At 44.6% G+C, this 72,089-nt stretch overlaps 1 protein-coding gene across 1 annotated transcript; it reads right to left on the bottom strand.

Annotated features, from left to right (window-relative positions):
* Positions 1–21,499: 21,499 nt before the first annotated feature.
* selenop (selenoprotein P) lies at positions 21,500–42,455 on the bottom strand. Its single transcript, XM_068029106.1, has 5 exons — positions 42,346–42,455; positions 39,500–39,705; positions 32,133–32,345; positions 28,972–29,089; positions 21,500–22,958 (listed from the first exon to the last, which is right to left on the bottom strand). Exons 2-5 carry the CDS (start codon positions 39,691–39,693, stop codon positions 22,659–22,661), a joined length of 825 nt encoding a protein of 274 aa, XP_067885207.1. The 5' UTR covers positions 39,694–39,705; positions 42,346–42,455; the 3' UTR covers positions 21,500–22,658.
* Between the last annotated feature and the right edge of the window lie 29,634 nt (positions 42,456–72,089).

Below are 72,089 nucleotides of genomic sequence, written 5' to 3'. Positions count from 1 at the left end.
ACTATCCCTGATCGGCCCTACCCTCACTCTGGCCATCCTCTTGTTCCTCACTTAAGTGTAGAACGCCTTGGGATTTTCCTTAATCCTACCCGCCAAGACTTTTTCATGTCCCCTTCTAGCTCTCCTAAGTCCATTCTTCAGTTCCTTCCTGGCTACCTTGTAACCCTCTAGAGCCCTGTCTGATCCTTGCTTCCTCAACCTTAAGTAAGCTTCCTTCTTCCTCTTGACTAGCTGTTCCACATCTCTTGTCATCCAAGGTTCCTTCACCCTACCATCCCTTCCTTGCCTCATCGGGACAAACCTATCCAGCAGTCGCAGCAAGTGCTCCCTAAACAACCTCCACATTTCTGTTGTGCATTTCCCTGAGAACATCTGTTCCCAATTTATGCTCCCCAGTTCCTGCCTAATACCATTGTAATTCACCCTCCCCCAATTAAATATTTTCCCATCCCGTCTGCTCCTGTCCCTCTCCATGACTATAGTAAAGGTCAGGGAGTTGTGATTACTATCACCGAAATGCTCTCCCCCCAAGAGATCTGCCATCTGGCCTGGTTCGTTGCCAAGCACCAGATCAAACATATCCTCCCCTCCAGTCGGCCTATCCACATATTGAGTCAGGAAACCTTCCTGGACACACCTGACAAAAACTGCTCCATCCAAACTATTTGCACTAAGGAGGTTCCAATCAATATTAGGGAAGTTGAAGTCACCCATGACAACAGCCCTGTTACTTCTGCACCTTTCCAAAATCTGCCTCCCAATCTGTTCCTCTGTGTCTCTGTTGCTATTGGGGGGTCTATGGAAAACTCCCAATAAAGTGACTGCTCCTTTCCTGTTTCTGACTTCCACCCATACTGACTCAGTGGACAAACCCTCCTCGACGACCTCCCTTTCTGCAGCTGTGATACTATCCCTGATTAGCAATGCCACTCCCTCACCTCTTTTTCCTCCCTCCCTTTTCCTTTTGAAACATCTAAACCCCGGAACATCCAACATCCATTCCTGCCCCTGTGATATCCAAGTCTCCGTAATGGCCACAACATCATAGCTCCAAGTACTGATCCATGCTCTAAGTTCATCACCCTTATTCCTGACACTTCTTGCGTTAAAATAGACACACTTCAACCCATCATACTGGCTGCAACTCTGCCCTGTTAACTGTCTAACCTTCCTCACAGACTCTCTGCACTCTGTATCTGCCTGTTCAACAGCTACCCCATGCACTGTTCCGTAGCTCTGGTTCCCATCCCCCTGCAAAACTAGTTTAAACTCTCCCGAAGAGCTCTAGCAAACCACCCGCCCAGGATATTGGTGCCCCTCCAGTTCAGATGCAACCCGTCCTTCTTGTACAGGTCCTACCTTCCCCAGAAGGTATCCCAATGATCCACATATCTGAAGCCCTCCCTCCTACACCAGCTCTGTAGCCACGTGTTCAGCTGCACTCGCTCTCTGTTTCTAGCCTCACTAGCACGTGGCACCGGTATCAATCCTGAGATTACTACTCTGCTCGTCCTGCCTTTTAGCTTCCAACCTAACTCCCTATATTCGCTTTTCAGGTCCTCATCCCTTTTCCTAGCTATGTCATTGGTACCGATGTGTACCACGACTTCTGGCTGCTCCCCCTCCCCCTTAAGAATCCTGTAGACTCGATCCGAGACATCCCTGACCCTGGCACCCGGGAGGCAACATACCATCCGGGAGTCTCGTTCGCGACCACAGAATCTCCTGTCTGTTCCTCTAACCATTGAATCTCCTATCCCTATCGCTCTCCTATTCTCCCCCCTTCCCTTCTGAGCCGCAGAGCCAGGCTCAGTGCCAGAGACCTGGCCGCTGTGGCTTTCCCCTGGTCGGTCGTCCCCCCCAACCGTATCCAAAACGGTATACTTATTATTGAGGGGAACGGCCACAGGGGATCCCTTCACTGTGCGCCTATTCCCTTTCCCTCCCCTGACGGTCACCCAGCTACCTTTATCCTGGGAATTAGGTGTCATTACTTCCCTATAACTGCTCTCTATCAACCCCTCAGCCTCCAGCATGATCCGAAGTTCATCCAGCTCCAGCTCCAGTTCCCTAACGCGGTCTGTGAGGAGCTGGAGTTGGGTGCACTTCTCACAGGTGAAGTCAGCAGGGACACAAGTGGTGACCCTTACCTCCCACATCCTGCAAGAGGAGCATGCAACTGCTCTAGCTTCCATCCCCTCTGCTCTAAATTGACAATAGAGAATAAAAAACAAATAAAGGAAAACCTTACCTTACCAAACCCTCCACACAAGAGTCCTTTTTTTTTGGTTAGAGGAGGAGGATGGGTGGGAGACACTGCACGTGTAGTGTTTCAGGTTTAGCCACTGCCCGAATATATAAGTTCACTTACCCAGCAGTCCCCGTGTCCGTGTCCACCGAATCACGAGGTAAGTACTTTATAGTGAAACTTACCTTCCCGGCTGCCCCCTGGCTCGCACTATCACCGCTACCGCTGCTCAAACAACAATGTCATTATATCATAACTTCACACTTTCTCCTACCACAAGGCTGCACATGTCTCAGAATTTTCATTGTATTTGGTAGAAGTTGTAACAGAACAGATGGTCCCATCATTTGTAGCTCATCATCACGGCCGCACGTCACGGGGTTACTTTCATTGCTGCCAAACAATCCTGGATGATCACTGTAGACAGAAAATTTTATGACAGAGCAGGTTATTGGAATATTGTGAGGCTTGAGAGATGTGGTTCATCAACGTGTGCCAACTGGAAGAGTGAGAGTACAAGAGAATAACAGTGGGCACCGCAAGAATCTATTAATAATGTAGAGGTGAAAAGTGGATGCTCACATATTGTGATGCAATGTATACAGGGAAAGTGACAAGGACAGTGCTCTTACCTTGCATACTCTCATCAAATCTTTAAACATCTTCCTATGTTGTACCTCTGTCCCAGGTATCATTTAAGAGCCATTTATAGTCACCTCCCTCCACAGGTTCATGCTACCAAATTCAAGAGCTCCCTTGCCACGAGACCATGCCTGTTTTGACTTGTTTTCCTAAAAGAACTCGAGGTCCACATCCAAGTAATTAGAGGGTCATTCCTTTGGGAATGTACTGCAGGCTTTTATTCCTTAGCCACCCCACTATCCCTGAGGTAAGTTTTTTGTGTGAAGCAGGACTTGCATTCCTGGTCAATGCACAAATATCCTAATGAGGTGACCCTGGGAGCTCTGGCAGGGTCATGGGCCAAATTCCAGCCAAGCAATGACACCTGATTCCAGGAAGAGTTAAGCATTCAGCTTTCCTTTGTGGGGTCAGGAAGAACAGGTATCTCACAAGGACTGGGCCTCTGCTGTCCCGGATATTCCATACGTCACCGCTGACTCCCACCAGCCACCTGCCCACAAATACCAGGTGGGAGGTTTCGAGTCTACGAGATCTTCAAATGCCAGCAGCTGGCCAGAATAATTAGCCAGTGGGATGTAAACGAGACCCAGCTGTTAAAATCGCTTGCCCAGCTAGTTTATGACAGAGTTAAACTCTTCCCTCAAATATTTCCATAAGGAGTGTGTGTGTCAGTGTTCCTTTAAAATTAAGTTGTACTAGTCATTCTTAGAAAATACACACATGCTTCATTCTCTGAATATATTCACAGCATGCTGTAATCTCAGAGAAAACACTATTCTCATCAAAGATAATTATTTTCCCAGAATATCAATACAGGTTAACTAATGAAAGCTAATTCAAGTGCTTCTAATATTTATTTAAAGTTAATTATATTTATCATAATGCCAGAAAGTCAAACTTAAATTTTTCTGAGGCTTCATTTACAGCACAGAGGCTGGTTTGATGAGGACATGGGTTGGAGAATCAGACTGCCACATCCAATTCCCTGAAAGCTATTCTTGTTGACTGTAGCTCTGTGCCAGGAAACAAATTCACAAAATTTACTTTTGAAAGAAGACTTTTTTCCCATATGAACATACGAATTAGGAGCAGGAGTAGGCCACTCACCCCCTCGAGCCATTCAACAAGATCTGATCTGATTGTAATCTCAACGCCACATTCCTGCCTGCCCCTGATAACCTTTCACCCCCTTGCTTATCAAGAATCTATTTACCTCTGCCTTAAAAATATTCAAAGACTCTGCTTCCACTGCCTTTTGAGGAAGAGAATTCCAAAACGTTAAACCGCTCTATTAAATCTCCTCTGAGCATTATTTGCTCCAGTAAAAATAGCCCCAGTATTTCAAGTCTCATCTGATAGCAATTATTTTCCAACCCTGGGCCAGGATTTTACCAGCCCTCTAGAGATGAGCTGGGAAGCAGGAGGGCTGTTAAAATGGCGGTGGAAGGCGTTGGAAGGGAAGCCCGATGTCTTCCTGTCGCCAAAGGGTACTTTGAGAGATGGGAATGGCATTGGCTCCGCGGTGGCCAATTAAGGTGATTAAATGGCCTATTAGCAGCCATTTTACACCCCGACCGGCATTTAATTGACGTCAGAATGGCCCCCCCACTATGTGGGGAGAGCACCAGGTACATCCAGGCAGCCTCCCAGTGGCTTCCCCGGGAGGGGGTGGGTGGGGGGTGGGGAGCCTTCCTTCCTTCCTTCCTTCCTTCCTTCCTTCCTTCCTTCCTTCCTTCCTTCCCAGAGGCTCAATGTTCCATGGAGCGGCCCTGCAGCAGCAATGACCCCTCTGATTGCCAGGGTCTGTCTGCCTGGCCTTGGCATATTAAAAGAAATTCTCACTGGCCTTTCCAGGTTGCCTCAATATGAACGTGCACTCTTCTTCTCCCTGCAGCCTCAGCAGCGGCCACCACTATTAGTCGTGCTGCCCAGACTGCCCCAGCTGCGAGCCGTCTGATTGGCCAGTAACTCAGAGAGGCAGTCGCCTCTTAATTGACTGCCGCTGGTAAAATCCCCTCCATGGTCCTGCTGTTAGCCCGCATGGGCTTCGGACCCATTTGGTCCCGGCGGCAGGACCCATGACGTGCCGGTAAAATCCATCCTGATACCATCTTAGTGAATCTACGCTGTATGCTCTCTATGGGCATCCCCAATCAGCCCACAAATGGGTAGCTAAGTATTTAAATTGGCTATCCACTGCTGCCAGTAATTTCGCTGGAGGCTGGAACGTGTTGACCAGCTGCCCCGACACTAATATATCTGAATTTCCTCCTATTCCCTCCTTCAATGTAATTCCCGCGGGATCAGGAAGATTCCGCACTATGGCTTTTAGAAAAAAATTGTTCTTGGGACATGGGCAACCCTGGCAAAGCCACATTTATTGCCGAATTGTGATGATGGTGGACCTTCTCCATGAACAGAGCATGCAATGATTATATGCTAAAATGTTGCTAGGTAGGGAATTCCAGGATTCTGATCAAGCGGTAATGAAAGAACAGCTTGGAAGTGTCGGAGTGGGGCGATCGGAGATGTTGGGGGGAGATCAGGAGAGTCACAGAGGGAGATCGTGAGGATGGGGCGATCATAAGGATCGGGGGGATGATTGAAAGGTGGAGAGCAGAAGGGTTGGGGATGTCAAGTCGTTGGGAGGGGGGTGGGGGTGGTGAGTGAAGCTGATTAGCTGGATCCAGCAGGCAAGTAAAAAGGCACTTACTTCCTGGATGTAGAAGTCCTCACCACCCTTTTCCTGACAGAATTTCCAAGGGCTGAAAAACTCAGCTGCCCAGGGTTGAATTTAACGTGGTGATTAAATATCCTATGAGTGAGTTGGTTGCCTGCCCCGCCATCCCGCCTTCATTAAAACCAAAAGCTGGGGCTAGGATTCACATATTTTACATTTTTACATGCAAACAAAACCTACTCACTTTTGGGGGTTAAAATTCCCCCCTCTATATTAAAAATGTTTAAACATGAGAAGATATCACAGCTGTGCTGAAGGAGGGCACCATGGAGGACTCGAGCTGTGAGGCAATATGGGCAGAACTCAGAAATAGGAAGGGTGCGGTAACAATGTTGGGGCTGTACTACAGGCCTCCCAACAGCGAGCGTGAGATAGAGGTACAAATATGTAAACAGATTATGGAAAGATGTAGGAGCAACAGGGTGGTGGTGATAGGAGATTTTAATTTTCCCAACATTGACTGGGATTCACTTAGTGTTAGAGGTCCAGATGGAGCAGAATTTGTAAGGAGCATCCAGGAGGGTTTTCCAGAGCAGTATGTAAATAGTCCAACTCGGGAAGGGGCCATACTGGACCTGGTGTTGGGGAATGAGCCCGGCCAGGTGGTTGAAGTTTCAGTAGGGGACTACTTTGGGAATAGTGATCACAATTCCGTAAGTTTTAGAATACTCATGGACAAAGACGAGAGTGGTCCTAAAGGAAGAGTGCTAAATTGGGGGAAGGCCAACTATACCAAAATTCGGCAGGAGCTGGGGAATGTAGATTGGGAGCAGCTGTTTGAAGATAAATCCACATTTGATATGTGGGAGGCTTTTAAAGAGAGGTTGATTAGCGTGCAGGAGAGACATGTTCCTGTGAAAATGAGGGATAGAAATGGCAAGATTAGGGAACCATGGATGACAGGTGAAATTGTGAGACTAGCTAAGAGGAAAAAGGAAGCATACATAAGGTCTAGGCGGCTGAAGAAAGACGAAGCTTTGGAAGAATATCGGGAATGTAGGACCAATCTGAAACGAGGAATTAAGAGGGCTAAAAGGGGTCATGAAATATCTTTAGCAAACAGGGTTAAGGAAAATCCCAAAGCCTTTTATTCATATATAAGGAGCAAGAGGGTAACTAGAGAAAGGATTGGCCCACTCAAGGACAAAGGAGGAAAGTTATGCGTGGAGTCAGAGAAAATGGGTGAGATTCTAAACGAGTACTTTGCATCCGTATTCACCGAGGAGAGGGACATGACGGATGTTGAGGTTAGGGATAGATGTTTGATTACTCTAGGTCAAGTCGGCATAAGGAGGGAGGACGTGTTGGGTATTCTAAAAGGCATTAAGGTGGACAAGTCCCCAGGTCCGGATGGAATCTATCGCAGGTTACTGAGGGAATCGAGAGAGGAAATAGCTGGGGCCTTAACAGATATCTTTGCAACATCCTTAAACACGGGTGAGGTCCCGGAGGACTGGAGAATTGCTAATGTTGTCCCCTTGTTTAAGAAGGGTAGCAGGGATAATCCAGGTAATTATAGACCGGTGAGCCTGACGTCAGTGGTAGGGAAGCTGCTGGAGAAGATACTGAGGGATAGGATCTATTCCCATTTGGAAGAAAATGGGCTTATCAGTGATAGGCAACATGGTTTTGTGCAGGGAAGGTCATGTCTTACCAACTTAATAGAATTCTTTGAGGAAGTGACAAAGTTGATTGATGAAGGAAGGGCTGTAGATGTCATATACATGGACTTCAGTAAGGCGTTTGAGAAGGTTCCCCATGGTCGGCTGATGGAGAAAGTGAAGTCGCATGGGGTCCAGGGTGTACTAGCTAGATGGATAAAGAACTGGCTGGGCAACAGGAGACAGAGAGTAGCAGTGGAAAGGAGTTTCTCAAAATGGAGACGTGTGACCAGTGGTGTTCCACAGGGATCCGTGCTGGGACCACTGTTGTTTGTGATATACATAAATGATTTGGAGGAAAGTATAGGTGGTCTGATTAGCAAGTTTGCAGACGACACTAAGATTGGTGTAGCAGATAGTGAAGGGGACTGTCAGAGAATACAGCAGAATATAGAGAGATTGGAGAGTTGGGCAGAGAAATGGCAGATGGAGTTCTATCCGGGCAAATGCGAGGTGATGCATTTTGGAAGATCCAATTCAAGAGTGAACTATACAATAAATGGAAAAGTCGTGGGGAAAATTGATGTACAGAGAGATTTGGGTGTTCAGGTCCATTGTTCCCTGAAGGTGGCAACGCAGGTCACTAGAGTGGTCAAGAAGGCATACGGCATGCTTTCCTTCATCGGACGGGGTATTGAGTACAAGGGTTGGCAGGTCATGTTACAGTTGTATAGGACTTTGGTTCGGCCACATTTGGAATACTGCGTGCAGTTCTGGTCGCCACATTACCAAAAGGATGTAGATGCTTTGGAGAGGGTGCAGAGGAGGTTCACCAGGATGTTGCCTGGTATGGAGGGCGCTAGCTATGAAGAGAGGTTGAGTAGATTAGGATTATTTTCATTAGAAAGACGGAGGTTGAGGGGGGACCTGATTGAGGTGTACAAAATCATGAGAGGTATAGACAGGGTGGATAGCAAGAAGCTTTTTCCCAAAGTGGGGAATTCAATTACTAGAGGTCATGAGTTCAAAGTGAGAGGGGAAAAGTTTAGGGGGGATATGCGTGGAAAGTTCTTTACGCAGAGGGTGGTGGGTGCCTGGAACGCGTTGTCAGCGGAGGTGGTAGACGCGGGCACGATAGCGTCTTTTAAGATGTATCTAGACAGATACATGAATGGGCAGGAAGCAAAGAGATACAGACCCTTAGAAAATAGGCGACATGTTTAGATAGAGGATCTGGATCGGCGCAGGCTTGGAGGGCCGAAGGGCCTGTTCCTGTGCTGTAATTTTCTTTGTTCTTTGTTCTAAGTCAAAAGTTAAAGAAGGGAAGTGAAGGAGAAGCCTTTTCTACAAATGATAATCAAGTTATCCAGTAAGAAAATGACGCAAATATTATCGATGAGTTCAAGCAACAATAGATGAGTTTCTAAATAAAAAGAATGGATTGAGGATGGTGAAAAGGTGGGCTGGTAGGATTAGAAAAATTATTGGCTAAACAGCTTTTTCCTGTTGCTAATAGTTCCTACATTTTCAAAGGAGGGAAAGGAAATATTTTTAACTTTATTTATATTATATCTCATAATGATTAAGGCATGTGATATCATTCTTGCAGTTTAACACGAAGTTAGTGAAGATCCAGAGCACTTCAATGAAATCACCACATCAGGATGCTTCTGCATTGCCTCAGAATATCTTCAAAAGGGTGAGTTTGCAAACAAAGGAGTTTTCTGCACAGCCTCAGAACTATAAGTGCCTAATTTATATATCTCAATCTTCTCAAACGTAGTGGGATTTTGCTTTCACAAAGGACTTTTTGTCTGTCTATCTTTTACTACTGTTGTTCTACAAGGGATTGCCAGAGATTTTACTGCTGATTTCTGTTCAATGGAGTCTTTTGAAAAATGCAAATATATGGGTGGGTGAGGATCAGACCTACCAAAGGCAGGAGAAGTCTGCAGTGTCCTGTCCTGAAAAACTCTGATCAAGCTGGAGTTTGAACCTTTGACATTGGGGTTAGGAATTTTAGTCCTATATTTAAGGAACTATCAGAATATAAAGGAAAACAGCTTTCATGAAAAAATATTTGGCAAAACTTTTTTTCATTTGTTTATAATCATGTGATGCAATGCAAAAAGTCACATCCAATATAGACATAGGACAGTAGGTCATTCAGTCCCTCGAAGAATTGTACAGCATAGAATGAGGCCATTTGGTCCATCCTGTCTGTGCTGGCTCTTTGAAAAAGCTGCCCAGCATTACCCCCATAACCATGCAAATTAGTCCTCTTCAATGACATGTCCAAATGCCTTTTGAAAGTTCCTATGGAATCTGTTTCAGCCTCTCTTTCAGATAGTACTTTCCAGATCTTAACAATCCTCTGTGTGAAGAAATTTCTCCTCATTTTCCCTCAAGTTCTTTTGTCAATCATTTTATTTATATTTTAAATTTTAACTTTAATTATCAACCCACTTCCAAAGGAAACTGCTTCTCCTTACCTACTCCAACAAACCCTCTCATAGTTTTGAACTGTTCTTCTTTGGCCTCCTTGTCTCCAGAGACAATGGATAAGAGCCTAGAGGTGGTCAGTGGTTTGTGGAGCAGCGCCTGGAGTGGCTATAAAGGCCAATTCTAGAGTGACAGACTCTTCTACAGGCGCTGCAGATAAAATTGGTTGTCGGGGCTGTTACACAGTTGGCTCTCCCTTTGCAATTCTGTCTTTTTTCCTGCCAACTGCTAAGTCTCTTCGAGTCGCCACTCTTTAGCCCCGCCTTTATGGCTGTCCGCCAGCTCTGGCGATCACTGGCAACTGACTCCCATGACTTGTGGTCAATGTCACAGGACTTCATGTCGCGTTTGCAGACGTCTTTAAAGCAGAGACATGGACGGCCGGTAGGTCTGATACCAGTGACGAGTTCGCTGTACAATGCGTCCTTGGGGATCCTGCCATCTTCCATGCAGCTCACATGGCCAAGCCATCTCAAGTGCCGCTGGCTCAGTCGGGTGTATATGCTGGAGATGTTGGCCTCTTACCTTTACCTTTAACCTTCTATGCTCTAAAGGGAACCTTCCAGCTTCTCCAGTCTCTCCACATGAAGTCCTTCATCCCTGGTACCATCCTGGTAAACATCCTTTGCCTCTTCTTCAAGGCCTTAACATCCTTCCTAAAATGTGGTGCCCAGAATTGGACTAATGCTGATGCCTAACCAATGTTGTGTAAATGTTCAGCATGACTTCCTTGTTTTTGTATTCAATGCCCGTATTTACAAAGTCAAAAATCCCATATGCTTTTTTACCTGCTTATCAACTTCCCTGCCACCTTCAAAGATGTGTGAATATGTGCCCCCAGGTAAAGGCCTGCTCTGGTCAGGAAATAAAAACTCAACCCGAACCCGGCAGAAACACATCTGGTCAGGAAATAAAAACCACACCTGAGCCGGACCCGAGCCCGAATCCCTCCACTTTTTCCCACGCCCGACCCGACCCGAGCCCAACCTGACCACCGGAATGGTTACCTACCTTGGTTACATAGTGCACTCACTCACTGTACCGCTTTTGGATGGATGGATTAAGGAAGCTGCAGCGTGATGACGTCATTGAGACGCTCACTGCACAGACTCAGAGTCTCTCTCCTTGACGTCCCGGACTCCAGCTCAGGTGAGTTTTTTAACTTTTACACTCTCCAATCCAGCAGAGCAAAATGCAAGACTTCCTATGTGTGTCGGACCCGGCCCCACCCGAACCGGCCCAACCTGGACCCGGACCCGGCCCCACCCGAACCGGCCCTACCTGGACCCGGACCCGGCCCCACCCGAACCGGCCCAACCTGGACCCGGACCCGGCCCCACCCGAACCGGCCCAACCTGGACCCGGACCCGGCCCCACCCGAACCGGCCCAACCTGGACCCGGACCCGGCCCCACCCGACCCGACCCGAGCCCGAAAGCCGGACCCGGAGGAGCGACCCGACCAGTCCGAAACCCGACACATGTCGTCGGGTCCCATCGGGTTCGGGTTGCGTATCAGGCCTTTACCCCCAGGTCCCACTGCTCTTGCGCCCACTCACAATAGAACCATTTAGATTATACTGCCTTTTCATGCTGTGCATCCCAAAGTGCATCACTTCACACTCAGTTGTGTTAAATTGCACCTGCCATGTTATAAGTTGATGAACCTACACCTTTCCTGTTACACTCTAATTCCAGTTTCCGGTCTGAACCAATCCAGTTGGATTAAAATGGTCAAGACTCACAACTCAGTACAAATCAGTATTGTTTTAACTCTTTATTGTACCAGAGATAACATACTAAAGTCAGTATACTGTTCCCTTTAATTTCAAGCAGTACTCACATACACTGTTCTCTAACTCCCTTCAATTCAAAGCAGTACCCACATTAGCTAACTTGATACAGGTGTGGTGCTGGAGGATTGGAGAACTGGCAACGTTGTACCTTTGTTTAAAAAGGGAGCGAGGGATAGACCGAATAATTACAGGCCAGTCAGTCTATCCTCAGTAGTGGGCAAATTATTGGAATCTATTCTGAGAGACAGGATAAACTGTCACTTAGAAAGGCATAGGTTAATCAAGGATAGTCAGCAAAGATTTGTTAAGGGAAGATCTTGTTTGACCAACTTGATTGAATTTTTTGAAGAAGTAACAAGGAAGATAGTGCAGTTGATGTGGTCCACATGGATTTTAGCAAGGCTTTTGACAAGGTCCCACATGGCAGACTGGTTAAAAAATAAAAACCCGTGGGATCCAGGGAAATGCAGCAAGGTGGATACAAAATTGGCTCAGTGGCAGGAAACAAAGGGTAATTGTTGATGGCTGTTTTAGTGACTGGAGGGCTGTTTCCAGTGGCATTCCGCAGGGCTCAGTACTGGGTCCCCTGCTTTTTGTGGTATATATTAACGATTTGGACGTAAATGTAGGGAGGATGATCAAGAAGTTTGCAGATGACACAAAGATTGGCCGTGTGGTAGATAGCGAGGAGGATAGCTGTAGGCTGCAGGAAGATATTGATGGTCTGGTCAGATGGGCAGGAAAGTGGCAAAAGGAATTCAAGCTGGAGAAGTGTAAGGTGATGCATTTGGGGAGGTCAGACAAGGCAAAGGAATACACGATCAATGGGAAAGTGAGGGACCTTGGAGTGAATGTCCATAGATCCCTGAAGGTAGCAGGTCAGGTCGATAAGATGGTTAAGAAGGCATATGGAATCCTTTCTTTTATTAGCTAAGATTTAGAATGTAAGAGCAGGGAGGTTATGCTGGAACTGTATAACTGATTAGTTAGGCCACAACTTAAGTACTGTGTGCAGTTGCGGTCACCTCATTACAGAAAGGATGTAATTGCACTAGAGAGGATACAGAGGAGATTTACAAGGATGTTGCCAAGACTGGAAAAATGCAGCTATGAGGAAAGATTGGATAGGCTGGGGTTGTTCTCCTTGGAACAGAGAAGGCTGAGGGGAGATCTGATTGAAATGTACAAAATGTTGAGGAGCCTGGATAGAGTGGAGGTGAAGGGTCTATTCACCTTAGCAGAGAGGTCAGTGACGAGGGGGCATAGATTTCAAGTGATTAGTAGAACTATTAGAGGGGAGATAAGGAAAAACTTTTTCACCCAGAGGGTGGTGGGGGTCTGGAACTCACTGCCTGAAAAGGGTAGTTGAGGCAGAAACCCTCAACTCATTCAAAAGGAGTCTGGATATGCACCCCAAGTGCCGTAATCTGCAGGGCTACGGACCAAATGCTGGAGGGTGGGATTAGACTAGGTGGATCGTTTTACGGCCAGCACAGACACGATGGGCCAAGTGGCCTCCTTCTGTACCTTAAACTTTCTATGATTCTCTGATTAGCTGTTCCCCTTGACTCTCTTTAATTTTGAACACTACTCACCCAGGCAATCATTCAGAGGAATAGGTTCCCATCTGTGATGATGTGCGGATGATTAAGTCTGCCCGCGGTTATCCTCGCAAGTTGCCCAGTTTGTCCTAAATACACAGCGATCACACCTGTGACAATGATTGACGCAACTCCCCCCTTTTGAATATAACATCTTAATCATGTTTGTTTCTGCAATATATAGAATGCTTGACTTGATCACTTCCACATCCTGAGTCCTTGAATATCCCATTAACACACAAAGGTGTTTTGATGGGAAAAATCCTGGGCTTATCAGCATCATCAGGTTGGTGAATGAGTTTTACCTTCTTTAACAGTTTTGAAATAAACATTTCCAATGGTTGTGGGGGCCAATTCAGATGCACTGGAACTATGGTCATCATTTTGTAAGTCCTGCTAACATGTCACAGGGCTTCAATGGTCAGGATAGTCACTTAAATTTGAGCAAATATATACCATTGTGTGGTCCGATTGCTCCAACTATTTCTTGGTTAACATACTCATGAAGTCAATCCATCGTGTCTGTGTCTGTATGAATAATTTCATTTTCGTTCCCCGTTAAAACTCCTGTTGGTTCCTGGGATATGAAACTTGGACCATTTCCGACGATTGTCAAATTACAAACTGCCTTCACAGTATACTTAACCCTTTAATGTCCATTTACTTTCAATGAAATGCATTCTTGCTGAAGCACTGACTACAATATGTATGCCCATTTCACTATCCTATCTAAGTCATGAAGTCTGCTAATATCCTCCTCATTATTTACTACAATGGCAAGTGTTGTATCATCTACAAGCTTCATTTTACTCCCTATACTTGTCCTCATCATTTATATATAAAACAAGAAACGTACTGTTATTAACACTGACCTCTGGTGAACCCAACTGCACACTTATCTCCAATCAGAAAAACATCCGTTCACCACTACTTTCTGTCCCCTGTCCTTCAGCCTCGTACATACACAAGTTACTGTCATTTTAATCACATGCACTTCTATTTTCAGAATGAGTCTGTTGTGTGGTAATTTGTCAAATGCCTTTTGGAAGTCCATATATAAAATGTCTACTGCACTACCTTCATGAAACCTCTGTAACTTCATCAAAGAACTCAATTAGATTAGTCAGACATGATTTGGCTTTAACAAATCCATACTGGCTGTCCCTTATCACCCACGCTTCTCCAATGAGAATAATTTCGTCCTTGTTATTGGTCTCTATTAGTTGTCCCACCATGGACATTAGATTATTGGCTTGTAGTTACTAGATTTATCCCTCTGCCCTTTTCTGAAGCTTGTTCTGCCATTCACTTAGATCTATACCTCAACTCCATTTACTCTCTGTCCCTTAATACCCTTAGCTACCAAAAATCTATTGCTCTCAGTCTTGAAATCTTTCAATTGACCCTAGCATCCACAGATATTTGGGAGAGAGTTTCAGATTTTCACAACTGTATGTGTGAAGAAGTGCTTCTTGTTATCAATGGCCTAGCTCCAATTTTAAGCTTATGCCCCCTTGTTTTGGACTCGAGGGGGTCCAGAAAACTGCCACTTATGTGGTGTCACCATCATGAAAATGGCCCAGAGAAGCTCCTTGTCCTCTGCCTCCCCAGACATTAGTTCACAAAGACAGTACCCTCTGATAGTATCAGCGGGGGCATTGTCGCTTAATGTTTATTGTGGGACAGGTGAAGTGATTAACAGGTTGACTGTCAGTTTGTTTTTCTTTATGATAGAAGCTACAGCATTTGCAAGAGGAGAAAAACCGAGAGATTGCAGCACTTCGCAGGACAATTCGTGAGCTTGAACAGCAGCGAGATTGCAATCAAGGCTCCCACCTTAAACGCCGAAGGTTTTAGCATCAACACATTTTGTTGCAGAGGCTTGTTAGACGTAAGCATGAGGCATAAATTGAGGCTGTAATGTTGTTGTCCTATCTCTGATGCACACTTGTGTCTTATGAGGATTTATGCTGTGAGTGGAGAAATGTCATTTGTGACTCCAGATTTCAGGTTTTGTGTCCTTTTGTTGATTGTTTGAGTGAGTTTTAAATAAATAATATAATTACGAATAAGTGTTTGTAATAGAATTCAGATAGTGGAGCAGCTAAAAGGTAATGTTAAGAAGATCAACAATTTTAATAGATCCACTGAAATTATTATGGAATTCTTTCTGCTTTAGGCAGCCTCATTAAGATCCAAATTTTGGGCAGAATTTTAATATGGAAGAGTCCATGGGTTTGGGTGCAAGTAGGGTGTTAAAACTGGGGAAATTGACAACACGTTGGGAGGTTGGCTCCAACCTGCTGACCTCCCCATTTGACTCCAGCGCATTAGGCTGCTGTGTGTGTGTGTAATCCCTTGGAAGCAGCAGGCTTCAATTTCCATATGGTATTCCCTCAAATAGAGCCAAATTGACACAGTTTTCACTTTAATGTTGGGGGGTCCATGGGTTTCCCAGGCTTTCTGAAACTCACCAGTGAAACTAAGGCGAGTGCACAGCAGCATTTGGTTGATGGGTGGAGGGCTGAAGCAATCTCAGGAAAAGATGCCAATAAATACTCTTTACTCACAGCTACTTTCTTACCCATTAGTGGGAAAGGCATATTCGGGTTACTTTTGCTGAGGGGTTACTTTGAGTAATTTAGAGATCACTTTCTACACTTTGGAGGTTTGGCTATCACATCAGGATGGGTGCTACTTATACTGCCTTAGATTGCCTCAGAGGAGGATCAAGATGACCAGCAACAGTACCCACGGCAGCCTGCTACTCACAGACTTGTGACTGCACAACACAGAGAGGACGAGCAAAAAGAAGACCAACATACACAAGAACACAAGAAACAGGAGCAGGAGTAGACCATATGGCCCATCAAACCTGCTCTACCACTGACATCACAGGAAACCAGGTAGTTGATGGTTGGTGAGATTTTTTTGTTTATCTTTCCAAACTCGGGTAATTTTACTAATTGTTAGGTTTTATTTACTAATAGTAGTAAAGCTTAATAGAATGGCTGGTGAATAGTTTCTATTAATTAAGTAAATAATTAATTAGTTATTTAAAACACAATCTGGGACCAGTGTTCTGGGGAGTCATATAACGAGGGCAGTAGACAGGGCTTTAAACTAAATAGTGGGGGCGAGGGATCAAGTGAGGGAAGATGTGATAATTTAAAGAGAGAGAAGAAGTAAAGAGAGAAAGAAAGCAATAAGAATAAAGATAATCAGGGTGTGACAGGAAGTGTCAGTGTGTACAAACTCAAGAGTGAGCCAGCATATAAGACTAGAGGTTGTGAACTAACAGAGTGGGAGGAGGGTTCAGGAGAGGAGAGATTTAGAAATCCAAACAGAAAGGCCAAGACATTGTGGGTAAAAAACAGAATGGGAAAGGAAGGAACAGAGAGTTTAACAGAAATTGTACATCATGAAATAAGGTCATTAAAGGGAATAGAAGCAAAAAAAATTAAATTAAAGATTCTATATCTGAATGTGTGAAGCATTTGCAATTAGATAGATGAACTAGTATCATAAATAGAGGTACATGATTTAGATCTAATTGCCATTACAGAGACATGGTTACATGGTGATCAAGGTTGGGAAATAAATATTCCAGGGTACACAATATTTCAGAAAGTCAGACAGAATAGCAAAGGAGGGGTAGCACTGATGGTAAAGGATGACATAAGGGCATTAGTGAGAAAGGATCTTGCCTCAGAAGATCATGAAGTAGAATAAGTGTGGGTGTAAATAAGGAATAGCAAGAATCAGAAAACACTGGTGGGAGTAGTTTATAGGCCCCCTAACAGTAGTTATACCATTGGACAGAGCATAAAACAAGAAATTATTGGAGCTTGTAACAAAGGCAATGTAATAATTGTGGGGGACTTTAATCTTCACATTGACTGGGACAATGAAATTGGCAAGAGTGGTCTAGAAGATGAGTTTGTACAATGTTTTTGGAACAGTTTCTTGGACCCGTATGTCATGGATCCAACTAGGGATTAAAGCTATCTTAGATCTAGTATTGTGTAATGAGGCAGGGTTAATTAGCAATGTCATAGGAAAAGATCCACTGGGAAACAGTGATTATAATACCATTGAATTCCATGTTAAGTTTGAAAGTGACATGCTCCAAACACAAGCTAGAATCTTAAATTTAAACAAAGACAATTACAAAGGCATGGAGAGAACTGGCTAAGGTAAATTGGGTAAATAGACTAAAAGGTATGGCAGTAAATGAACAGGGGGAAACCTTTAAAGAAACAATCCAAAATTTTCAATAACAATATATTCCTTTGAAAAACAAAAACAGCAAGAAAGGCCCATCCGTGGCAAAGAGCCACCAAAAAGTTGATAAAAAAGGAAAAAATAGAATATTAGAGTAAACTAACCAATAGTATAAACACAGATTGTAAGAGCTTTTATAGGTATATCAAAAGGAAAAGAGTAGCTAAAGTAAACATTGGTGCCTTAGAAGCGGAGACAGGAGAAATTATCTTGGGGAATGAAGAAATGGCAGAGGCATTGAACAAATATTTTGTGTCTGTCTTCACAGTAGAAAACACAAGTTCCATATGAAAAATATGCTAAAAAGAGTGAGGAAATTAAGGAAATTCATATCAGCAGAGAAACAGTATTGGAGAAACTTAAGGGACTAAAATCTGACACTCCAGGACCTGATGGCCTACACCCTAGGGTTCTAAAAGAGATAGCATTAGATATAGTAGATGTGCTAGCTATGATTTTCCAAATTTCCTTTGATTTGGAAACAGTCCCATCAGATTGGAAGTTGGCAAATGTTATACCGCTTTTCAGGAAAGGAGGGAAAGAGAAAACAAGGGAATACAGGCCAGTTAGCCTAATATCAGTCATTGGGAAAATGCTGGAATCTATTAAAAAGGATATCTTAACATTGCACTTAGAAAAGCACAGTATGATTAGAACAAGTCAACATGGTTTTATTAAAGGGAATAAAAACAAGAAATGCTGGAAATACTGAGCAGGTCTGGCAGTATCTGTGGAGAGAGAAGCAGAGTTAACGTTTCAGGTCAGTGACCCTATTTTACTAAAGGGAAGTTCTGTTTGGCAAATTTATTAGAGTTTTTTTCAGGATCTAACTAATAGGGTAAATACAGGGGAACCAGTAGATGTAGTATACCTGGATTTACAAAAGGTATTTGATACGGTTCCACACAAAAGGTTCATAGGCAAGATAAGGGCTCATGGTATTGGGGGTAATATATTAGCATGGATAGATGATTGGGTAACAGACAGGAAGCAACAAGTGGACATAAATGGGGCATTTTTAAGTTGGCAGGCAGTAAATAGTGGAGTGCTGTAAGGATCAGTGATGGGCCTCAGCTATTTACAATCTAAATTAATGACTTAGGTGAAGAGACAGAGAGTAATGTCTCTTAAGTTTTCTGATGATACAAAGGTTGGTGGAAAGGTAAGCTGTGGAGAGGACACAGGGAGGCTGCAAAGAGATATAAGCAGGTTAAGAGAGTTGTTATGACTGACAGCTCCTGTCAAAGCCCCCAGTCAAAATATACGAATCTGATTGTGGTGGGAGAGACGCACTAATAATTCAATCCCCTCGCTCCACAGATCGCCTAACATATCATTTAAAAACTTTCCAAATTAAAGAAAGACCCGACCAAATTGTACAATCTATTAACCCCTAAATGAGGCTAACCAAACCAGGTGTCTTTAAATCAACAAATTAGCTCTTTAATTAGGCAAACTAAATTCTTAAACACAATGAAAATATAAACAACATTTAAAATAGAAAAAAAATCAGAGTCCTTGCAAATTTACAGTCCAGTGTTGCTTGAAGTCCCCACAGGATGTTGCTCAAAGTCCTCACAGGATGTTGCTTTCCTTCTCCAGCGAATTTCAACAATTAACGACTTGCAAACACTTTCAACAAAATCGATCTGACTTTAGAGTTTTTGAGGGATAAAAGATTGTCACAGTCTAACTTCCCTTTCTTCAATTTAAATTACCAGAGATCTCTGTTTTGGCTTGACTTTTTTAGAATTTTTTTGGAGATAATAATTAAACAGACTAAAATCCTCTTCCTTCAGTTTAAATGGTTGAGAGCTCTTTTTCAGATATGCTCATCACAGCTGTCTGTGTCTGTGCATGTTAGAACAAACTGTCTTACTAACTGCCAGTTCAAAACTGAATTGTAACAAATGTATCGCATCAGGCTCACTCCCAGTGGCTGTATCTATGTTAACGAGAATGCACCCTTTGAATCGCAGTCTCCGAATGGCTGTTTCTAAGGCAACGAAAATGCACCTTCCTATAGCTCCTAAGGCTTGCTGCAGGCCTTAAAGGCAAACCGCATATTCCGAAAAAAAACTACAGGACCATGACAGAGTAGGCAACAAGATGGCAGGTGGAGTATAATGTTAGGAAGTGTGAAGTTTTGCACTTTAGTTGTAAGAATAAAAAAGCAGAATATTTTTTAAAAAGGTGTGAAACTTGTAAGTGTCGATTGTCAACGAAACTTGGGTGTGCTTATACAAGGAGCGCAGGTACAGCAAGCAATTAGGAAGGCAAATGGCATGTTGGTCTTTATTGCAAGGGGATTGGAGTACAGGAATAAGGAAGTATTGCTACAATTGTACAGGGTTTTGGTGAGACCACATCTGGAATACTGTGTGCAGTTTTGTTCTCCACATTTAAGAAAGGATTTACTTGCATTGGAGGCAGTCCAGCGAAGCTTCACTAGATTGGTTTCTGGGATGAGGGAGTTGTCCTATGTTGAGAGGCTAAGTAAATTGGGCCTGTATTCTGGAGTTTAGAAGAATGAGAGGTGATTTCATTGAAACATATATGTTTCTAAAGTGGCTGGATAGGGTAGACATTGAGAGATTATTTCCTCGGGCTGGGGAATCTAAAACACGGGAGCACAGTTTCAGAATAAAGGGCCGATCATTTAGGACTCAGATGAGGAGACATTACTTTATTCAAAGGGTTGTGAATCTTTGAAATTCTCTACCCCAAAGCGTTGTGGATGCTCCATTTTTGAATATATTTAAGGCTGGGATAGACAGATTTTTGGTCTCTCAAGGAATCAAGGGAAACAGTGTCCAAATCACACTGGAGCTTCTCTGCATCCTCCTCACAGCTCCCACTCCCACCCAGCTTTATGTCATCTGCAAACTTGGATGTATTACATTTAATTCCCTCATCTATATCATTAATATATATTGTGAATAGCTGGGGTCCCAGCACTGATCCCTGCGGTACTCCACTAGTCACTGCCTGCCACTCGGAAAAAGACCTGTTTATTCCTACTCTTTGTTTCCTGTCTGCCAACCAGTTCTCTATCCATTTCAGTACCTTAGCCCCAATCCCATGTGCTTTAAGTTTGCATGCTAATCTCTTATGTGAGTCTACATCTGGAGTACTGTTTGTGCAGTTTTGGTCTCCTTATCTGAGGAAAGATATTCTTGCTATGGAGGGAGTGCAGCGAAGGTTCACCAGATTGATTCCTGGGATGGCAGAACTGACGTATGAAGAGAGATTGGGTCGATTAGGCTTGTATTCGCTAGAGTTTAGAAGAATGAGAGGGGATCTCATAGAAACCTACAAAATTCTAACAGGACTGGACAGACTAGATGAAGGAAGGATGTTCCCGATGGCGGGGTAGTCCAGGACTGGGGGTCACAATCTAAGGATAAGAGGTAAGCCATTTAGGACTGAGATAAGGAGGGATTTCCTCACCAGAGAGTGAATAATCTATGGAATTCTCTACCACAGAAAGCAGTTGAGAAAGAGTTAGATATAGTTCTTAGGGCTAAAGGAATCAGAGGATACGGGGAGAAAGCGGGAACCAGGTATACTGAGTTTGGACGATCATCCATGATCGTATTGAATAGCGGTGCAGGCTCAAAGGGCCGAATGGCCTACTCCTGCTCCTATTTTCTATGTTTCTGTCTGGCGAGCGGGCGGGGAAGTGGAGTTGAATCCTAAGATCAGCCATGATCGTTTTAAATGGTGGAACAGGCTTGATGGGCCATATGGTCTACTCTTGCTCATATTTCTCGCGTTCAACAGTCCGAAAATTTTGTGATGTGCATCTGGCATTAGGTTATGACTGCGGTATGAAGTGAAACACATTCAGACTCCCTGAATCATTCTGCTATAATCCAGAGTCAAGTCAAACCGTAACTCTAGATTTACACTACAAAACTTTAGTGTAGGCGCAAAGCAAAATCTGCATAGCGTAAATTCATCCTTAAATTAAATATAACTGAAATGCAGAGTGGAGTATCAACAATTTTTTCAATACCAATTACCAATATTAAACATGCTTTGACCATTGATGGATCTGTTCATGGACACAGAAGACTGCACCTAGTACTTTTCAGAAACAGAATGTTTATTGAAATTTTCTTACAGAATACTTCCAGTGCATTACAGACTTTCCAGAAAATCTAATTCATCAACATTTACCATACAGAGATTCAGGTAAACTAGGGTCAGTGGTTTCCCTGGCAACCATCATGAAATACGGCACCTGCTTCCAAATAAACCACAAATGGTCTTTCATTTCTTCATGTTTTCTGTTTTCACAGAAAATGAAGAAAAAATGTAGTCTACTAGCTAGTGATTCACAATTTTTAATAGTGGATTACTTTGGTTGTCCATATCTCAAATTCGAGAGTAGCGTAGGTCCGAGTTGGAATTGCAACTACCTCAGGCTGTATCTAATTGCAGAAAATGTAGGCGTTATTTACTAATTGGTCCCAAAAAATGTTCTTGCTTGTTTTAATTGAAATGGAAAAATATTTCAAAGGAAGACAAAAAGTAGAATAATCTTTTTTTCTCAGAATTATTGTAGGAAAAAATGATAGATCTAAAATATCAATACATCAATCTGGATGCAAAGTTGTAGATAATGCAGATTAGCTTCTCAGCTTTACTTATCTTCCCTTTGTGTTTGCCTTACATCAAATAGCAGCTCCTACAGTATAGTTTGTGCTGCTCTTCTCACAGAGGCAACCACAAGAATTGGGAAAAAAAGCAATAGCGACAAGGACTAACTGGAACCTTACACTGATCGGCCTCGTAATACTGTTTGGTAGCAGATCAGCCCTCAAGATGGAAAAGAGGGGTTGGAGTGAACCTTAAAACTGAAATCCAACATGGGATTTTAAAGCTTTATGAAAAGACAGCAGTTTACATTCCAACCAGATTGTTTACTGCTGCCCATTTTGTCATTCTCAGCTTCTACCGCCTTGTCAAGGTTCTCATTGGCTCTGCCTCACCCGATCTTGTAGTCAGAGAGCAGAGATCAGGCGTCATTGTCAGGATTCAGAGAGGCTGTCCTCGTCCAGCCGTCCCTGTCCCTGTCACTGTCAGGACGATGGCCGTCTCCTGCAATGTCAAGTCACCTCGTTATCAGAGGACTTGACATGGAGCCGCTGACGGCAGTATCATCATCATCTGATTCCTGCTAGCTCTGACATTCCATCAGGTTTTCATTTGAACTCTTTCTTGCAGTGCGGTCTGGTTGTTCACAGATTTCTCTGTTCCTGTGAGCTGTGATCTGCTGCAATGTCGTGAGTTCCTCCTTCTGAGTCAGCTCGGTGCTGGTGCTGGTGCTGATGGTGGTTACGGTGTTGGTGCTGTTGATAATCGCCTTCCCCTAACTGCGTGTGATCTGTCAGGTTACGGTGGAGTCGATCTTCATTACCTGTTTTGCGGACATTGTGATTGTGGTTTCGATGTGAATGATGTTGCTTTCTCCGGTCTTCGCTTCCTTCAGTTTGTGTTTCTTCTGTGACATTCCTTGCACTACATGCTGGAGTATGATCCTGCAGGTACAAGGACAGGACATTTCAAACAGTCTAAAAGATGACCCACATTTCTAATTGCATAAAATTAAATATGGTGTGCAGATATTTACATATAACATCCCCCAATGAATGTAGCAATGAACAGTTCCCATATGAAAGGTTGATGTACTCATACCAAATAGAGCTCTGTGCTATTTTAATACAATAATTTATTTTAAGTACCCAAACACCTGTTATACTGAACCATGAATCTTTTAAGCATTTATACAAGTATAGCCAGTGATTTTAAACTGGCAGATGGGAGAGAACCTAGTGGGGATCTGGGACCAGTCTCTGCTGTTATTTGCTTGCAGCGGTGGGGAAAGAGCAGGCAGTGGCGTGGTGAGTAGAGGAAAATGATAGCTCAATGGTGAGGCACCAGTTAGCCTCATCACATGAATCTGTTCTCATTCTCTGCTGCCATTATGTCAGTCATGATCATGGGGGAGAATCCAGCCCTGTAGCACACAGTGAAATGGGGCTTTACCATACGACCATACGCATTAGGAGCAGAAGTAGGCCATCCAGCCTGTCGAGCCTGCTCTGCCATTTAATAAGATCATGGCTGATCTGTTTCTGTCTCAAATTCCACACTCCCATCAACCCCCGATAATCTTTGATTCCCTTGCCTAACAAGAATCTATCGATAATAAAAGCAAAATATTGCGGATGCTGGAAATCTGAAATAAAAACAAGAAATGCTGGAAATACTCAGCAGGTCTGGCGGCATCTGTGGAGAGAGAAGCAGAGTTAACGTTTCAGGTCGGTGGCCCTTCTTCAGAATCTGTCTACCTCTGCCTTAAAAATATTCAATGACCCCGTCTCCACCACCTTCTGAGGCAGAGAATTCCAAAGTCGCACAATCCTACTTCATGTTCGACCATTAACACACAACTTTATGTTTTTAAATGCAACTATTCAAAGTGAATATCTGCAGTGAATTAAAGTCACCACCTGTGTGATACTAACCTGTCATTTAAAAAAAAAAATTCTCTTGTGAAGCACCTGGGTATGTTTACTTGGGGCTTTTTCTGGGCACTGTCAGAGGCTGAAGCCGACAGGTCACAACCATGGCATCCTATTTGACCCTGAGAAGAGCTTCTGACTATATATCTGCTCCATTAAGACCCCCTCCTTCCATCTACATAATATCACCCACCTCTGCCATTGCCTAAGCTGATCTGCTGAAACCCGCATCCATGCCCCTCTGGACTCAACAGACTGAGCTCACTTAGGGAAAATGTTGGGATGTCATAATTGATCAGCTGTCTGAGCTAGTGACAGGAAAAGTAAGTCAGTGTTTCCACTATTCAGTGCCCTTGTTAGAGGTACATGTCAAGAATGGTCACTAGGCTGAGGAGAACTGGAGAGTTGGCAGCAGCCATGGGCCCACAGCAAGTCAGTACGTCCAAGACGTGAACAGAAATCTTAAACATTCTCAGTGAATAAATGAATAGATAATCCTATTTGTAACTATTTAATCAAAAATCACATATCAATGTGTCGACAAAATTGCCTATCTGTGTCTTTCTGGTACTGCAACAAGCTTGTAATTAATCTACCATAGGCCAATCATTACATAAAATCTACTGAGAAACAGACCAATATGCCAATTTTTATACTCCACATGACCCTCCCGCCACGAATACCTCTTCCCATCCATGCCCCGATATCCCTCCATTTCCTTCTCCTTCAAATATGCAACTGGCCATCCTTAATTGAGTCACTGCTATCAACACTCCATGTGGCAATGAGTTCCACTTTCTCATCATTCTTTGTGTAAAGAAATCACTGATAAATTCTTTATTTGATCTGTTAGTGGCTAATTTTTATTTATGCCCCCTTGTTTTGGATTCATCTACAAGTGGAAAGAGTTTTTCCACGTTTACCCTATCGAACCTCTTTGTAATTTTAAAGATCTCTAACAGATCTTTCCTGATAGTTACATCCTCTAAAATACTGGTAACCGCCATATAAAGTTTTTTTACTTTTAACAGTGCTTCAGTATCTGTTTTGTAATTGGACAGGAGAACTGCTCACAGTACTCAAAGTGCGGTCCAACCAACGTTCAGTATAAATTTAATTATCTCCCTGCTTTTTTTATTTTATGTTTCGCTCCCTAACAGCACTGTGGGTGTATCTACACCAGATGGACTGCAGCGGTTCAAGAAGGCAGTTCACCACCCTCATCTCAAGGGTTATTAGGGATAGAAAACAAATGCTGGCCTTGCCAACAATGTACACATCCCACAAAAGAATAAAAAGAAATTGTTTCCACTGTTCATGGCCTTATCAATTTGTGTAGCTACTTTTCATGATTTATGTATTTAAATCCCCAGATCTTTGCTCTTCAGACAGAGGGCAGCTAAGGTATATTAGTACTGTCACTAGACTGGTAATCCAGACCCTGGGCTAATGCTCTGGGAATGTGGGCTGAAATCCCACCACAGTAGATAGTGAAATTTGAATTCAATTAATAATTCTGGAATTAAAAGCTAGTCTAATGATGACCATGAAACCATTGTTGTAAAAACCCATTTGGCTCATTATTTTCCTTTAGGGAAGGCAATCTGCTGTCCTTGCCTGGCCTACATGTGACTTCAGACCCACAGCAATGTGGTTACCATTTCAGTATCATCCCTTGTGAATTTATCTTGATCATGCTTTAGTGTCTCTATATCCTTTTGTTACTTACCTGCTTTTAAATGCTTACTATTTCTTTACATCATATTTTTTATAATCTTTGATATTTTTAATTCATATTTCTTCTTTGCCATGGACATAGGACATAGGATTAGGGACATTAGTGATTTTCTTTTCATTCATGGAATGTGGGTGTTGCTGGCCAGACCAGCATTTATTGCCCATCTCTAATTGCCCTTAAGAAGGCAGTGGTGAGCTGCCTTCTTGAACTGCTGCAGTCCATTTGGGGTAGGTACACCCACAGCACTGTTAGGAAGGGAGTTCCAGGATTTTGACCCTGTGACAGTGAAGGAACAGCGATATAGTTCCAAGTCAGGATGGTTTGTGACTTGGAGGGGAACTTGTAGGTGGTGGTGTTCCCATGCATTTGCTGCCCTTGTCCTTCTAGTTGGTAGAGGTCGCGGGTTTGGAAGGTGCTGTCTAAGGAGCCTTGGTGAGTTGCTGCAGTGCATCTTGTAGATGGTACACACTGCTGCCACTATGCGTCGGTGGTGGAGGGAGTGAATATTTGTGGATGGGGTGCCAATCAAGTGGGCTGCTTTGTCCTGGATGGTTTTGAGCTTCTTGAGTTTTGAAGGTGGCAGGACATATTGAGAGAGTGGTTAGCAAGGCATATGGGATCTTGGGTTTCATAGATGTATTGAGTGCAAAAGCAGGGAAGTTATGCTGGACCTTTATAAAGCTCTGGTTAGGCCACAACTTGACTATTGCGTCGAGTTCTGGTCAGCACACTTTAGCAAGGATGTGAGGGTCCTTGAGAGGGTGCAGAGGAGATTTCCAGAGTGGTTCCAGGAATGAAGGATTGTAGCTACAAGGTTAGATTGAAGCAGGGGCTGTTGTCCTTGAAGCAAAGGAGATTGATGAGAGATTTGATAGAGGTGTACAAGATTTTGACAGATTTAGATAAGGTAGACAAAGAAAAACTGTTCCCATTAGCTGCTTCTACAAGGACTAGGGAACACAGATTTAAGATTTTGGGCAAGAGATGCAGGGGGAAAGTGAGGAAGGACTTTTTTACGCAGAGGGTAATAATGACCTGGAACTCGCTGCCTACGAGGATGGTGGAAGTGGAGATGATTAATGATTTCAAAAGGAAATTGGATGGGCACTTGAGGCAAATAAACTTGCAGGGCAATGGGGATAGAGCGAGGGAATGAGTCTGATTGGACTGCTCCTCAGAGAGCCGGCATGGACTTGATTGGTCGAATTGCTTCCCTCTGTGCCATGATGATTCTATGACTCTAGATGGTGGCATTCAGCACCTCAAGCCTATTTCACCATTAAATTAGATCTTGGCTCCATCTACCTGCCTTGGTTACATAACCCTTAATACCCTAATCTAACAAAAATCTATCACTCCCAGTTTTGAAGTTTTTCAATTACACCCTGCCTTTGCAGATTTTTAGAGGACACAGTTCCAGGAGACCACTACACTTTGTTTGAAGACGTACTTCTGGCATCACCCGTGAATGGCCGAGCTCTAATTTAAATGTTATAAGAACATAAGAACTAGGAGCAGGAGTAGGCAATTCAGCCCCTCGAGCCTGCTCCGCCATTCAATACGATCATGGCTGATCTCATCTTAGCCTCAACTCCACTTTCCTGCCCATTTTCCATAACCCTTCAACCCATTACTAATTAAAAATCTGTCTATCTCCTCCTTAAATTTACCCAATGTCCCGGCATCCACCGCACTCTGGGGTAGTGAATTCCACAGATTCACGACCCTTTGAGAGAATTAATTTCTCCTCATCTCTGTTTTAAATCTGCTACCCCTTATCCTAAAACTATGACCTAGATTGCCCCACAAGAGGAAACATCCTCTCTATGTCTACTTTGTCAATCCCCTTAATCATCTTATATACCTCAATTAGATCTCCTCTCATTCTTCTAAACTCCAGAGAGTAAAGGCCTAAACTGCTCAATCTCTCTTCATAAGACAAGCCCCCCATCTCTGGAACCTCCTCTGAACTGCCTCCAATGCAACTACATCCTTTCTCAAGTAAGGGGACCAAAACTGTACACAATACTCCAGGTGCGGTGTCACCAATGCCTTGTACAGTTGCAGCAACGCTTCCCTACTTTTATACTCTGTTCCTTTAGCAATAAATGCCAAAATTCCATTTGCCCCTTGTTCTAGACTGCCCTACCAGAGGAAATAGTTTCTCTCTATCTATCCTATCAAAGCCTTTAATCATCTTGAAATGCCTCAATTAGATCACCCCTTAATCTTCTAAACTTAATGAATACAATCCTTCTCTTTGCAACCTGTCCTCATAATTTAAGCCTTTTCTGAAGTATTGTTCTGGTGAATATGTGCTCTACCCCCTCCAAGGCCAATATATCCTTCCTGAAGAGCAGTGCTTGTGACTGAATGCAATGCTCCAGGTGGGGTTTAACTAGAGCTTTGTACATTGTAGCATAGTTTCCAACCCTTCCTAATTGTCTTTTTATTACCTTTGCCCTAAAGTCATCATACTCCCTTTTGTCATTTATCAAATCCACATAGGCAGCCATGTTTTCAATTTCCACTTTTATTTGTAGCTTTCTATTTTGTTAATTATTGTCACTGTTCACTTATTCACAGAGCCAGGTTGTGACCTGAAATTCTCCCCCACTCCTTCCCCCCAGCCCATCCATTCAGCTGTAGCGGAATGGGTATCACTCACACCTCTAAGTCAGAGGATTGTGGTTTCAAGTCTCACTCCAGAGTCTTGAGCATAAAACATAGGCAGTACCAAGGAAGTGCTGCATTGGAGTTGCTGACTTTCATGTGTGACATTAAATTGAGGCCTCTCATATGGGCACCAAAGGTCCCATAGTGCTGTTTCAAAGAAGAGCAGAGTAGTTCTCCCCAGTGTCTGGCTAATATTCATCTCTCAACCAACATCACTAAAAGTTATCTGGTCACTATCACATTGCTATTTGTTGGATCTTGCTGTGCATAATTGGCTGCTGCTTTTGCAGCATTACAACAGTGACTGTACTTCATTGTCTGCAAAGTGCCTTGAGATGTCCTGTGGTCGTGAAAAGTGCTATAGAAATGCAAATCCTTTTCTTTCTTTCTGACTACGACATATGCTGATATTCTAGTGTGCTCAGCTACTGCGTCTGCCCTGGCTTTTCTATTTTTCTCAGTCCAGATGACTGCTCTGCTCTCTAGCCCCTGGTCCCTTACCCATCCAATGTTCCACTCTCTAGCCTGTGCCCCAGGTTGTCTGTGTGTAACATCACAGCACATCTCCTAGTATTTGATTAACAAAAATTAAATTCATGATTTGATCCTTACCACCAAAGAGCAGTTAGCACAGATTCCTTGACAATATGTTTTTCTAATTGCATATGCCACATATGGACGGCTTAGGATGGTGTACGGCAGTTCCAGGTGATAAGTCAGATTGCCACAGCTGTTAAAAAAATTAGCAATTTGTCAGATTTTTACATAATGATGATTAGGAATTTAAACAGAGAAAATTCTATGCATTGGTATTGTGGCGAGTGAGATGGAAGGAAGCAATGTCTGCCTCTTGCAATATTCATCTTGTAAAGTAATCGTTAGGCAAAAGGACTATAAAAACAAGAAATGCTGGAAATACTCAGCAGGTTAGGCAAAAGGACATTGACCAAAACATTGCAGAAGGTTACAACATCCTTTCAAAGACTGCCCTGGAACATTTTTGAACTAGTGGACAGAGTCTACTTTTAAGCAAAATATTGCAGATGCTGGAAATCTGAAATGAAAACAGAAAATTCTGGAAATACTCAGCAGGTCTGGCAGCATCTGTGGAGATTTGATTGAGCTGTGCAAGATTATGACAGACTTAGATAAGTTAGACAAGGAAAAGCTGTTCCCATTAACTGATGGTACAAGGACTAGGGGACACAGATTGAAGACTTCAGGCAAGAGATACAGGGGGAACTTGAGGTACAACCTTTTTACGCAGCGGGTGGGAATGACCTGAAACTCCCTGCCAATGAGGGTGGTGGAAGTAGAGACAATCAATGATTTCAAAAGGAAATTGGATGGGCACTTGAAAGAAATAAACTTGCAGAGCTACGGGGATCCGCGTAGAGCCGGCATGGACTCAATGGGCATTCTTCCATGCTGTTAATGACTCTATGATATGAAAGTTGAATTGAAAAGTGATGCACTGGCGCATTGAATCCCCAACCTATAGCATGTGATGGGATTCTTCTTTATCACTGAAATCCCAAGTTTAGGTCTATCAGTTTGGAGAGATACTGAACAGAAGGCAGGCATTTTATCACAGGGAGGGAGGACAAATCAGATAGATATTCCATTCACTCACCCACTGGTGAAAAGTTCAAAATGCATAGACAGAGGCCTGCCTTTTAGTCCCACCTTACATTATAAACAGGAGATGATCATAGAGTCATTTACGGCATAGAAGGAGGCCGTTTGTCCCATCGAGTCCATGCTGGCTCTCCGTGGAGCAATCCAGTCAGTCCCACTTCCCTGCTCGATCTCTGTAGCCCTACAATTTTATATCTTTTACGTGGTCATTCAGTTTCCTTTTGAAATCATTGATTGTCTCCGCTTCTACCACCCTCGTGGGCAGTGTGTTCCAGGTCATTACCACCCGCTGTGTAAAAAAGTTCTTCCTCATATTTCCGTTGCATCTCTTGCCCAAAACCTTCAATATGTGTCCCGTTGTCCTTGTACCATTAGTTAATGGGAACTGTTTTTCCCTGTCTAACTTATCTAAGCCTGTCATAATCTTGTGCACCTCTATTAAATGTCCCCTCAATCTCCTTTGCTCCAGGAAGAACAACCCCAGTTTCTCCAACCTAACCTTGTAACTAAAATCCCCCCATCCCTGGAACCATTCTGGTAAATCTCCTCTGCACCCTCTCAAGGACCCTCACATCCTTCATAATGTGTGGTGACCAGAACTGAACGCAATACTCCAGTTGTGGCCTTACAAGAGCTTTATAAAAGCTCAGCATGACATCCCTGCCTTTGTACTCAATGCCTTTATTTATGAAGCCCAAGATCCCATATGCTTTACTAACCACTCTTTCAATATGTCCTGCCACCTTCAAAGATCTAGGCACATGCACCCCCAGGTCCCACTGCTCCTCCACACTCTTTGGAACTGCACCATTAAGTATATATTACCTCTCCCTTTTCCCACTGCCAAAATGCATCACCTCACAATTGTCAGTATTAAATTCCATCTGCCATCTGTCTGCCCATTCTGCTAGCTTATCTATGTCCTGTTGCAGGCGGTTCATATCATCCTCACTGTTCGCCACACCTCCAGGTTTGGTGTCATAGGCAAATTTTGAAATTTTACTCTGTATTCCAAGATCCAAACCACTTATATATAGCAAAAACAGCAGTGGTCCCAGCACTGGGGAACACATCTGTTTACCATCCTCCGGTCTGAAAAACAACCATTTACCACGACTCGCTGTTTTCTGACCTTAACCCAATTTTTTTTATCCAAGCAAACACTGACCGTCCTATTCCATGAGTCTCAATTTTTTTAACCAGCCTTTTATGCAGTACTTTATCAAATGCTTTCTTAAAATCCATATAGACAACATCCACCACATTCCCTTCATCAACCTTCTCTGTTCCTTCATCAAAAACTTCAACTAGATTAGATTTCAAGCTTGATCTCCCTTTTATAAATCCATGCTGGCTCTCCTTAATTAACTCAAATCTCTCCAAGTGCCTGTTCTGATTTTTTCCCTGATTATTGTTTCTAAAACCTTACCCCACTTCCTTTAGCAACCTGGGATGCAAGTCATTCAGACCAGGTGACTTATCTACCCTAAGCATAGCCAGTCTTTTCAGTACCTCACCCCTCTCAATTTTTACCCTATTCATTTCCTTTACTCTTTCTGCTTTTACCGATATTAGTTTAGTTTAGAGATACAGCACTGAAACAGGCCCTTCGGCCCACCGAGTCTGTGCCGACCATCAACCACCCATTTATACTAATCCTACACTAATTCCATATTCCTACCACATCCCCACCTGTTGCTATATTTCCCTACCACCTACCTATACTCGGGGCAATTTATAATGGCCAATTTACCTATCAACCTGCAAGTCTTTGGCATGTGGGAGGAAACCGGAGCACCCGGATGAAACCCACGCAGACACAGGGAGAACTTGCAAACTCCACACAGGCAGTACCCAGAAGTGGACCCGGGTCGCTGGAGCTGTGAGGCTGCGGTGCTAACCACTGCGCCACTGTGTCGCCCTTATGTTATGTTATCTGATATGTTATCAGATTCCTCTTCCTTAGTAAACACTGATACAAAGTACTGATTAAGTATTTTAGCCTTGCTGGTGAGGACATGGATTGTACAGTTTTATTATTATTTGTGCTGAGAAACAGTATGTAGAGTATATTGAGAAATTGTTGACTAATTTCAAAGCAAACTATTAGACAGCCACATAATGGAGTAACAAACCGATCATAGACGAGGAAATCATCCTTATTGCCCTGGAGTAGCTTCCAAACATCGGGTTTGTTTATCTCTTGTTGATACACGGGAATTTGTTCTTCCACCTTTGACTTTAGGAGTTCGTAGTTTTCACGTGAGGATTTCCCTTGGTGATTTACCACCATGAAGGAGATGTTCACAAATCCATTTTCCTCTAGTTTTTGTTGCAGCTGCGTCAAACTGAAATGATAAATTCATTTAAAAATCACAAACTGAAGATGGAATGCTAATATAACAGCTATGTATGTATATGAGATGGGATGTTTCACTAAGTTAAAGGGGCTATATAAATGCAAGTTACAAAATAATAGCTGATAAGGGAAAGGGAGAAATAGGAGGAATACCTTCGTTCAAAATGTTACCCAGTTTTCTGGAAGAAAACAATGGTGTTACCTGGAGTTCCCAAATCTGAGAAAGTACTCCACTAAATTTTCAATCCTGGCTGTAGTATTTTTAAAAAAAACTGTTCTTGGGCAGCATTTGCTAGGCAACATTTATTGTTCATCTCTAATTGTCCCAAGGGACATTAAGATTTAATCACATAGTTTGGGGCTGAAGTCACATATAGACTGGATCAGATAGGGGTAGTACTTAAAACATCTAGGTTTTCGGCAATACCTGAGCTACCAGGCTGCCATTATTTATGTTCTGTGGTTTTCTAGGATGGGTGAAGGGAGGGTAGCACGAGGCGGGGGGGGGGGGGGGGGGGGGGGGTGGGTGGTGAGGGGTGCAGGTGCCGTTCTTAGACCAGAAATTTTACAGCCTAAAAGTGGTTTTCTGGGATTAGTGGGAGGCAGGGTGTGGTGGGGAAGATGTTCAGACCAGTGTGAAGTGTGGCCCTGAATGTTTGTAAAGGAACTACTGCAGGATACTGCTCATAACTGACATCTCCAGTGGCCTAGCAAAGAGGAAGACCCCATTCAAATGTCAAGGAAATTTATGGTGACACTATTATCTGCTCTGCTACTCAAAAGTCATATTTTACATGAATTATCTAGTTGTATAACTAAAGCAGTTTTAATAAATCATTATGAGACTTAATTTAAAAAAATAATTGAACAGGTAATTGAATTAAAAATCTTCAAATTAAGAGACCAACCTCTAATACTTTCTTTCACAAAAAGCAAAAGTACTTCATATAAAAAAGGTCCCCTCCAGATTTCTCCTTTAGCAATGAAATACTGATGTTGGGGCACTATGTGCAGACTAAGACATCACAAGAAGCTACTCTATATACTACACACAAAATAAATGAATTACTGCCTGACTACGAATGAGATTGAGTTTATAGAGGTAGGTACAAAGAGAGATAATTAAAAATGTGTGGAACACAATATAGCTGGGATTGTGGGAACAAAGCAAATTGTCAGGGCTTGATAATGAGATGCAGGAATGGATAAGCAATGTGAAGTTTTACTTGATTAACTTTTAGAGTGACAGAAAAGCTGATTAAACAAAGGTGAGGGGTAGAGCCCATAAAAGTGTTGATTAGCTACTAAAGGCATCAAGAATGTAAATTTTTTTAATACAGCAGTAATGGGGAGCAAATCCAGAGTCTAGGTCTGTCTGGCATGGAGTGAATTTACAGACTAGGATTTCTTTTTTTATACAGCTAGAAAAATGCTTTTTGTAAAATTCTATTGATAGATATTGTTTAAAATTAGAACAAAGGAACATAGGAGCAGGAGTAGGCCATTCAGCCCTTCGAGCCTCCTCTGCCATTCCAAATCATGGCTGATTGTCTACCTCAACGCCAGATTCCAGGAATTCCCCATATCCCTTGATGTCATTAGCAACTAGAAACCTATCGATCTCAGTCTTGAACTTACTCAGTGACTGAGCTTCCATCACCCTTTGGGGCAGAGAATTGCAAAGATTCCCCACTCTCTGGGTGAAGGAGTTCCTCCTCATCTCATCCTAAATGGCTTGTCCTTTCTTCTGAGATTGTGTCTCCTGGTTCTAGACCCCACAACCAGGGGAAACATCCTTTCTGCATCTATTCTGTCTATCCCTTTAAGAATTTTGTAAGTTTCTATGAGATCACCTCATTCGTCTAAACTCCAGAGAATACAGGCCCAGTTTCCTCAATCTCTCCTCAAAGGACAATCTCACCATCCCAGGACTCAGTCTGGTGAACCTCCGCTGCACGCCCTCTATGGCAAGTACATCCTTGCTCAGGCAAGGGGACCAGAACTACACAGAATATTCCAGGTGCGGCCTCACCAATGCTCTATACAAGTGAAGCAAGAATTCTTTGGTCCTGTACTCAAATCATCTTGTGATAAAGGCTAACATACCGTTTGTTTTTCTAATTGCTTGCTGCACCTGCTAGCTTTCAGTGACTTATGAACAAGGACACCTAATTCCCTTTGGACATCAACACTTTCCAATCTTTCACCATTTAAGAAATACTCTGCATATCTGTTCCTTCTACCAAAGTGGATAACCTCACTTTTATCCACATTATATTCCATCTGCCATGTTCTTGCTCACTTACCCAGCCTGTTCAAATTCCCTTGAAGCCTCTTTGCCTCCTCCTCACAACTCACATTCCCCACTGGCCACAGTCTGCCAACCTGAGACTGACCCATGTATTCCTACTTTCCGTTTTTTGCCTGTTACCCAATCCTCAATCCATGCTAGTACATTACCCCCAATCCCATGCGCTTTAATTTTGCTTAGTAACTTCCTATGTGGAACTTTATCAAAAGCCTTCTGAAAGTCCAAATATACCACATCCACCGGTTCCCCCTTATCCACTCTGCTAGTAACATCCGCAAAAAACACTTAACAAGTTTGTCAAACATGATTTCCCCTTCTTAAATCCATGTTGACTCTGCCTAATCAGACCATTATTTTCTAAGTAATCACATCCTGTATAATAGATTCTAGTATTTTCCCTGCTACCGACATCAGGCTAATGGGTCTGTAGTTCTCTGTTTTCTCTCTCCCTCCTTTCTTAAACGGTGGGGTTACATTTGCAACCTTCCAATCTGCAGGCACCATTGCAGAATTTATAGAATTTTGAAAGATGATCACCAATGCATCCACTATCTCTGTAGCCATCTCTTTCAACACTCTATGGTGAAAATCATCGGGTCCCGGGGATTTGTCAACTTTCAGTCCCATTATCTTCTCCAATACTACTTTTTCACTAATCCTAATTTCTTTCAGTTCCTCATTCTCATTAGGCCCTTGGATCTCAATTATTTCAGAGAGACTTCTTGTATCTTTCTCTGTGATGACAGACACAAAGTAATTATTCAGCTTCTCTGCCATTTCTCTATTTCCCATTATAAATTCTCCTGTCTCTGCCTGTAATGTAATTAGCCCTTTCTCATTGCATAATACTACATTTGTCTTTGCCATTTTTTTCCTTTTTACATACCTATAGAAGCTTTTACAATCCCTGTTTATATTTCTTGCTAGTTTACATTCATATTCTATTCTCCCTTTATCAATTTCTTGGTCCTCCTTTGCTGAATTCTAAAATTCTCCCAATCCTCTGGCTTACGACTTTTTTTTGGCAACTTTATAGCCTCCTCGTTTGATCTAATACTATCTTTAACTTCCTTTGTTAGCCACAGCTGACTCACTTTCCCTATTGGGTTCTTTTGCCTTAAAGGAATGTATGTTTTTTTGAAAACCATGCATTAATTCTTTAAATACTAGCCATTGCCTATCTACCGTCAAACCTTTTAATGTACTTTTTCAATCCACCATGGCCAACTTGCTCCTCATACCTTCATAATTGCCCTTGTTTAGATTTAAGACCCTAGTTTCGGATTGAACTACATCTTTTTCAAACTTAATGGAAAATTCTATCATACTATGGTCATTTTTCCCTCAATGTTCTTTACCATCAGATTATTAATTAGCCCTTTCTCATTGCATAACACTCGATCCAAAATAGCCTGTTTCCGAGTTGGTTCCTCAATATATTGCTCCAGAAAACCATCGCGGACACATTCCAGGAATTCTTCCACAGCATTGGTGCTCATTAGATTTACCCAGTCTATATGTAGATTTAAGACACCCATGATTACTGCATTGCCCTTGCTACATGCACTTTTAATTTCCTGATTTTCTTTTAATTCATTTGTTGGATGTGGGCATCGCTGGCTAGGCCAGCATTTATTGCCCATCCCTAATTGCCCTTGAACTGAGAGGCTTCCTAGGCCATTTCGGAGGGCATTTTTTAAGAGTCAACCACATTGCTGTGGGTCTGGAGTCACATGTAGGCCAGACCAACATGTAGGCCAGACCAGGTAAGGATGGCAGATTTCCTTCCCGAAAGAAAGGGTTTTTACAACAATCAACAATGGTTTCATGGTCACCATTAGACTAGCTTTTTTTAAAATTCCCAGATTAACTGAATACAAATTTCACCATCTGCCGTGGTGGGATTCAAACCCATGTCCCAGAGCAGTAGCCTGGGTCTCTGAGTTACTAGTTCAGTGACATTACCACTACACCACCGCCTCCCCAAATATATATACCATGCCCTACATTACCACTACTGTTTGGTGGCCTGTAAACCATTGCTACCAATAATTGTTGCCCCTTGCTGTTTCTTAGCTCCACCCAAACAGATTCCACATCCTGTTCTTCCAATTAAAGATCCTCTCTCACTAATGTACTGCTCCCATCCTTATTATAGGCACTACTCCACCTCATTTTCCTTTTTGCTTGTCCTTCCTACATGTTGAATATTCTTTAATATTGAGTTTCCAGTCTTGGTCACCCTGCAGCCATGTGGCAATTAAATCATATCCGTTTAATTCTACTGCACCATCAACTTACCTACCTTGTTGTGAATGCTGCATGCATTCAGATAGAGTGCCTTTATTTCTGCCTTTTTAACACTATTCTGTATTTTGACCCTAGTTGGTTCTAGCATTTGTTTCTGCTGCTTTCCACTTTCATTCACAGCTTTTCAACTTCCCATACCAGTTTTGTTTTTCTCTTATCTGAATTCCGTCGCAGGTTCCCTGACAAGCTAGTTTAAACTCTCCCCAACAGCACGAGCAAGTCTCCCCGCAAGGATATTAGTCCCGGTCCTGTTAAGGTGTAACCTGTCCATCTGGTTCAGGTCCCACCTGCCCCAGAACCCCAAGAATCTAAACCCCTCCCTCCTACACCATTTTTCCAGCCGCGTGTTCATTCGCTCAATCTTCCTATTTCTATACTTCCTAGCACATGGTACTGAGAGTAATCCTGAGATTACTGCCTTAGATGTCCTGCTTTTCAATCTCCTTCCTAGCTTTCTAAATTCTGCTTTCAGGACCTCATCGCTCTTTCTACCTATGTCATTGGTGCCAATGTGGACCACCACTTCCGGCTGTTCACCCTCCCATGAAAGAATGTCCTGCAGCCGTTCCATGACATCCTTGACCCTGGCACCAGGGAGGTAACATTTATTTTTAATTCGTCATGGCAGGTGGGCATCGCTGGCTAGGCCAGCATTTATTACCCATCCCTAATTACCCTTGTGAAGGTGGTGGTGAGCTGCCTTGTTGAACTGCTGCAGTCCTTAGGGTGTAGGTACACCCACAGTGCTGTTCACAAGGGAGTTCCAGTATTTTGACCCAGCGACAGTGAAGGATTGGTGATATAGTTCCAAGTCAGGATGGTGTGTGGCGTGGAGGGGAACTTGAAGGTGGTGGTGTTCCCATGCATCTGCTGCCTTTGTCCTTCTGGGTGGTAGGGTTTGTGGGATTGGAAGGTGCTATCGACATAGCTTTGGTGAGTTGCTGCAGTGCATCTTGTAGATGGTACACACTGCTGCCACTGTGCGATGGTGGTGAAGGGATTAAATGTTGAAGGTGGTGGTTTGGATGCTAATCAAGCGGGCTGCTTTGTCCTGTATGGTGTCAAGCTTCTTGAGTGTTGTTGGAGCTGCACCCATCCAGGCAAGTGGAGAGTGTTCTCATACTCCTGACTTGTGCCCTGTAGATGGTGGACAGGCTTTGGGGAGTCAGGGGCTGAGTTACTCGCCTCAGAATTCCCAACCTCTGACCTGCTCTTGCAGCCACAATATGTATGTGGCTGGTCCAGTTCAGTTTCTGGTCAATGGTAACCCCCAGGATGTTGATGAATAAAAACAATTGAGCACTTTTAGAGTGGATAGAAAACTGATGAATGATTTCGATTAACAGTTGGGCTGAGGCAAGGCTGATTTATTTACTCTATTCGTAGAGGGAATTAAAAATGAACAATAAATCTGGTATGGATATAGGATGCTGGATTCTGTGTAGGAGGTGGGGCTTGTGGCGTCAGGCCAAAAAGGTGGGAGGAGCTCTGCCTCTGCATTCTCGTGGCCACCCGGAGCGATCCTCCAGTGTTTTTCAATTATAGGTTCACAAGCCCGGATCCCTGTCCCTTTAAAGACAGGGATCCCGCCTCCTTGAGCTGCCAGCCAATCAAAGGTAAGATCACAGTGGCGGCAGGACCAGGCCCTTAATTGGCCAATAATAGGCCACTGATGGTCTCAGTTGGCCTCTGGGCAGGATGGCCATCGTTGGCCTATCCCGCCTCGGGAAGATTGCTTGGTGACAGGGGGTGGGGGCAACGGGTCCTCAGCCCTGCTGCCACCCGTCATAATACTCTGTGCCCCCCCCCCCCCCCCCCAACCTCCTTCCCTGTCTCAAGGGGGCCTATAAGCTCTCAGCCAGGCTGTGAAAATTTCTATGGTTTGGAGGTGTGAATAAGTGTAATGGGCCTATGGTGAAATTTGAAATGAGACATTTCTAGCTTCCTGCCACTAGGGAACAGTATCTTTTCCTGTAGGCCACACGGGACCTCGAGTGGCAGTACTACAATTTCAATAAAACTGGGAAAGGGCGTGAAAAGTATGGAATCATGGAATGATACAGCAAAGTAGGCCAATTCAGCCCATTGTGTCAGTGCCGGCTCTTTGGTAGCACTTTCCAATTACAGGATGAGAAATAAAAACAATGGTGCAGCAAACAGCTGAGGGCTCCCTGAGCTTTAAGAAGGTAAAGACATAATGGAGTGGAAAATGCAGAGTATCAACCTGATGTTAGAGTCTTTATTAATCATTAATTGACAGCCTTTGTTTAAAGTCCTAACAACACAGTGATCATTTGAAAAAAATAATCTCCAGTTCTGCTGAAAGTTTGCCAATTTGTACTATTTGTGAAGAGACTGACAGCTTGAAGTATTTCCTTACCAAGCCAGTCTACATGCCTCTCCTCCACTTCCAATGACCTTGGGTATACTGAATACTATGACAGTCCCCGCCAAAAAAATGTTACATGATTCTACCTTATAGACACAATTAGGAACAAATGTGCTTAATTGGAAGTTCTTACCTGGCTGCCTGCTCCAGACAGAAATGTCAGCTAGCCTGGAGCAGTGCCACCACAGTCACTTGGCCCAGAGAATCCTTCATAGGTTCTTTCTCTCCAATGGTCCATGTTTCTGGCTTGTTACATTGTCCCTGACTCTCCGCCCACCCCAACAGGAGTAGGCAGAGAGTCAGGGCAACACCCAGCCCTTTTTGCATTAACCTACAGGGCTTTGATTGAAAGAAAGGTATTAAATGCATGGTTAGAACTAATTTTCATAAGTTTCACAATTGCATGAAATATCTTTTGTGCTTAACATATATTTATGGATTTTGATTTGCATAAAATCCACTTGTAGCATGTGTTTTAAAGTTTTTTCAGAAGGCGATAGAGCTTCTTCAAACCAGCATCAATCTGCAGTCCACTGCTATGCAGGAGAGGTTTGATTGGAAAATGCTTTTGTTTAATGTACCTCCACTAAACCAGTATTTTGGACCATTTAAAGCTTCTCAATTCCTGAATACTAGGACACAAGAACAGCCCAAAATATTCACTCTTTTTCAATGTTATTTTGTAATTGTCATGTAGTCTGGTTGACATGAAGCAGTTAAAATAAGATACTGCAAATACAATAGAGTTAGCATGAACCAAAACAAGAAATGCTGGATTCACTCAGCAGGTCTGGCAGCATCTGTGGAAAGAGAAGCAGAGTTAACGTTTCGGGTCAGTGACCCTTCTTCGGAACCCGCATGAATCTGGCCCAGAGAACAATAGATTACTTTTGGAAAATTAGGCCCTGCTACTCCATTTGTACTTTTAATGGTGGCTCAATGAGTCAAATTCAACTTTTATTACATGGATTTTAGGATCTTTGATGTTGGTTTTGGGATCATAGTCTGTGGTTCCAACAGTTTATAATTAGGCTTATTAGCTTATGATAACTGAATGAGTCATTATTGAAAGGAATTCTGATTTCATCCATTTCTCCATGAAAACTGCTACATATAGGCTATGCCTATTTATGCTGAAATCTACAACCAGAATTCAAAATACTGTGGATGCTGGAATTCTGAAATCAAACCAGAAAATGCTGGATCACTCAGCAGGTCTGGTAAACAAAGTTAATGTTTCAGGTTAAAGAACTTTCATGAGACCTGGAAGGGTCATTGATCTGAAACATTAACTCCGTTACTCTCTCCACAGATGCTTCCACACCTGGAGCATTTCCGGCATTTTCTGGCATGATTTCTATAGCTGGAATGTTTATCTAAACATTTCAGGAATTGCTTGCTGTTGATGAAACAGCCAGTTTTTTTAAAGTTAGCCATATTTATAGTTTGAAATTGGCAGTGGATGAACTTTGACCTTTTCATTAACAAGGTCATTTAGCTCCTATTTGTAACTAGAATTGAGAAATTAGTCTATGTGGAATGGTAGATTGTGGCTCCACCAGCACTCAAACAGGGAAATAAAAGCAAAATACTGCGGATGCTGGAAATCTGAAACAAAAACAAGAAATGCTGGAACCACTCAGCAGGTCTGGCAGCATCTGTGGAAAGAGAAGCAGAGTTAGCGTTCCGAAGAAGGGTCACTGACCCGAAACGTTAACTCTGCTTCTCTTTCCACAGATGCTGCCAGACCTGCTGAGTGGTTCCAGCATTTCTTGTTTTTGACTCAAACAGGGGTTTTCTCTTCCTGCAACATGTCCTGTTTTTTAAATGGTACGTGGAGTTTGCAAAAGCCACAGCCACACAGCTGGTTAATTTTTGCTTCTAAGTACTGAAATGCTGATGCCTTGTAATATGTTGGGAGCAATTTTCTACGTAAATAAGATAAACTCTGATCTTTTTGTAGTGCTGTTTCTGATTTCACTGCTCCGTGACCAACTATGTTCAGCATTGCTACAGTTAATCTGGTTATTAAATAAGACTGGTTGTGTATTTGATAGCAAAGTTGCAGTAACCCAGTATGTTTGGGCTGCAAAAAAGCAAGTGGACTTCTCAATTTTTTGCAGCTGGGCAACCATAGTAGCACCAGGTAACTCTAAAAAGACAAATGATTTATAAAATGGAGTTTGATGTACAGTAGAAGATTTTGTCACTGTGTAACACATACTCCATTAACTGACTTCTCATTCAGACATGTGTACAAAAAGACAAAGTTCAAAGTGTTGACACTGAGCAAGAGAGGAGAACAGACAGGAGCAGTGGTCTGTGAAGTTTTACTGCAAGAATTCTGTGCAGTTACTGTGTATGCAGATGCATGTATTAAGCACTAACAACTCCGGCGATGCTGTAACAAAAGCGCTTTCCATTATGTTCAGCGAGAGTATATATTCTTATGTCAGATTAAAAACAATTCCTTCAAATATTAAAATATCAGTGCAATCTAACTCTACAAGATCTCAAAGGATATTAGTGTGGACCAGATGTGCTAAATACCAAAAAAATTGACACATATAAAATACTTCTGGAAATTAATACAATAACAGCTGGAATTAGTCAACACAATTATTCAATTGCTTCAAATAGATTTTAATAACATAGAACTTAGACAAGTAACACCAATTAATGCCAACTCCTGGATTGTTCTGGTAGGACTTTTCACCATAAACTGCGTGAACAAATCCAGCACTGCTGAGTAATTAGAATGACAGCTGATTAAGAAAAAGGATATTTTTCATTGTTTTATATACGCTTAGTTAAACTTGGCAAATTTTCAAAAAATTAAAACTCAAGTACTCTGACAAAGGAAAAACCATCAATCTACTTTGTACTATTAAATACTGTTCACTTACTTTAATCGTTTAATGCAAATATATAATGGAAAGATCAGTTAGCTTAATAAAGAATAAAATGCTATACCCTTACATGTTTTTTTGGCCTTCTTGTTCAGTGCTTATTCCTGCTCCGATCCGTTTTCTCTATTCGGCTCCCAGTTGTTCTCTGCTATTTATACTCCTGTTGTTTATCTCTGACTCTTTGCAGTCACAAGATTTGGCTCAAAGTACACATCTGTCAGCCACACAGTAAAAAGAAAACCACCAACTTATGTGCTCACTTCCCATTTTCTATGTTTTTCGTTCTGGAAAGCTACTGTTTCACTTTATGAAGAGAGGAACAACAGTCAGATAATTGCTCAGGTCTTTCATAACTTTATTAACAACATTTTTACCAAGTAGAAGCATTTCAAGGTCCCTCTGGCAGAATGTAGAATATTCGGGGGGAAAAAAACTGGTTTAAAACTTCTGCCAGAGTTTCTGTCATCTCTAATGGGATTTCTCAGAAAAAAATCCCAATGATCACGAAATGCAATAAATTCTGAGAATCAAGGTGGGTCTGTGAAATTTGCTGCTTTGCTGCAAATGTGAGGGTCTTTTGGGGAATGGCAGGCTTTGGAATAATGGATTTTGTTCCAGAGGTCAAAAATCCTTTTAATGATTAATCTCTACTCCACTTAATTCTGAAGCAGATAAATTCCAGCAGATTTTAAATAAAGCTAAGCAGAAATATTTAACAGTATCCAAGATTACCTCTGTCCTCCCTGCTCCTGACATAAACAGTTATAGACAGGCACACATTAACTTTTTTTTTATTTCCAAAATATACTTTATTTATAAAAATCTGGAAAAAATACATGACAAAACATGTCCAAACAGCACCTAGTCAAAAAATACAAACAGTGCAAAGGAGGTCAGTTTCCTTCAATACAGAAGTGAGTTGCCTCACAACCCTTCCATTTCATTTTTCATGCCGTATACATTTTACAGCAAACAAAAATTTTCCGGATACAGTTCGAGGGGTTTTCCATGGATCCAGCCCCTCAGTTCAGCTTGGTGTGGGGGACCTTACACAGTGGTCTTTCCCCATTGAGCCTTCGCTGCGGCTGCCCCAAGCTTTAGTGTGTCCTTCAGCACGTAGTCCTGGACCTTGGAATGTGCCAGTCTGCAACATTCGGTCGTGGACAACTTTTTTTGCTGGAAGACCAGCAAGTTTCGGGCAGACCAAAGGGTGTCTTTCAACAAATTGATCGTCCTCCAGCAGCAGTTGGTGCTTATCTCGGTGTGCGTCCCTGGGAGTAGCCCGTAGAGCACAGACTCCTGTGTTACAGAGTTGCTTGGGATGAACCTCGACAAAAACCAATGCATCTCTTTCCACACCTGCTTTGCAAAGACACATTCCAGAAGGAGGTGGGCAACACATTAACAGGCAAAGGCACAACATACAAACATACTTGCACAGACACAGACTGTCATAGATCATAGAACTTGGTTGTGTGGAAGGATACCCATTACACTTGTGCTGGTTCATTGAAGGAGCTATCTCCTTCCCTTTTAACAGCTATTATTTGATTTCCTATGGCACTATACATAGTGAGTAGAAGAATATAGGCCTAGAAATCAGAACAAGCCCAACTTAGGGCACAAATTCCACACTGAAACCGATGAGCAAGGGGATCACAAAAAATTGATCTTCTCGCATCATTATGTGTGACCAGCATGCTTGCAATGCCAGTCATGTCCCAAGATTAAAAACTGCCTACAAAGGCAAAGATCAGCAGGGGTTAGGGGTAAATTGGGATGGAACAGAGTTGAAAGATCATTGACCTCTCTCTGCACAGATGCTGCCAGACCTGCCGAGTATTTCCAGCACTTTGTTTTTAGTCTCTTTAAACACCACTGGCAGAAACAGATAAAGAAAAGTGTGCCATCAGTATACAGTTGGCTGACTGGTACTGACAGCATCCTGGGAACTTGGGTGTGCTGAACACACTCACACAGCACAATCAAAATCCAGTTTAGCATCCCAGCCCTGGTCAAAGTTATGAAGTCCATATGCAGGCTATTGCAAGAGACTGGAGCGTTCAAGTTTAATGAAAACAATAAAAGACACAAAAGGCAACTCAATTGCTAACTTTAATCATGTTATTTGAAAAAATTGAAGTTTTGAATTAATACATTTTGTTGAAACCTCTACTTTTGATATCAGAAATTGCAGATACTGAAAAATGTCAGACCAAGCATTTTTAGATGAAAAATATTCAGAAACCACTTGGAACAATTTGTGGAAAAAGGATAACACAGTTCCAGCCAGTCCAGATTGTGTAATTAGGAAGAAAGAACTTACATTTATATAGTGCCTCTCACGACCTCAGAATGTACGCAAAGTGCTTTACAGTCAATGTGACTATTTTTGAAGTAATACACCACTATTTATGGAACAAGCTCCTTTTCATTGTTGAGCTCCATACATTGACTGTGTCTGTACTCCTTGTCTACATCAGCCCTCCCTGCAATATGCGCTTCCTCTTTTAAATATTGTCATCCATCTCCTTTCATATCTTTTGCAATCCTCTAAATATGTCCCAATATGTTTCTCTCCTGCCCTCCACGCTATCACAGGCCTTCTCTTTTGTTCTTCTTCCCCACCCTTTCCCCATTCACTTGCTCAAACCTATTACATTTCTAACCTTTGCCAGTTCTGATGAAGGGTCACAGACCTGAAAGGTTAACTCTGCTTCTCTCTCCACAAATGCTGCCAGACCTGCTGTGCATTTCCAGCACTTTCTCTTTCTTTTTCAGATTTCCAGCATCCACAGTATTTTGCTTTTATTTTACTGTTAATTCACTGCCACTTCTCTTCCAGGAATGCCCACCAAGAAGTTCTGCTCTTCTCTCTGACAGGATTTCTGTTTGTCTCTTTTACCTTGTTTACCTTCGTTGCTTTCCATTTCCCTCCTGATGTTCGATAAAGTGTCTACCAAAACCTGTTTTCACAGCCACATCTCCTTCCTCAGTGACTGTCTCTGACTCTGACTTATTCAGCGTGGATTCCAACTGAAGTTCCATCCTTCATGTTTCAAATCCACCCAGGATTACAGGTATCTCCAAGACATCCAAAGTTCCTTGGAGTGCTGTTCTCGCTGCATCCTGAGCTCCACACTCAGTGCCATGCGCTGCCACATGTACACATACGACCTTTCTTTCCAGAAGCACCAATTGATCTTGTCTCAAAGCTCTCCTGCTCTGTCGTTTCATTTCATCCTTTGTCTTATCAACAAATTAAGAAAAGACTTTTTTTCTTCCTTTCAGGTGTTAAGGAACGCAAGCTCTAGCATGTAATCGCAGGAGGTGTAACACCTGCCTTTTACCTCCTCTCTCCTCACCATCCAAGGTCCCGCATAAAGCCTGGCACGGGTATAAAATTAAACCCCGACCACAGCCAACCCAAATCCGACCCGGGCCTGAGCCCTTTAATTATTTTTCGCGCTCGACCCGACCTGACCTGACCCGAATCTCCTTCATCCGTTCCGGCAGCAGGCTTTTCCTGCAGCTGGAGTTGTGGGGAATCATGGGTAAGCCTGATCCCGTGACTTCCCGGAAGCAGCACTGTCCAGCCCGACCCGACCCAAGCCCGAATGCTGGGCTCGGAATTTCGACCCGACCCGATCCAAAGCCGACACATGTAGTCGGTCTAGTCAGGTTCGAGCCGGGTAGCCAGGCTTTTGTCCCAAACATTCATTCCAGGTGAAGTAGCGATTTACTTGTACTTCATTCAATTTAGTATACTGTATTCACTGATCACAATGCGGTGTCCACTACACTGGGGAGACCAAACGCAGATTGGGTGACCACTTTGCAGAACACCTTTGCTCAGTCCACAAGCATGACCCCGAGCTTCCGGTTGCTTGTCATTTTAATTCACCACCCTGCTCTCATGCCGACATTTCTGTCCTGGGATTTCTGCAGTGTTCCAGTGAACATCAACACAAGTTCGAGGAACAACACCTCATCTTCCAATTAGGCACTCAACAGCCTTCTGGACTCAACACTGAGTTCAACAGTTTCAGGCCATGACTGCCATTTTGATTTTTGTTTTGAACCATATGTCTTAAACTTGTTTTTCATGTTTTTGTTTTCAGACAGAGTTGTTCGTTACTCTGCCATTAGCACTCTCTCTGCACAAATGCTTTGTCTTTCACTATGGATATTACTACTCCCTTTGGCTTTTGTTCCATGACATCTTTGTCATTTAATTGCTCCTGACCTCCGCCCTATCACAGACCCTCCCTTTTGGTCTTCTTCCCCCCTCCCCACTTTCACTTGCTCAAAGACGATCACATTTCTAACCTTTGCCAGTTCTGATGAAAGGCCACAGATATGAAACATCAACTCTGTTCCTCTCTCCACAGATGCTGCCAGACCTGCTGAGTATTTCCAGCACCTTCTGTTTTTATTCCTAATATGTTTGTCCAGTTTGCAACTAGGTTTCTGTTACTCATAGGGCTGAATTTTATTGGGGCGCCACCATCTGTGGCGGCGCCCTTTGAACTCGGCAGGGCGCCCGCATTTGCCAGCCAACGCAAAGCCCCCACGATATTAATCGCCGGGGCTTATTAGGATCGGGGTGCCGAGCCGCCCTCCCCATATTACGTGGGGTGATGCGGGACAGTCGGTGCAGCGAGAGTTTTGACAGTTGTGCAGCAGGTCCTGGGGCCCTATTTTAAACACCCCAGCACCTGCTTCCTGACAGCTGTCAAAGAAATACTTACCTGACTGCTGAAGAGTGGGGCTGCTGTCAATCTGGCAGCAAAGCAGAAAGTCCTGAAGTTCACAGACCTGAAAGTTAACTCTGCTTCTCTCTCCACAGATGCTGCCTGACCTGCTGAGTGACCCCAGCACTTTCCGCTTTGCTGCCACTTACTTACCCTGCTGTGTCCCAGTGTCCTGTGAAGTTGCGATCCTCTTCTCCCACTCAAGTGTAACATTCCTTCTTGTAGGCGTGCTGCACCTGGGTAAATAATCTTAATTTTGCACATTCCAGGACGTGAGACTTAAATAGACCATAAAAGTTATTACACGGGTTTACAGAGAACACACAGACACAAATGGGAATGCACGGGTGTCACAGCAATGTAAATACATCTTTCACTAAATGTTCCTCACCAACATGTGTGTCCTTTTCTCTGTGGGAATGATGTGTGCCAGCATGTAGCACCAATGTCACATCCCTTTGCACCGTTGGCCTTTCAGGAGAGCCAACGTATGCAATAACATCATTACCATGCCACCATTACTCATGAGCGTCTCCACGGACTCAGTGACATGGAAATTGGCTCAGTCAGCTGCTGCCTCTAATGGTTTACACAGGGATGCTGCAGATGTGGACTGGTGCACAACAGGTGAGTGAGGGTGATGTGTGACTTGCACAGCTCATGTCAGTTCCTATGGAGCAGAGAGCCTTTGTCTGATAAACCACATCCGTACATCCCTACCTCACTGTTAGCCCTGCGTGCAGAGCCTGGGTGCCATCTGCCCCCCCATGCGTCTTTCATGATGTAGGTCTTCAGCGTCCTGATAGTGTGAGGAGGAATCCTGTTGATGTCTCTCATCATGCCAGGCCTGGCCCCTATTGGTTGCCTTGTTGTGCAGAGCAGCAAAGAAAGAAGCTGGTCTATTTAGCCTGTAGTACAGGACATCACCCTATCCATCCAGGCATTGGAAACTCTCTTTCAGCATGCCGATCTCCTGCTCAATGGTGGCTCATGTAGCTCAGTGGCTGGCGTTGCATCTCTCCTCTGCAGCAGTAGTGGAGTCTCTCACTGGTGTCAGGAGCCATGTCTGCAAAGGATAGCCCTTGTCTCCAAGAAGCCATCCCTCCATCTGAGCCATTTCAGCGGCAGCTAGGACTGGCACAAGACCCAGGTGTCGTGGCAGCTGCCTAAGAAGCGGTCACAGATTCGCTGCAAGCAGCCACGGTGTTTCCATACCAGCTTCACCGAGATTGAGAGGTCTTCTTTAATGGTGATGTCTGCAGGTGGTAGCCTGGCAGTAGGGCTGATGGCCATATGAGTGCAGTCTATGAACAGTGTCCTCTAACACTGCTGCTCTGACATCCGATGGCAAAGATTTGCAGGTTGATAGGTAAATTGGCCATTGTAAATTGCCCCTAGTGTAGGTAGGTGGTAGGAGAATGGTGGGGATGCGGTAGGGAATATGGGATTAATGTAGGATTAGTATAAATGGGTGGTTGTTGGTCAGCATAGACTCGGTGGGCCGAAGAGCCTGTTTCAGTGCTGTATCTCTAAATAAAATTTAAAAAAAAATGTCATGTGGGGCCTGTAGATGCACAGCAGCCATAATGGCGGGCTCCCTTAGAGGCTGCTGCTCACGACCGGGCTCCTCTACGTGGATCGCACCTGCCTGCCTCTGGCTCAGCCGGATCCTCACGTGCAGATGATCACACAATGTCGGATGACTCATACCTATTTCCATGTGATAAATAAAGTTGAACCCTGCATGTATTCGAAGGTTCCTAACAGGACAGGGATTGGTGTTGACGGGTACATCAGCTGCTTTCCTGGATCAACTATGTGGCGTGCCATGGCATTGCCCATCTTGGCCAACACTCAGAGTGGCACAGCATGACAACATCAAGATCCGATCAGCTGAATCAATTGCCCCCACCATCCATAAAACCTTAATGCCCCTGCCCTTTCTGGCACGCTCCCCACACACAGGGTGCCTAGTGTGTCATTGCCTGCTCACAAACACAGAGCGTACACTGTTAACGGAGGGATGGTACACGGTACCTCCCTTCATGCCAGGATAGCTTTCCCTCCAGTAATCCCAGACCCTTTTCCTTTCAGATTGCAGAGTTAGACCCATGTGAATCCCCCCATCCCTCCTCCATTTAAGAATGCAGAGTTCGACCCCTGTGTATCCCCCTCCCTCCTCCCTTCCGTAATGCAGAGTTCGACCCCTGTGTATTTCCCCCCTCTCTTCTCCCTTCTGTAATGCAGAGTGAGGACCCGCTGGCTTTTCAGATCGTGAACGGGACAGCACCTGACGGTCACCCATTCAATGAAAAATCCGGCAGTGTTGGTGGAGAGGCGGCGGGCTGTATAATCAGCATAGGTAAGTAAGCATTACCGTATGCTAATTGTGGTGCTGCTGCCATGCAGCGGGGTGCCGCACCGAGGTCCCACCGCCACCAGTAAAATATGGCAGGCCCGTCTCAACGTCGCGGGTCGAGGCGGGCCTCTCCCCACAGCATTTTACCGGTCTCCGTGCCACGACCTGAGGTGTCGAGGGGCCGATAAAATTCAGCCCATGGTGTCCAGATTTCCCATCTCTTTGGATTGCAGTTTATAAGAGTCATAGATTGATACAGCAGAGGAGGCCAATCGGTCTATCATGTTCCCTGCAGGACCTTTCAAAGAGCTATCGAATTGGTCCCACTCCCTTCCTCTTTCCCCATAGCTCTGTAATTATCGTTTGTAATCTTTTTTTGATTCTACTGCTTTTCCCATAATTTTTTTTGTCTAAACTCTTCCCTGTTTTTACCTCAGAAGTACTTTTATAGTCTATTTTAATTTTATTATTCTACTTCAGTCTCTAAATTGTTTCCTCATATATTATCCCAATCTATTTCTCCCTTTACAAAAAGCTGATCCTGGTTGGTTTAATTTTCCTGCACCCCTTCCTCCCTTTGCAATTTAAATATTTTGTCACCCAACCATGAATAACACAGAAAAAAACACCTTTTTGGATTTTTGTGAGATTAAATAAAAGGGCAATAAAAATACCCAGTATGGAACCTTCATTCTACATCCTCCATTTATAGGTGAAGTTGATTAATATCAGGGGGAAAACCCCCTCCAGCAAAATTTGGATAACATTTACCCTCCTCTGCTGCTACATCATCCAAGGTTTCCCTTTGCACAGAAGAAGCTGTTTGTTTTGAGCTAAAAGCATAAAATGAACTGGGCAATAAATTAATGGAAAATTACACAGTATTTACAGCAAAAACACAAGGCCATTTGAAACAACTGGTCCAATATTTCATACAATCCTCTCATTCTACCTCATCTAACCCTATCAGCACAAATTATGAGTGAGCCTTGCAAATGTTCAGAGCGAATTCTTGGGTTGGGTGCTTGGGCCGAGAAATTAGTTCAGTGGCTGTCGGGAAGGAAGAGGTTGTGAGGGGGCAGCGGAAAGGGGTGGAGGGGGGGGGGGGGGTGCGGGGGTGGGGATCGATTGTGGTTATCAGGAGTGCTGTAGAATGAACAAAACAAATATTTGAACTTAGCTTCTTATCAGTGGCTGTTGACTAGGCCACATCCATGACCAGAAAGCCCAAGGCCCACTCTGTTGAGGGCAGCCCATCGTGGCAGAGGGTCCTAATACAGGCTGTTCATTAGCAAATGGAAAGGGGCTAATGCCGTTTTAAGCAGCAGTCTCAGACACCTGAAAAATATCTTGACTCAACTTCAGATCAGACATTTTTCAGGTGTCATAGCATCATAAAGTTATTTACGGCACAGAAGGAAGCCATTCAGCCCATCGAGTCCATGCCGGCTCCCACGGAGCTATTCAGTCAGTCCAACTGTCCCACTCAATCCCCGTAGCCCTGCAAGTTTATTTCCTTCAAGTCACCATCTAAGGGGCACAGGCCATTGCACCCTGAGATTATGCATTTCTTTGCCTGGTTTTCACACAATGAGGTCCAATTTCGACACCGTGATATTTCTCTACAGAAGGTAGGCTTTGTTTTTCTCATCGACAAGTCCCAATGCATGCTGGAAACTAACCAAGTGGGACCCAGGATAAGGTAGATCCTTGTGGAACATGCGATTTACGAAAGTGTTACCATAAGTAACTGTTAAATCGAAGTAAATGTTTTATAAAAGCATAGGTCTTACTCTCGATAGTGTCTTTTAAGAGTGATAGACTCCTTATGGCACAGAAGGAGGTCATTCATCCCATCAAGACCATACCAGCTCTCTGTGGAGTAATCAGTTAGTCCCATTCCCCTGCTCTATCCCTGGAGCCCTGCAAGTTTATTTCCCTCAAGTGCCCATCCAATTTCCTTTTGAAATCATTAATCATCTCTCCTTCTACCATCTTGTGGGCAGTGAGTTACAGGTCATCTCCACTCGCTCCTAAAAAGGTTCTTCCTCACATTCCCCACTGCATCTCTTGCCCAAAACCTTAAATCCCTGTCCCCTCGTCCTTGTACCATTAGTTAATAGGAACAGTTTTTCCTTGTTTAACTTATCTAAGCCTGTCATAATCATAGACTCATAGAAAGTTTCAGGCACAGACAGAGGCCACTTGGCCCATCGTGTCTATGCCGGCCAAAAAACGATCCACCTATTCTAATCCCACCTTCCAGCTTTTGGCCCGTAGTCTTGCAGATTATGGCACTTGAGTTGCATACCCAGACTCCTTTTGAATGAGTTGAGGGTCTCTGCCTCAACTACCCTTTCAGGCAGTGAGTTCCAGACCCCCACCACCCTCTGGGTGAAAACATTTTTCCTCATCTCCCCTCTAATTTTTCTACCAATCACTTTAAATCTATGCCCCTTGTCACTGACCTCTCTGCTAAAGTGAATAGACCCTTCACCTCCATTCTATCCAGGCCCCTCAAAATTCTGTACATCTCAATCAAATTTCCCCTTAATCTCCTTTGCTCCAAGGAGAACAACCCCAGCTACTCCATCCTAACCTTGTAGCTAAAATCCCTCATCGCTGGAACCATTCTGGTAAATCATCTCTGCACCCTCTCAAGGACACTCACATCCTTCCTAAAGTGTGGTGACCAGAACTGGACGCAATACTCTAGTTATGGCCTAACCAGAGCTTTATAAAGGTTCAGCTTTCCTGCTTTTGTAGTCAATATCTCTATTTATGAAGCCCAAGATCCCATATGCTTTACTAACCACTCTCTGAAAAGATGTGTGAACTATAGTTTCAAAGAAGCAATGGTGGACTGTTGCAATGGCTGTCACAGGATTATTAGAATCATCGTGCTGGAAAACCCTGGAGGTTCATTCAGCCCTGGCTCCAAGACTTTGTTCTAAATCCCAAGGCCAGGGTCTGGATGGTCAGGGTGAGACAGCCACTCCTATGAGTCTGTATCATCGACAGGCATCCTGAATCATCAGTGAGACATGGGAGTGCCGCCACAATGATTGTCTCCATTGAGCTGCTCAGATATTTATGAAGAAGTCAATAAAGGTAAGTCTGAGCATAGTGATGAGTGTGGACACAGCACCTCAGGTATTGTATCTGCATGTATTGGACTGTCATGAACTCATCTTCATTTAAATCATGCAGCCCCTTCCACAGGAATAATGATGAAAGTATTGATAGAGGCAGAGTACAAACAATGCACAAGTGATGGGCGACCCAATGAAACCAACTTAGACAGTCCAAAACCTTCAGCAGATGCTTCAGTGGCTTAAGTCTCAATCCCAATCATAGCTTTATTAAGACCGCTATAACCAGGGCTTCAGAAACATTGGACTCCAGACTCAGCAGTCTGGATTCAATGCATAGAAATAACAGCAACAAAGAACTTCAACAGACTGATTGTCGCCATTGATCTGCTCCCTAATAGGTGTTGGGCTATGCTGAGAAAGTGCCCAGCAACAGCAGGCTAATGTCAGGCGCTGGCACAGGCAATGGAAATATCTCCCAGGACTGAAAGGGTTAAATTATTGGGCCGCGTTGCATAGACTAGATTTGTATCCCTCGGGTTTAGAAGATTAAGGGATAATCTAATCGAGGTGTTTAAGATGACTTACATGTCAGAAGGCATTTTTTAACACACAAAGGGTAGTGCAAATCTGGAACTCTCTCTCCCAAAAAATGCTGTTGAGGCTGGGGGGTGTGTGGTGTGGGGGTGGGGGGGGGGGGTGGGGGGGTGGTGGGCGGAGTTCGGAGGAAGGATGTGAATTGAAAATTTAAAACTGAAATTGTTGTGTAAGTGTATTAAGGGTTATGGGACCAAGACAGAAAAATTGAGTTAAGATACGGATCAGCCATCACCGATTATAGTTTAATTTTTGAGTTATTTTTCTCCCTGTCCTTTCCCCTTTTCCTGGCCTCAAGCTTCCTGCTGCAGTTCTAGGACTAACAGATACTTGGCTGGATGTGAAAAGCTGGGGCTCAGTCACTGATTATCGTGTCCTGGGCTGCTGCCATTTTCCATTAGCATTTACAAAGCTTTTTCCTGAATATGTCTGGAAGGCGTGTAATTTTCTTGTATATATTTTCTTGTATGCAGCCAGTCGCCCCTTCTTCTTTCTGCCTGCAGCATTTGTACAGGTCTTTTTATCTCATTTTTCATTTGTTTATTAATCCACTTAGTGTCATGTGTCCTCATCTGAGCTTGTTGGTTTTGGAATGAATTTCTCCTGCTCCCTACGTCAGTCAAATTCGAGTTTATTCCCCACACAGCTCCTCTCCTCACCTCTCCCCTCCTCTCATCCCCTCTCTCTCGCCTCTTCCCTCGTCTCCCTGTCATTGCCTTCTCCCTCCTTCCTCTCTCCTTTCTTGTCTCATTCCCTACAGAACCTGCTTCCCCACTTCCAAACAATTCATTTCCCCTTCCACTGGCAACCACTCTGCTCCTTCTTTCACTGCCAATTATACCTTCTCCTCCATTTTATGCCTCTCCCTGCATTCCCACCTCCACTACCACCAGAGGCCAGGAACTCTCAGTGCCAATCTACAGTATACAGAGGCAGAAATCCTGACCATGAACACTGGGAGCTTGCTGAGAACTGTGGTGCAATAGTCACCAAACTCAGGAGGAGTGAATGGGACTGCAGGGAGAGTGGGGGGGGGGGGGGGGGGCGGTGCGGTTCCTGGCTATTTCTGACTCTTGTCACAAAATGCTGAGTGGGCCTGAAATATTGAGGATTGGCACAAAGGAAGGAAGGAAGGATGGCATTTCTATAGCACCTTTCATGACCTCAGGATGTCCCAAAATGCTTTACAGCCAATCTACATTCACTGTCTGGACTGAGCAAAGAGAAATGATTTGAAGTGGCATCATCCAGGGGTTGGTACGAGGTCCACTCTTGTTCTTTTAAATTTGAACTTGGCAAACAGCAAATTCTTCAATTTTGGGGATGATACTAAAGTAGGAAGTTGGCAAACAGCAAGGAGGTCTCTAAATGATGGCAGGATGACGTACGTGATTGGCAAAAGATACCAAGGTGGCACGAGGAAAAACTTTTTTAAACAGCGAGTAGTTACCACCAATTTTTTTTCTTGTGATTAAGAGTCTAAAACAGCGAATGAAGATTAAATTTAAGAGATTTAGGACAGAGGGAAGGAGGAATCTTTTTATACAGAAGGTTTTGAGGCTGTGCAATGCAATACCAAAGTAAGTGATTGAAGCAGAGGCCATCAAGTAGAAGTTTAAGTGTGGATTAGATAGGTGGTTAAAGGAAAGGGGGTTAAAGGAACATGTGAACAGGGAAGGTACATGGGATAAGGGTGAGGAGGATAAACATCAACATAGATGGGTTGTGCCGAAAATACTTCGTGTTTTAAGATGGATGTGTAAGGTAATAGCGAATAGAGGAAAATAAGGAATAAAAGTATATACTCAATGAAAAAGCAATGAAAGATGTCAATGAAAAAAAACTAAGGATCAAATATATAGATACCTGAAAGTGTATGTGTAGGTGGATAAAGTCATAAAAAAGCCAACAGTATTCTGGGTTTTATTAATAGGGCCATAGAGTATAAGCGTAAAGAAGTATTAACCAATTTATATAAAAGATTGATTAGGCCACAGTTAGATTAGTGTGCAGTTTTTGACACCTCATTACACAAAGGACATTAAAGTCATAGATTGCATTGTGTAGATTTACCAGGGTGATACCTGGGATGGGGCAGATGAGATATTGGGACTATTTCCACTGCAGCAGAGAAGACTGAGAGGATAGTACTGAAGTTCTGTGCTCCAGAACATGATGCCATACTTGGTCAACTGCTGCCTTGATGTCAAGGGTAGTCACTCTCACCTCATCTCTTGAGTTCCGCTCTTTTGTCCTGTTTGAACCAAGGCTGTAATGAGGTCAGGAGCTGAGTGGCCCTGGGGAACCCAAACTGAGCATCACTGAGCAGGTTATTGCTAAGCAAGTGCCGCTTGATAGCATTGTCGATGACACCTTCCATCACTTTACTGATGATCAAGAGTAGACTGATGGGGCGGTAATTGGCCGGGTTGGACTTGTCCTGCTTTTTGTGTACAGGACATACCTGGGCAAATTTCCATATTGCCGGGTAGATGCCAGTGTTGTAGCTGTACTGAAACAGCTTGGCTAGGGGTGCGGCACGTTCTGGAGCACAGGTCTTCAGTACAATTGCTGGAAAGTTGTTAGGGCCCATTGCCTTTGCAGTATCCAGTGCCTTCAGTTGTTTCTTGATATCATGTGGAGTGAATCGAATTGGCTGAAGTCTGGCATCTGTGATGCTGGGGACTTCAGGAGGAGGCCGAGATGGATCATCAACTCGGCACTTCTGGCAGAAGATTGTTGCAAATGTTTCAAACTTATCTTTTGCACTGATGATAGGGACATTTGTGAAGTTACCTCCTCCAGTTAGTTGTTTAATTGTCTTCCACCATTCACGGCTGGATGTGGCAGGACTGTAGAGCTTAGATCTGAACCGTTGGTTGTGCGATCGCTTACCTCTGTCTATCGCATGCTGCTTACACAGTTTGGCACGCAAGTAGTCCTGTGTTGTAGCTTCACCAGGTTGACTCCTCATTTTGAGGTATGCCTCGTTCTGCTCCCGGCATGCCCTCCTGCACTCTTCATTGAACCAGGGTTGGTCTCCTGGCTTGATGGTAATGGTAGAGTGGGGGATATGCCGGGCCATGAGGTTACAGATTGTGGATCAGTACAATTATGCTGCTGCTGATGGTCCACAGCACCTCATGGATACCCAGTTTTGCATTGCTACATCTGTTCAAAATCTATCCCATTTAGCACGGTGGTAGTGTCCAGACTGGCCAAGAGAGTGTGGGAAAATGGCGTACTGACACGGAACACAAAAGTCCGAGTGTATCAGGCCTGTGTCCTCAGTACCTTGCTCTACGGCAGCGAGGCCTGGACAACGTATGTCAGCCAAGAGCGACGTCTCAATTCATTCCATCTTCGCTGCCTTCGGAGAATACTTGGCATCAGGTGGCAGGACTATATCTCCAACACGGAACTCCTTGAAGCGGCCAACACCCCCAGCTTATACACACTACTGAGTCAGCGGCGCTTGAGATGGCTTGGCCATGTGAGCCGCATGGAAGATGGCAGGATCCCCAAAGACACATTGTACGGCGAGCTCGCCACTGGTATCAGACCCACCGGCCGTCCATGTCTCCGCTATAAAGACGTCTGCAAACGCGACATGAAATCGTGTGACATTGATCACAAGTCGTGGGAGTCAATTGCCAGCATTCGCCAGAGCTGGCGGGCAGCCATAAAGACAGGGCTAAATTGTGGCGAGTCGAAGAGACTTAGTAGTTGGCAGGAAAAAAGACAGAGGCGCAAGGGGAGAGCCAACTGTGCAACAGCCCCGACAAACAAATTTCTCTGCAGCACCTGTGGAAGAGCCTGTCACTCCAGAATTGGCCTTTATAGCCACTCCAGGCGCTGCTTCACAAACCACTGACCACCTCCAGGCGCGTATCCATTGTCTCTCGAGATAAGGAGGTCCAAAGAAGTGCCACACAACACGATGGAGGGTATCCTCAATGTGAAGATGGGTCATTGTCTCCACAAGGACTGTGCGGTGGTCACTCCTACCAATACTGTCATGGGCAGATGCATCTGTGACAGGCAGATTGGTAAGAATGAGGTCAAGTATGTTTTTCCCTCCTGTTGGTTCCCTCACCACCAGCCGCAGACCCAGTCTAGCTGCTATGTCCTTTAGGACTCGGCCAGCTCGGTCGGTAGTGGTGCTACCAAGCCACTCTTGGTGAGGAAAATTGAAGTCCCTCACCCAGAGTACATTCTGCACCCTTGCCACCCTCAGTGTTTCCTCCAAGTGGTGTTCAACATGGAGGAGTATGGATTCATCAGCTGAGGGAGGGCAGTAGGTGGTAATCAGCAGGATGTTTCCTTGCCCATGTTTGACCTGATGCCATGAACCACATGGGGTTCAGAGTCGATGTTGAGGTCTCCCAGAGCAACTCCCTCCTGACTGTATACCACTGTGCCACCACCTCTGCTGGATCTGTCCTGCTGGTGGGAAAGGACATACCCAGGGATGGTGATGGCAGTGTCTGGGACATTGTGAGCTATGATTCGGTTAGTACGACTATGTCAGGCTGTTGCTTGACTAGTCTGTGGGACAGCTCTTCCCTGAAGGGCATTAGTGATCCAGATGAGTTTTTACAACAATCGAAATGGTTTCATAGCCATCATTAGATGAGCTTTTTTTGTAATTCCAGATTTATTGATTGAATAGATACATTTCAACGAGGAAGAAATTTCCAAGGGTGGGATCCGTCATCCGTGGTTAACGAAAACAATTAAAGATAATATCAAACTTAAAGAAAAAGCCTATAATTGCGCAAAGATGGTAGGCAGGTCAGAAGATTAGACAGAATATGAAAAACACAGTGGCACAGTGGTTAGCACCGCAGCCTCATAGCTCCAGTGACCCGGGTTCTATTCTGGGTACTGCCTGTGCGGAGTTTGCAAGTTCTCCCTGTGAATGTGTGGGTTTTCGCCGGGTGTTTCGGTTTCCTCCTACATGCCAAAGGCTTGCGGGTTGATAGGTCAATTAGCCATTGTAAATTGTCCCTCGTATAGGTAGGTGGTAGGAGAATTGAAGGAAGGTGGAGATGTGGTAGGAATATGAGACTAATGTAGGATTAGTATAAATGGGTGGTTGATGGTCGGCACAGACTCAGTGGGCTGAAGGGCCTGTTTCAATGCTGTATCTCAAAATAAATAAATGACTAAAAGATTGATAAGGAAGGTAAAATTAGAGTAGTAGAGGAAAGCTAACTAGAAATATAAAGACAGGTAGTAAGAGTTTCTATAGATATTTAAAAAAGAGTTAACCAAGTGAGTGCTGGTACTATAGAAAGTGAGTCTGGGGAATTAATGATGGATAATAAGGAGATGGCAGATGAATTGAACAGATATTTTGCATCGGCCTTCACTATTGAGGATACAAGTAACATCCCAGTATTAGCTTTAAGTCAGGAAATGAAGGGAGGGAGGAACTCAAGAAAATTACAATCACCAGGGAAGTGGTACTGAAACAAATTGTTGGAGCTGCAGGCTGACAAGTCCTCGGGTCCTGATGGACTTCATCTTAGGGTCTTAAAAGAAGTGGCTGGTGAGATAGTTGATGCGTTAGTTTAAATTTTCCAAAATTCCCTAGATTTGGGGATGGTTCTGTCAGATTGGAAAATAGCGAATGTAACTCCTTTATTCAAAAAGGGAGGGAGACAGAAAGCAGGAAACTACAGGCCAATTAGCTTAACATTTGTCTTAGGGAAAATGCTAGAAGCTATTATTAAAGATGGTATAGGAAGCTTCAGGGTAATCAGGCATAGTCAACATTGTTTTGTGAAAGGGAAATCATGTTTAACCAATTTATTGGAGTTCTTTGCGAGAGTTACATGTGCTGTGGATAAAGGGGATCCGATGGATGTATTGTACTTAGATTTCCAGAAGGCATTTGATAAGGTGCCACATCAGAAAGTGCAGAAAATAAAAGCTCATGGTGTAGGGGGTAACATATTGGCATGGATAGAAGATTGGCTAGCTAACAGGAAACAGAGAGTAGGCATAAATGGGTCATTTTCTGGTTGGCAAGATGTAATGAGTGGTTTGCCACAGGGATCAGTGCTGGGGCCTCAACTTTTTACAATTTATATGAATGACTTGGATGAAAGGACCAAAGGTATGGTTGCTAAATTTGCTAATGACACAAAGATAGGGAGGAAAGTAACTTGTGAAGAGGACATAAGGAGGCTACAAAGGGATATAGATAGGTTAAGTGAGTGGGCAAAGATCTGGCAAATGGAGTATAATGTGGGAAAGTGTGAAATTGTCCACTTTGGCAGGAAGAATAAAAAAGAAACAAATTATCTAAACAGTGAGAGATTGCAGTGCTCTGAGATGCAGAGGCATCTGGGTGTCCTAGTGCATGAAAAGCAAAAGGTTAGTATGCAGATACAGCACATAATTAGGAAAACTAATGGAATATTATCATTTATCACGAGGGGAATTGAATACAAAAGTAGGGAGGTTATGCTTCAGCTATACAGGGCATTGGTGAGACCACATCTGGAGTACTGTGTACAGTACTGGTCTCCTTATTTAAGGAAGGATGTAAATGCGTTTGAGTCAATACAGTGAAGGTTTACCAGACTAATACCCGGAATGGGCGGGCTGTCTTACAAGGAAAGATTGGACAGGCTAGGCTTGTATCCGTTGGAATTTAGAAGAGTAAGAAGCGACTTGATTGAAACATATAAGATCCTGAGGGGTCTTGACAGGGTGGATGTGGAAAGGGTGTTTCCCCTTGTGGGAGAATCTCAAACTAGGGGTCACAGTTTAAAAATAAGGGGTTGCCCATTTAAGACAGAGATAAGGATAAATGTTTTCACTCAGAGGGTCGTGAATCTTTGGAATTCTCTTCCTCAAAAGGCAGTGGAAGCAGAGTCTTTGAATATTCTTAAGGCAGAGGTAGATAGATTCTTGATGGGCAAGGGGGTGGAAGGTTATCGGGGGTAGGTGGGAATGTGGAGTAATCAGTTCGGCCATTAACTTATTGAGTGGCGGAGCAGGCTCGAAGGGCCGAGTGGCCTACTCCTGCTCCTAATTCATAAGCTCGCATAAATTCAAATTCCACTTTCTGTTGTGGTGGGATGCAAAGCCATGTCCCCAGAGTAATACCCTGAGTCTTTAGTCCAGAGACAATACCACTACGACACTGCCTCCCCTCCTGAAAATATATTGGACCAATCCGGTGACAGTATTGGACCAATCTGGTGACAGTATCAGACCAATCTGGTGAGTATTGGATCAGTTTGGTGTGTCAGTATCCATTAATGTCACAACACTTCGAACTGTTAGCCAGTGTTAGCCACAGGACTTTGTACGCATGGTACACCTAACGCAGAGTGGGAGAAAATGGTCTCCTCACACTGACAATGGGCAACAGGCAACCATCAGACCAAGGCTCTGAGCATCTGCAGCTGATACAGAGGAATAGCTGCTCTCAGGCCACTGGCAAACTACCCCAGACCACTGGCAATTTCTCAGGCCACTAGCAGCTGTTTCATAACACTGGCAATTGATTCGGCCATTGGCAGCAGCTTCAGACCACTGGCAATTGCTCAAACTACTGGCAGCTTCTTCAGACCACTGGCAATTGCTCAGACCACTGGCAGCTGCTAAGAACCATTGGCAATTGCTCCAGACCACTGGCAATTACTCATTCTACTGGCTGCTTCCCCAAGCAACTGGCTATCGCTCAGACCATTGGCAGATGCTCCAAACCACAGGCAATTACTCAGACCATTGGCAATTGCTGCAGAACACTGGCAATTGCTCAGACCACTGGCAATTGCTCAAGCCACTGGCAGCTGCTTCAGATCACTGGCTATTGCTTAGACAACTGGCATCTGCTACAGACCACTGGCAATTCCTCAGTCCGCTGGCTGCTTCTCCAGACCACTGGCAATTGCTCCAGACCTCTGGCAGCTGCTAAGAACCATTGGCAGCTGCTCCAGACCACTGGCAGCTGCTCCAGCCCACTGGCAATTGCTCCAGACCACTGGCAGCTGCTCCAGACCACTGGTAGCTGCTCCAGACCACTGGCAATTGCTCCAGACCACTGACAGCTGCTCCAGACCACTGGTAGCTGCTCCAAACCACTGGCAGCTGCTCCAGACCACTGACAATTGCTCCAGACCACTGGCAGCTGCTCCAGACCACTGGCAGTTGTTCAAGGCTATTGGCAGTTGTTCCAGACCACTGGCAGCTGTTCCAGACCACTGGCATATGCTCAAGACCATTGGCAATTGCCCCAGACCATTGGCAGCTGCTCCAGACCACTGGCAGTTGCTCCGGACCACTGGCAGTTGCTCCATACCACTGGCAGTTGCTCCAGACCACTGGCAATTGCCCCAGACCACTGGCAGTTTCTCCATACCACTGGCAATTGCTTCAGACCACTGGCAATTTCTCTCAGACCACTGTCTGGCTCTACAACCAAGAACAGGGGAGGCTGACAGCAATTTAACTCCGCAGTGAGTTTCCTTTCTACTTTCTAAGGAGAAGTATCTGGACACACTCGGATCTCCCCTGCAGCAGCAAAGAGATCGGGGATTCATAGAACTAGGCTTCAGACCCCCCAAGATGCCAAGACCCAGCACACTGATTCCAACAGATATTAATTAGAATCATCTTTACTTTTTCCCTGTCCTTTGCAGATTTACAAATTGCAGTGTTTTGTTTTAAATTCCAGTCACTTCCAGTCCTGCATTGTTGACATTTGAAATGCTGATGGGTGAAGTTTCTCTTGGAAGCGGAAGAAGGTTCTGTAAATGTTTTTTTCTGTTTGAGCAACACTTGTGCTAACTTGCATTTTGGTCCCAGGGCTTGAGGCCAACTCAGGCTTAATCTCAACTCCCTACAGATGGGAGCGGTGCCAGGGTACTGTGAAGTTGTCTCTGTCAGCACGTCTGCCATCAGCTGATACCATCTCTTCACATTATTTTGTTAGTTCTAAGAATTTGGCTTTGATTAAACTCCAGAAAGGAAGCTCTGATGTTTAGTTCAACATTAACTCCAAGAACCCAAAGAATCACAAAATTGTTAGAGTGCAGAAGGAGGCCGTTTGGCCCATCGTGTCTGCACCAGTTCTCTGAACAAGCAATTCCCTCAGTTCCATTCCCCTGCCTTCTCCCCTTAACCCTGCACATTCTTCCTTTTCATATAACTGTTTAATTCCCTTTTCAATGCTTTAATTGAACCTGCCTCCACCACACACTCAGGCAGCGTATTCCAGATCTTAACCACTCAATGTGTGAAGACGTTTTTCCTCGTGTTGCCATTGCTTCTTTTGCCAATACCTTAACTCTGTGCCCTCTCGTTCTCCATCCCTGCACCAATGGGAACAGTTTTTCCCCATTGTTACGATCAGGTGAGAAAGGTGTTCAGGGTTCCCTTTCAGCCTTCACGTGGTCTTATTGTAACAGGGTTTAATTTTAAACACACCGTGTTTTAGCTCTCTCTTGGTGTATCCTTGTTCACCGCATTCCAATTATAAGGCAAAGAAACCAGCACAAACAGGTTTTCTTAGGTTTAAAGAAGAAAGATTGACATTTATTAAACTTAAACTATAACTCGGTTGATGCCTATGGATACACAACGCGCCCACACTAGCGTGCATACGTGAAAATAGAGACAGAAAAGAGTAGAAGAAAATATAAAGTGAAAAGTTTGAGGCAATATCTGAAGAGTTTTTGTTATGGTTCTTCGAGCTCACTGTAGAGTCCTTGATTGCAGGTAGATCTTGCTATTCGTTGGGGCCCAGTATTCTTCTTAAACCTTGTTCACATAGGAGACTTTTCTCTCCCTGGTGTTCATGTGTCTTCAATGGATTCAGAAGCTTGTGAGAAAGAGATGGAAACAGACAGGAGAGATCGTCTCAGTCCAGGAGCAAACAGACACTCTCTGTTCAAACTGTTTGTACAATTCAGAAAAACCCAAGTTGCCAAGCAGGTTAGTCATATGACTAACTAGTCTGACCACGTCTTGGATTGTGTCATCTTAGCAGTCTTTGGAATGCTCCTCTTCCACACAATACCTGGTGATCAATGTCCATTGCAGGTTGAATGTGTCAGGGAATGGTCCTTTGTCTTTGCAAGCACCATCTGTTAATATGCAAATGTCTTTTCCAGCCATGGCTGATCTGTTTAACAAGTCCTTTCTTCACTCCAGTAACAGCTTAAAATCAATGATCGTGACAAAATTTATGTGCCTCATTCTTGGCAGGTGGGAGCCTAGCATTGTGCTATCTACCCTGTCCAGATCCCAGGAGGTTTGTTCCTCACAGAATAGTTTTACAACAGTTGAAAATATTGACACAATGATTTTCTTTTATTCATTAATGGGATGTGGGTGACGCTGGCTAGGCCATCATTTATTGCCCATCCCTAATTGCCCTTGAGAAGGTGGTGGTGAGCTGCCTTCTTGAACCGCTGCAGTCCATGTGGGGTAGGTACACCCACGGTGCCGTTAGGAAGGGAGTTCCAGGATTTTGACCCAGCGACAGTGAAGGAACGGCGATATAGTTCCAAGTCAGGATGGTGTGTGACTTGGAGGGGAACTTGCAGGTGGTGGTGTTCCCATGCATTTGCTGCCCTTGTCCTTCTAGTTGGTAGAGATCGTGGGTTTGGAAGGTGCTGTTAAAGGAGCCTGAGTAAGTTGCTGCAGTGCATCTTAGATAGTACACCAAACCCGATATTAACCCCCATGATGGCAGGAGATGGTAATCACGCCGGCTATGCACCGGTCATAATTTTTATGACAATGTATTTCAGGGCACTTGTATGTCCCGCTTTGGGGAGGCAAGTCGCTTATTAGCAGAGTATTGTGTTCAGTTCTAGTTCTAGATCCCAGCTGGGTCAAAATCTTGCAACTCCCTTCTGAACAGCACTGTGGGTGGACCTACCTTACATGGACTGCAGCGGCTTTCTCAAGGGCAATTAGGGATGGGCAATAAATGCTGGCCTAGCCAGCGACACATCCCATACTTGAATAAAAAAAACACTCTTTAGGAAGGCCGATCACAGAGCTCTGCCTCCAGCTCTCCTGCTTGCAAGCTCCTGCCTCCAGCCCTCCTGATCACAGGCCTCCACCCGTTCCAATCACAGGCCTCCAGCCCTCCCAATCGCATGCCTTCAGCCTTCCCAATCACAGGCCTCCAGCCTTCCCGATCACAGGCCTCCAGCCCTCCATTTCGCAGGCCTCCAGCCCTCCCGATCACAGGCCTCAGGCCCTCCTGATCGCAGGCCTCCAGCCCTCCCGATCACAGGCCTCCAGCCCTCCTGTTCGCAGGCCTCCAGCCCTCCCGATCACAGGCCTCCAGCCCTCCTGTTCGCAGGCCTCCAGCTCTCCCGATCACAGGTCTCCAGCCCTCCTGTTCGTAGGCCTCCAGCCCTCCCGATCACAGGCCTCCAGCCCTCCTGTTCGCAGGCCTCCAGCTCTCTCGATCACAGGTTTCCAGCCCTCCTGTTCGCAGGCCTCCAGCTCTCCCGATCACAGGTCTCCAGCCCTCCTGTTCGCAGGCCTCCAGCTCTCCCGATCACAGGCCTCCAGCCCTCCCGTTCGCAGGCCTCCAGCCCTCCCGATCACATGCCTTCAGCCCTCCCGATCGCAGGCCTCCAGCCCTCCCAATCGCAGGCCTTCAGCCCTCCCGATCACAGGCTTCCAGCCCTCCCGATCGCAGGCTTCCAACAGTTCCAATCACAGGCCTCCAACAGTTCCAATCACAGGCTTCCAGCCCTCCCAATCGCAGGCCTTCAGCTCTCCCAATCACAGGCCTCCAGCCCTCCCGATCACAGGCCTCCAGCCCTCCGATCACAGGCCTCCAACCGTTTCAATCACAGACCTCAAGCCCTCCTGATTGCAGGCCTCCAGCCCTCCTGATTGCAGGCCTCCAGCCCTCCTGATAGCAGACTTCCAGCCCTCCCGATCGCAGGCTTCCAGCCCTCCCGTTCGCAGGCCTCCAGCCCTCCTGTTCACAGGCCTCCAGCCCTCCCGATCACAGGCCTCCAGCCCTCCTGTTCGCAGGCCTCCAGCCCTCCCGATCACAGGCCTCAAGCCCTCCTGATCGCAGGCCTCCAGCCCTCCCGATCACAGGCCTCCAGCCCTCCTGTTCGCAGGCCTCCAGCCATCCCGATCACAGGCCTCCAGCCCTCTTGTTCGCAGGCCTCCAGCTCTCCCGATCACAGGTCTCCAGCCCTCCTGTTCGCAGGCCTCCAGCCCTCCCGATCACAGGCCTCCAGCCCTCCTGTTCGCAGGCCTCCAGCTCTCCCGATCACAGGTCTCCAGCCCTCCTGTTCGCAGGCCTCCAGCTCTCCCGATCACAGGTCTCCAGCCCTCCTGTTCGCAGGCCTCCAGCTCTCCCGATCACAGGCCTCCAGCCCTCCCGTTCGCAGGCCTCCAGCCCTCCCAATTGCATGCCTTCAGCCCTCCCGATCGCAGGCCTCCAGCCCTCCCAATCGCAGGCCTTCAGCCCTCCCGATCGCAGGCTTCCAACCGTTCCAATCACAGGCCTCCAACAGTTCCAATCACAGGCTTCCAGCCCTCCCATTCACAGGCCTCCAGCCTTCCCAATCACAGGCCTCCAGCCCTCCCAATCCCACGTGCTAGTGAGTATAGGAATAGGACGATAGAGCAGATGAATGCGTGGCTGAAGAGATGGTGCAGGAGGGAGGGCTTTAGTTTCCTGGATCACTGGGTCTGTTTCTGGCAAAGGTGGGACCTGTACAAGTTGGACGGGTTGCACCTAAACCGGAACGGGACCAACATCCTTGCTGGGAGGTTTGCTAGTGCTGTTGGGGGGGTGGGGGGTTTAAATTAATTTGGCAAGGGGGATGGGATACAGAGTGGAGGTGCGGTAGGGGGTGATGCACAGTCAAATATAGAAGAGAAATTAAGTCAGTCTGGAAGACAGAGCAAATATAGACCTGTTAAGGCACAAGTGAATAGTGCAAGGCTGGATTGCATCTATTTTAATGCAAGGAGTTTGACAAGTAAGGCAGATGAATTGAGGGATAAAAACAAGAAATGCTGGAACCACTCAGTGGGTCTGGCAGCATCTGTGGAAAGAGAAACAGAGTTAACGTTTCGGGTCAGTGACCCTTCTTCGGAACAGACAAATATTAGAAATGTTAGAGGTTATAAGCAAGTGAGCGGGGGTGGGGCAAGAGATAACAAAGGAGAAGGTGTAGATTGGACAAGGCCACATAGCTGACCAAGAGGTCATGGAGCAAAGGCAAACAATATGTTAATGATGTGTTGAAAGACAAAGCATTAGTACAGACAGGGTGTTAACGAACTGAGGATTGAACAGCAGCAAGTACAAACATGAAAAAAAAACAGTGGGTAAGCAAACTGAACAACCTACAATGAAATGAAATTAACAAAAGAAAAAAAAGTGTAAAAAAGAAAAAAGAACTAAATAAAATGGGGGGCCCGTCATGCTCTGAAATTATTGAACTCAATGGTCAGTCCGGCAGGCTGTAGTGTGCCTAATCGGTAGATGAGATGCTGTTCCTCGAGCTTGCGTTGATGTTCACTGGAACACTGCAGCAATCCCAGGATAGAGATGTGAGCATGAGAGCAGGGGGGAGTGTTCAAATGGCAAGCAACCGGAAGCTCAGGGTCCTGCTTGCGGACTGAGCAGAGGTGTTCCGCAAAGCGATCACCCAGTCTGCGTTTGGTCTCCCCAATGTAGAGGAGACCACATTGTGAGCAGCGAATAAAGTATACTGCATTGAAAGAAGTACAAGTAAATCACTGCTACACCTGAAAGGAGTGTTTGGGGCCTGGGATAGTGAAGAGAGAGGAGGTAAATGGGCAGGTATTACATCTCCTACGATTGCAGGGGAAGGTGCCATGGGACGGGGACGAGGTGGTGGGGGTAATGGAGGAGTGGACCAGGGTGTCGCGAAGGGAACGATCCCTTCGGAATGCTGACAGGAGAAGGGAGGGGAAGATGCTTTTGAAGTGGCATCACGCTGGAGGTGGCGGAAATGGCGGAGGATGATCCTTTGGATCTGGAGGCTGATGGGGTGGAAATGGAGGACAAGGGGAACCTTGTCACGTTTCTGGGAGGGAGGGGAAGGGGTGAGGGTAGAGGTGCGGGAAATGGGCCAGACAGGGTTGAGGGCCCTGTCAACCACAGTGGGGGGAAATCCTCGGTTGAGGAAAAAGGAGGTCACATCAGAAGCACCATCATGGAAGGTAGCATCATCAGAGCAGATGCGTCGGAGACGGAGAAACTGGGAGAATGGAATGGAGTCCTTACAGGAGGTAAGGTGTGAAGAAGTGTAGTCCAGGTAGCTGTGGGAGTCGGTGGGCTTATAATGGATATTAGTAGACAACCTATCCCCAGAGATGGAGATAGAGAAGTCGAGGAAGGGAAGGGAAGTGTCAGAGATGGACCATGTAAAGGTGAGAGAAGGGTGGAAATAGGAAGCAAAGTTGATAAAGTTTTCCAGTTCAGGGCGGGAGCGGGAAACGGCACTGATACAGTCATCAATGTACTGGAAAAAGAGTTGGGGGAGGGGGCCTGAGTAGGACTGGAACAAAGAATGCTCGACATATCCCACAAAAAGACAGGCATAACTAGGACCCATGCGGGTACCCATAGCAACACCTTTTACTTGAAGGAAGTGAGCGGAGTTGAAGGAGAAGTTGTTCAATGTGAGAACAAGTTCAACCAGGCGGAGGAGGGTGGTGGTGGATGGGGACTGGTTGGGCCTCTGTTCAAGGAAGAAGCGGAGAGCCCTTAAACCATCCTAGTGGGGGATGGAGGTGTAGAGCAATTGGACATCCATAGTGAAGAGGAGGCGGTTGGGACCAGGAAACTGGAAATTGTCAAAATGACGTAGGGTGTCAGAAGAGTCACAGATGTAGGTGGGAAGAGACTGGACCAGCGGAGAAAAGATAGAGTCAAGTTAGGAAAAAATAAGTTCAGTGAGGCAGGAGCAGGCTGACACAATGGGTCTGCCGGGACAGTCCCGTTTGTGGATTTTGGGAAGAAGGTAGAAGCGGGCTGTCCGGAGTTGCGGGACTATGAGGTTGGAGGCTGTAGACGGAAGATCTCCAGAGGAGATGAGGTCAGTGACAGTCCTTTGGACGGTGGCTTGATGTTCGGTGGTGGGGTCATGGTCCAGAGGGAGGTAGGAAGAAGTGTTTGTGAGTTGGCGTTGAGCTTCTGCAAGGTAGAGGTCGGTACGCCATACAACAACAGCACCACCCTTGTCTGCAGGTTTGATGACCATGTCGAGGTTAGACCTGAGAGAACGGAGTGCCTCAAGTTCAGAGGGGGACAGGTTAGAGTGAGTGAGGGGGGCAGAGAAATTGAGATGACCAATATCTCGCCGACAGTTTTCAATGAAGAGATCAAGAGCGGGTAAGAGGCCAGGGGGAGGGGTCCAGGTAGAGGGAGAATGCTGGAGGCGGGTGAATGGGTCTGCTGGTTAGGGGGAGGACTCCTGGTCAAAGAAGTGAGCCCGGAGATGGAGGCGACGGAAGAAGAGCTCAATGTCATGCCGAGCGCGAAATTCATTGAGGTGGGGACGTAATGGGATAAAACTGAGACCTTTGCTGAGTACAGAACGTTCAGCATCAGAGAGGGGGAGGTCAGAGGGTATAGTGAATACACGGCAAGGGGTCAGATCAGAAGGGGTGGGGTCAGAGGGAAGTGAAGCGGAAGGAGGATCTGGAGGAGCATTCGTCCCCATCAGCTGCTGGAGCTTGCGTTCCTTGACATCTGAAAGGAAGAAAAAAGGTTTTTTGTTAATGCGTCGGATGAGACGAAAGATGAAATGAAACTGCGGAGTAGAACAGCTTTGAGATAAGGTGAGGCGGTGCTGCTGGAGAGAGAGGTTCAGTGTGTGCATGTGGTGGCACATAGCACTGAGTGTGGATCTCAGGATGCGGCGAGAGTAGCAGTCCGAGGAACGTTGTATTTCTCGGAGATACCTGTAATCATGGGTGGATTCAAAACATGATGGGTGAAGATGAATTGAGGGCGTTGATTAAAACATGGGAGTATGATATTATTGCTATCACAGAGCCATGGTTGAGGGTAGGGAGGACTGGCAGCTTAATATTCCAGGGTATAGAATCTTCCGCATGACTGGGGGAGGGGGGAGGCTGCTGGTGTAAAAGAGGAGGTGGCATTGCACTGTTGATTAAGGAGTCAATTACTGCAGTAAGAAGGGATGATATCTGAGAAGGTTCTTCAAATGAGGCCATATGGGTAGAACATAAAAACACTTGGCTGGGAGTGTACTACAGGCCTCCAAATAGTGCGGGGGAGGTGAAGGAGCAAAATTGTAGGCAAATCTCAGAAAGGTGCAAAAATAATAGGGTAATAATAGTAGGGGATTTCAACTTCTCCAATATTAACTGGAATAGTCTCAGTGCAAAAGGCTTAAAGGGGGCGGAATTCTTAAAGTGCATCCAGGAGAGCTTTTTAAGCCAGCATGTAGAAAGTCCTACAGAGAAGAGGCGATATCGGACCGAATCTGAGGGAATGAAGCCGGACAAGTGGTGGAAGTGTCAGTGGGGAAGCATTTCGGGGATAGTGACCATAACTCTGTAAGATTTAAGGTAGTTACGGAAAAGGACAAAGATGGACCGGAAATAAAGGTACTGAATTGGGGGAAGTTCGATTTCAATTTGATAAAATAGGATCTGGCCAAAGCGGACTGGGAGCAGCTACTTGTAGAAAAGTCTACATCAGATCAGTGGGAATCATTCAAAAAGGAAACAGTGATAGTTCAGAGCCAACGTGTTCGCGTTAAGGTGAAGGGTAGGACCAACATGTCCAGGGAACCCTGGATGTCAAGGGATATAGAGGATTGGATAAGGAAAAAAAAGGAGGTTTATAGCAGATTCAGAGTGCTGAAAACAGTGGAGGCCCTAGAGGAGTACAGAAAGTGTAGGGTGGGGGGGTACTTAAAAAAGTAATTAGGAGAGCGAAAAGGGGATATGAAAAAACACTGGTGGGCAAGATAAAGGAAAATCCGAAGGCATTTTATAAGTATTACGGGCAAGAGGATAACAAGGGAAAGGACCAAAGTGGCAATCTGTGTATGGAGCCGGAGGACATGGGTGCAATTTTAAATGATTACTTTTCATCTGTGTTCACTATGGAGAAGGACGATGTAGGTGCAGAGATCAGGGAGGGGGATTGTGATATACTTGAACAAATTAGCATTGAAAGGGAGGAAGTATTAGCTGTTTTAGCGGGCTTAAAAGTGGATAAATCCCCAGGCCCAGAGGAGATGTATCCGAGGATGCTATGTGAGGCAAGGGAGGAGATAGCAGGGGCTCTGACACAAATTTCCAAATCCTCTCTGGCCACAGGAGAGGTACCAGAGGATTGGAGGACAGCGAATGTGCTACCATTATTCAAGAAGGGTAGCAAGGATAAACCAGGTAATTACAGGCTGATGAGTCTAACATCAGTGGTTGGGAAACTATTGGAAAAAATTCTGAGGGACAGGATTAATCTCCACTTGGAGAGGCGGGGATTAAGCAGGGATAGTCAGCATGGCTTTGTCAGGGGGAGATCATGTCTAACCAATTTGATTGAATTTTTCGAGGAAGTGACTAGGTGTGTAGATGAGGGTAAAGCAGTTGATGTAGTCTACATGAACTTCAGTAAGGCTTTTGATAAGGTCCCATATGGAAGATTGGTCCAGAAGGTAAGAGCCCATGGGATCCAGGACAATTTGACAAATTGGATCCAAAATTGGCTTAGTGGCAGGAGGCAGAGAATGATGGTCGAGTTTTTGCGATTGGAAACCTGTGACCAGTGATGTACTGCAGAGATCGGTGCTGGGACCCTTGCTATTTGTAGTGTACATTAATGATTTAGACAAGAATATAGGAGGTATCATCAGTAAGTTCGCAAATGACACGAAAATTAGTGGTGTCGTAAATGGTGAGGAGGAAATCCTTAGCTTACAGGACGTTATAGATGGGTTGGTAAGATGGGCAGAGCAGTTGCAAATGGAATTTACCCTGAGAAGTGTGAGGTGATGCATTTTGGGAGGACTAACAAGGCAAGGGAATATACAATGGATGGTAGGACCCGAGGAAGTACAGAGTGTCAGAGGGATCTTGGTGTACTTGCCCATAGATCACTGAAGACAGCAGCACAGGTAGATAAGGTGGTTAGGAAGGCATATGGGATACTTGCCTTTATTAGCCGAGGCATAGAAAATAAGAGCAGGGAGGTTATGATGGAGCTGTATAAAACGCTAGTTTGGCCACAGCTGGAATACTGTGTACAGTTCTGGGCATCACACTATAGGAAGGATGTGATTGCATTGGAGAGGGTGCAGAGGAGATTCACTAGGATGTTAGGGGAGGCGATGGCGTAGTGGTATTGTCACCGGACTAGTAACCCAGAAACCCAGGGTATTGCTCTGGGGACATGGGTTCGAATCCCACCACAGCAGAGGGTGGAATTTGAATTTAATTAATAAATCTGGAATTAAAAAGTCTAGTGATGACCATGAAACCATTGTCGATTGTTGTAAAAACCCATCTGGTTCACTAATGTCCTTTAGGGAAGGAAATCTGCTGTCCTTACCTGGTCTGGCCTACATGTGACTCCAGACCCACAGCAATGTGGTTGACTCTTACATGCCTTCTGAAATGGCCTAGAAAGCCCTTAGTCAAGGCAATTAGGGATGGGCAATAAATGCTGGCTTGGCCAGTGATGCCCACATCCCATGAACGAATAAAAAAAAAATGTTGCCTAGGCTGGAGCATTTCAGCAATAAAGAGAGACTGGATAGGCGAGGGTTGTTTTCCTTAGAGCAGAGAAGGCTGAGGGGGGACCTGATTGAGGTATACAAAATTATGAGGGGCATAGATAGGGTAGATAGGAAGAAACTTTTTCCCTTAGCGGAGAGGTCAATAACCAGGGGCATAGATTTAAGATAAGGGGCAGGAGGTTCAGAGGGGATTTGAGGAAAAACCTTTTCACCCAGAGCGTGGTTGGAATCTGGTACACTGCCTG

Source organism: Heterodontus francisci, chromosome 4 (assembly GCF_036365525.1).
Source record: "Heterodontus francisci isolate sHetFra1 chromosome 4, sHetFra1.hap1, whole genome shotgun sequence".
NCBI classification, from domain to species: domain Eukaryota; kingdom Metazoa; phylum Chordata; class Chondrichthyes; order Heterodontiformes; family Heterodontidae; genus Heterodontus; species Heterodontus francisci.
This window is presented reverse-complemented; position numbering and strand designations above follow the sequence as displayed.